Here is a 72,089-nt window from a genome sequence, read left to right as displayed (position 1 = left end):
AACAAATTGGTGCCTAAATGTTGTATGTATAATAAAAAGATCAAGATGCTGTGTTGAAATCTTAGCATGGTTCCGGAGGACAGCGCCCCCTATGGGGGACATTGGTCATCTCACGTTGGATGAAACCAGCGCTGGCTCCGCTCTGGGCAGGGTATTTGCTGGTGTAGACACAGACCTCCAGCTCTGAGCACAAACCTGAAGTTTCTTCATTGGTTTGAAATACACTGGGCCCTGACTGGTCAAATAGGAGAGCAGATATATACGAGGCTGCGTTAAATGTTCATAAATAGCATGATTTTTACTATGTGCACACATTTGCAAAGTTCCACCTTAAAGATCTCCAACTCCGCAGTTTTTTCTTTACTTGGGCCAGATGTGGCCTTTGAGGATGGCCCTTCTCTTTCCGACTCCGCTGCGGCTGCAGCGCCCCCCGCCTCCCAAATGTGTCCCCAGAACTGGAGCGTGACAAGTGAATTTGTAAGGCTTTCAGGTGTGGGAACGGCTGCCCCGGGTCATTGTATGTATTTTAACTCTGTGGCGAAAGCCTGCGTGGTTCGGCCCCCACATCCCAAGAGCCCCATCCCCTGGGCCTGGATGCCGGCAGCCTGCAGGGTCCTCAGGCCACAGGGTCGTCAGGCCGCAGGGTCCTCAGATCCCAGCGTCCACAGGCCCCAGGGTCCTCAGCCGGCGGGGTCCTCAGACGCAGGCCCTGCCAGCCCAGCCCGCGTGGTGAGTTCCCTCCAGGAGCGGAGGCCCCTTCCGATAAGATTTGGGAAAAGTCTAGAGTGTGGCCGGATCAAGCCGAACCTCAGGCTCTCGGCTTTGTCTCTGCTGTGGTCGTTTCTGTCAAAGAGGACGCACATCACCCAATTTATTTTCAGTATTACAAGCTTACCCACTGCCATTTTGATAAAGGATTTCAGCCGAATTAACCTTTACAGGTAATAACTTCACCAGATAAAGTTGACTTATTTTTTTGTGTAAACATCGTTGTCAAATTCCATTGCAGCTTTCAGATTTTCAAGTAGACCCTTTTCTTTTTTTTCGTGAGGAAGATCAGCCCTGACCTAACATCCATGCCAATGGTCCTCTTTTTTGCTGAGGAAGACTGGCCCTGGGCTAACATCTGTGCCCATCTTCCTCCACTTTATATGGGACGCCGCCACAGCATGGCTTGACAAGCGTGCATGCCCGGGATCCAAACCCAGGGCCACCAGTAGTGAGGCGCGGGCACTTAACCCCTATGCCACCATGCCGGCCCCCCAAGTAGATCTTTTTTTAATGGCCTCCTGGTTGTTTTCCTCCTATCTTTGGGAAAATTGTCTTGCATGGAACTGAGTCCCAGAGGAAAGACTATAGTCAAAGCCAGCTTTCCTGTGTGAGCAGGTTAAACAGCAGCAGGGGTCTGGCTGTTCCATGTTCCAGGCCTGTCCCCAATCCCTGGGCTTCTGGGTTGAATAACACACAAGTGGAATGTGTTGCTTCACACTGTAGATAACCCACATCATTTGGAAGTCGTGTAGTAGAAATTCCAAGTGATATAATGGTTTCTAATGGTGTTTATTATCATAACTGTGTAAAGAGGGAAACCCAACAGTCCCAACCGATGTCGGCTTATTCAAGCTTAATATATTGAAAGACTTTGAATTTAGAAATAACTGCGTTTATGTAATCATTCCATAAATATTTATTGAACCCTTGTAACACGTAGTTGCACATCTTTGTGGTAGACATGACCCTCTTCGCTTGTTTCTTTTCCTCCCTTGAGGCAGTTCATCCACATCTGTAGCATCATGGGTTCCAGCAGACTCCTGACCCCAGCGTGGACCAGCTCAGTCCTGCAGGGCTAACCAGCCAGACCCTCTCCCCCTCCTCACATCAGGTGCCTGAGGCCGAACCCAGCTTCTTCCACCAGCCCCCGCCGTCAACTGTGGGATCACTTCCTCTCTCGGTGCCGGGATTTTGCACCTCACCAGGGTTTGCCCTCACTGGAGTCACTTTTGATTCAGCATTTCCTGCACTCCCCACTCCACATCCAGAGAATTCTTCATTCTCTTTCTCTTCTGTAGTTTCTGCTCCTCCCACCACCACCGGGACACTCACCCTGATATGGGAGTCATATCACCCAGACTTTTTTATTATTCCTCCAGCTCTCTCCCCCACCCCACCCCTGCCTTCCACCTCTCCCTCCTCCTCCCTAATTCATGTCTGCCCAACCTGCTGCGGCCAGTTCAGAATTCCACTTTAATCACCGTTTCGCAGAGTGTCAAGGGATTTAGGACTACTTACACTATGGCTCCAGCACTTATTTCCAGCTTTCTTCCCTAGCTCCTCCTTCCCCCAAATCTCTGCTTTAGGTTCGTTGATTAGTTTGTGGCCCTTAAAATATGCCAGATGCTTGTTGTTCACGCTCTTCTCTAGTCTTTGGTGTCTTTCTTCTCCTGTTATTTTTTAGCTTAAACTTATGCACACTTTGCAAGTCTATTCACAGAGCCTTGATTTTCCAGTCCTCCATTGTCCTCCTCTTCTGAACTCTACATTATCATCTGCTCCATTAACTGGGTCTTTTCAGACACGCTCCTGTGCTTTCATAGCTTCCACAGAACTACAGATGAGCTTCTCTGCATCACTGGGTGGTCTCAGACTGTCCTGTCGCCATCCAGGGTGGGGCGATGTGGTCTTCTCTCTTCATTATCATCCATTTATGCTGCTTCGTTAGCTTAGCATACATTTATTAGAAATCTATTATGGGATAGGCACTCTGCTGGGTACTGGAGTTATAGAATAAATATTGCAGACACCCTGGTCCCAGGACACTCAAAATATAATAATGGCTGCACATATAAAAATAGACAAATGCAATTCAATGAGGAAACAATTCAGTGGGGTTCTATGATAATAAGTTTGGGTCTGATGCATCTAGATTTAAATCTCTGCTCTATCATTTATTATTTCTGCCTCACATCGTGTCTGTGCCCAGTTCCCCCCTCTGCAAGATGAAATTTATGATAGTCCTCTTCTATGGCAGTTGTGAGGATGCCTGTGGTCATCTGATGCAGCGCTTAACCCAGCCCCTGGCACTGTGACAAACACAACAGTTGGTTCAGCTTGTTACCATAACTCAGCCCAGGCACCGGGGAACTGTCTGCGACTAGGGAGCAGGGACGGAGGGAGGGGATGTTTGCCATGTGGGGGTAAAGGTATTAGGGCAACAGGGAAAGATTTAAAACTTAGTAAAATACCTTTCTCTGTTGCCATTCTGAGTACTTATTCTCCTGAAAAAATATGCTCCACGGGAGAATTTGATACAAAATATAAGAAAGGAGAAATAACGAATTAAAATTCAGTTTTAGAACATGCAATGTGTTTAGGCCACGGTATTACAGCCTGGCAATATTGTTTCAGGAGAGAATTTTCCATATTGCTGTGTAACTCCTCCTTAGAAAATTTAAGGAATAAACCTGGGTAACCCTGTCTAGAGAATTCACCTCTAGTTCAAAAACATACACCTCCTTCCACTTATGACTGGGGAAATCAAAGAGAAGTCTACCCTTAGGCCAAGGAATTGTGGGAAGGAGAAGGAGAGAAGGGGCATTGGTTGTACTTCTCCCACCCCTAGAATGACCAGGCAAGGAAACCCCTCCTCCCAACTCTACAATGGTGTATGAGCAAATATCCACCCCCACTGAGACTTGGACTTCTATAAGAGAGAGAAATAGGGAGGGCAGCCCTCAGAGAGACTGAGCAATTTCTGAATGACCTAATTGAATTGTCGATAGGCTGAAGATTTAAGCTGTTTGGGCACGTTAACCTGTTTAGGTAGAGGGCTCAACAGGACAAAAAGATAAGTAATGGACAAAGAAAGATTAAAATTTCTTTGTACTTTTTCTCTCCGTTGAATTTGCACCTTCACTCCATCAGCAGAGACAGAGGTGAGAAGTAGCATGATGGCTATGGGGAAACACTTGAATCCAGTCATTAGGAGTGAGGCTGATGGTGTCATCTCATATGGTCGTGTCAAAATTGTAAATCTTCAAGCAGTGACAAGAACATATTTGGTCTACTGAAAGTGTATGCTTTCAGCACTCAAATGTTGCACTGCTTTGTATTTATTATTATTTTTACTATTATTTTATAACTTCTGTTGGCAACCAGATGGCCTCCCTAAAGTAATAGTCTCCTTTGTCATCTTATCATGGTTTGTCTCTTGTCTAATATTTTGCTTGATATTTTGTTTCTAGCGCAATCTATTTGGAAGCCAAGAGCATGACTTAGCAGTTAAGAGGGGCAAAGGTCATGAGAAAGAAAGAGGAGATCCTTTCCAAAGTTGGACCCCTACTTCACATCACACACAAAAATTAACCAAAGTGAATCAAAGACCTAAAAGTGTAATCTAAAACTATAAAACTCCTAGAAGAAAACATAAGAGTAAATCTTTGTGACTTTTCATTAAGTGGTCTTCTTAGATATGATCAATTTTAATTTTCATCAAAATTAAAAACTTTGTGCTGCAAAAGATACCATCAAGAAAGTGAAGAAATAATACAAAGAATGGGAGAAAATATTTGCAAAACATATATCTGATAAGGACGTGTATCCAGAATATATGAAGAACTCTTACAACTCCATAAAAAATAGGCAAAATACCTATGTAAAAATAGGCAGAGGATTTAAATATATATTTCTCCAATGAAGATATACAAATGGCCAAGAAGCAAATGAAAAGAGGCTCAACATCATTAGTCATCAGGGAAATGCAATCAAAATCGCAACGAAATATTCCATCACTCCCATGATGATAGTTTTTTTAAGAAAACAGATATTAATAAGTATTGGCAAGGCTGTGGAGAAACTGAAACTCTCATATAGGGCTGGTGGGAATTTAAAATGTTTGAAGCTGCTTGGGAAAACAGTCTGGAAAGTCCTCAAAAATTTAAACACAGTTACCATATGACCCAGCAGTTTCACTCCTAAGTATATACCCAAGAAAAATGAAATATATGTCCACATGAAAACTTGTATGTGTATATTAACATCAGCAATATTCATAAGCATCAAAAAGTGGGACAAACCCAAATGTCCATCAACTAATGAATGGATAAATTAAATGTGATATATTCATCCAAAAGAATACTATTCTGTAATAAAAAGAAAAGAAGTCTTGTATCTCCTACAACATGGATAAACTTTGAAAACATTTTCTTAAGTGAAAAAAGCCGGAAGGCAAAAGACATACTTGTCACCCTATGATTTTCATGCCTGTGGCACAATGGCCATTCTCAACCATAATCAATGATCAAATGACATTATTAATTTATTTTTTACTTACCTGTAAGAACAAAGTACCACAGTAGATAAGTTGGGAGAGTGCATTAGAATGCATAACGTTCAAATAGAGGCTGGCCCCATGGCCTAGTGGTTAAGTTCTGCACACTCCGCCGCTTTGGTGGCCCAGGTTCAGTTCCCGGGAAGGGACCTACATCACTCGTCAGTGGCCATACTGTGGTGGCAACCCATATACAAAACAGAGGAGGATTGGTACAGATGTTAGCTCAGGGTAAACCTTTCTCAAGCAAAAAGAGGAAGATTGGCAACAGATGTTAGCCTAGGGTGAATCTTCCTCAGCAAACAAACAAAAAAATGCACAATGTTCAAATAGAAATAAAGAGGCAATGAAAGAAAGTCAAATTTTTCTCAGGACAATTGATCCTTCCTTAATTTAAAAAATTCCTACAGCTGTTTTTGTTTCTTGCAATCCTGGATTTTAAAAATATTCTTCCCCAAAATTTATCTTTGTAGACAAAACCAATAATTACTGGTTCTAATCCAAAAGCAATTGATTCATACATTTTCATGAAAATCAAAATAAAGTAAAATGACCAAATTACAACCATCTTTAAACAGTCTATCAGACAGGCACAGGTTACCTTTTCTAAACTTTAGTTATTAAGAAAAGGAACTTTGTGCAGGTATAAAAATTCATATTTCCATGGATACTAATTTACAACATATTTATCTAAATCAAATTGAATGATGGGCCTGGAAGGTGTTCTTATTAAGCAGGCACAGAGTGAATTTAATTATCTATTCTGAATTTCCTATAAAAATTTCTTACAGGATGTGGTCTAGTCACCTTCATAGTGGTTAATAAAAAGTTAAAGGACTGTCACCTGAAGAGTGGATCAGAACAAACTCAGGTGCACCAAGAAGGGAATTCTGGGCATCTCGGGACACAGAAAATCCAAAGGAAAAGCCACTGGATTCTCACAAGTGCGTTTTCATGATCTATGTTCTGTATTCAGCCCTTGCTAACATGAGTCCTTGAGAGGGAGCCAGCCACTCGATCAACTTGGTGCTCCAGTTCCTCACTTTGAACAGCGGGCATAACGCCCAGAAGGGAATGTTTTGCCGTGCCTGGAATACTCAGCGTGGTGATGTATGCCCTGATGGTGTGCTGGGGCCAGCTTGTATTGACTCGCAAGGGTCTGTTGTCAAATTTTCAGGAGTGTCGTGAGCTGGTTGACATCAAATTGGTAGCTTGAAATCAGCTATGGTGGGAGTATATACACCATAGAAACTGGCAAGGACAATTTTACTCCACTCCTCAGAAGGGAAATGTTGCAGGAGCATTTCCAGCTTCTGTCTTCCCCTCATATGCTCTTCTCTAGAAGAGGAGAGAATTCTAGGAATCAGAACTGAGCATGATTGCCTTTAGCCCTCTGGACTTCACCTCTTTCCAGATCTGCTGCCCCTGGAAGCTCCTGTCCAGTGTGTGTTTGACTTATTGGGGGTGGCCACTGGTCTGACTCTGTCTGGTCCTGCCTGTCATTGTATAAAAGTTTCCATCCTGGTGAAATATTAGGAAGCCCACAGTGGCCACACATCTAGACCAATTAAGACAGCAGTAACAATGGTTACATGAGGTGTCCATCTCTCAGACTCCCGGATCTGTCTTTACTTGGTGCCAAACTCAGAAGGGGAAGAAAGATGGGTAACATTGACTCCTAACATACCCCTATAATTAACCTCCCCAAATTAATCCTTTTCTTTACTTGTAATTAAAGTTCTCCTAAATCCACCAAGTCTCCTCAAAGCTGTAAATCCATAAATTGAATTCCCTTCTACTTCTTCTCTTATAAATATTACTTTTTAAAATTCTTTTTTCAAAGACTCAATGGGCTTGTCTCTAGTTTTCTGCAATCTAGTGTTGTCTACCAGTAAGTAATTACTTTGTGGTAAACTCTTACACATTTGCTTGGATCTGAATCGTCCATCCCTATTACCTTGAAATGATTTCTTTCCTTTCATTTTGTCTCTCACATTTCCCAGAAACCATGTTGCCCCTGCCCTCTGAATGTCCTATATGGGAGCCATATCGTGATGGTTAATTCTATGTGTCAACTTGGCTGGGTCACAGTGCCCACATGTTTGGTCCAACATTATTCTGGATGTTTCTCTGAAGATGTTTCTTAAGACCAGGTTAACATTTAAATCAGTGGACTATGAGTAAAGCAGATTGCCCTCCATAACATGAGTGGGCCTCATCCAATCAGTTGAAGGTCTTTAGAGGACAAAGACTGACCTCCCCTGAGCAAGAAGGAATTCTACCCTCAGGCTGTGTTTGAACTTGAACTGCAACTCTTTCCTGAGTCTCCAACCTGCAGGCCTCTTTAATCACCTTTTGTGGAAATATATCTCATATCTAGAGAGAGAGAAAGAGAGAGAGTGATCAAGTTATATTTTACACACTTCCCAGTCCAAACCCCATTGTTATCCTGGAACTGTTCATTCTCCCATGGTAAACCTTTTCTATAGTCACTGTTTCAGCACTGAAGGAGTGACAATTTGGGGCCTAGGTACGGAATCACCACTAAGTTTTTCCTGAAGTTTTGGATCCTAATTATCTCAGAAACCTCCCACTTGGTATCGATTTCTTTGCTGATGCAAATATCAGTTCAGATACCTTGTTCCTAGGAATAAGATTTACAATAATTATGTTCTTAGGGAGTAATTAATCAAACTGGTAATCTGGCCTTCCCTGCATGTGTTTTTTTGGAAGCTGGCCTCGTATTTGTCTGCAAGGTCCTCAGCACACATCTTCTCTGGAAGGGGTTTCCCTGCTGCTTCTCCCCACAAACCCTCCTATTTCCTCCAGACTTTGGAGAGGACCCATGCACAGAAGGCAGGGTCTACTTCTTTCTCTGCTTTCCTCTGGTCCACATTTACCATCTGCATCTACTTTTCTTCTTGGCACCCTCGCCTTCCACTGCTCCAGTTAGCACCTCCATCCCTCTGGTCAATGCAGGGAAGAGGGTTTTGCAGTGTGTGTGTCCAAATGCCACAGCTCTGCGCCCTCTGCAGTTCCAGCTCTGCAGGACATCCTGGCAACCTCCATGGTACTCAGTCACCAGGCCACCTGGGAACTCCAAAGCACTGAAGGGACGGCATTTGGAGACCACGGAGGGATGTTCTGAAGAGAAGGTGCTGAGACATGCTAGAGAGGAAGGGCTTGTTTCTCTGAGTGAGAGGTTGTTTTCCTGGGGGCAGTGATGCACTGGGGCTAGCCGATAACAGCTCAGCACTGATTGCTAAGTATTGAAGAATTTTGCAAGCCAGTTGCTAAGCCATTGGTAGCTTTACATCAGCCATGGTGGAACTATTTACACCACAGAAATTGGCAAACCCACAAATCTGTTTTGTCGTGGTTATTGTGGTTGTATTTCTAGAGGGGCAGTTTGCCAGCTCACCACTGAGTATGAGTATGTGGGTTATGCCAGTTGCCGGTTCTTTCCACAAAAGTGATACAGTTTCCTTGGGTTCTTCATGGGAGAGAGATGGGGAGACAGAGAGAGAGAGAGAGAGAGAGAGAGAGAGAGAGATAGAGGAAGAAGGACCTCCAATTTCTAGGACACACAGCACTCTCCTTCTCCCTTCCTAACAAGGGCTGCTCTCTCTGCCTGATCACCCTCCTCCCTTCTCCTGGGCAACCTCCCCTTATCTTTTAGGCAGACCGAGGGTCACAGACCCCGGATGCTGTCCACCCAAGGCTTAGACAAGGTCACCTCCTAGTTATACTGCAGCACCCTCTGCACGTGTCTGTCATCACTCAGTCTGAAAACCCGTTTATTGGTCTATCTGCCTTAGTTGATTGAATGCAGAAACCCCATTTTCTTTGCCTTTAAAAATATGCACAGCCTTACTCTGTGTCTGAATATCACAGACCCTCATTAAAGGGTTCAGTCATGGGGTCTAGATAGAAAAACAAGAGGAGAAGAACAGAGAATGGTCTCAAAGGAGCTCACATCCTGGCAAACAACTAAAGATTGAGAAAATTCCAGAGGCATCTGTGAGTTCCAGCAACTCCCTCCAGAACAATAAGAGCACTGGCCACTGCGTTAGGGAAGATAGCAGAAGAACCACAGGACAGGTTGGAAGAACCCAGCCCATCCCTGGGACCAGGGAGGGACAAACTTCACAGGTTCCTTGTGTGAGGAGGAATTGGTTGTCTAAGTGAGGTTTACCTTAATTTGCCTTAAGTTACTTCTATACCAGTTTCATATGCTTAATTTGAGTACACCATTTTTAATTTTCTTCCTATCTGCACCCAAAATTTGTTGTGAAGCAGTCCTGTTTTGTTACAATGTAATTGGCTGCAAATTGATGGGAACCTGTCAACCGCCTGGCCACTGTTTTCATGCCCAGACAGGTATTAACTATGCCTTGTTGGGTGTATCTACCTGCACCGTGAACTACAGCACGAGCATGTGGTGGCTGGGCTGGGAATGGGAGGAGGTGATGTCTTATAGATGTACCTGTTTCTCTTTCTCCCAGAGGTTTCTTAGTTTTGCCCATGCCCTGCCAAGTGTCCTTGGTTTACCACCTGCTCTATCTGTAGGCCTGCTGCTCTGGGATCCTTTCCTACTGCAGACTTTTCACTTCCGCAGTCTGCTCCCCCCAACCACTCACACACACACACACGCACACACACACACACACACATTGATCATTGATATTCATCTGATCAATCCAAGTTCTGGAAAAATGGGCATAATTATCTCCATTTAATGGATGAGAAAAATGAGGCAAAGACTTACTTCAAAATCCACAACGGGTCAGTGACAGAATTGGAAATGTGACTTTCATCCCACTACACCGAGATGCATTGTCTCCAGGTGCACCGAGAGTCTCTCCTTCCTGTCACCTGAACTCTAGCTTCCCAGGATGCAGTCCCTCTCTTGATGCGGAGTGGATGGTAAGAGAATCATTACTTCTTCCAAGTTAATGAAGCAAAACCTATAAGCCTGCATTACTCAAAAGTAGCCTTTTAAGTAAATTCATTACAATTGTCTCTGTATTTCTGGTATAAATGACAAATGACTATAAAAAGGTTTTGTGAGGATATTTTTAAAAATCAGATATATCAATATTTGTTTTCCAATTTACAAAGGATTCCCACTGTGGCTTCTCTCCAGCTCTTATAGCTATGTCTTTCACATTAACTGGGTTCAATATTTGGAACTAAATTATTGTTGAAGAATGAATTGGACTATTATGATTTTTAATAACTGCATTAGAATAAAAACCAGTTTGTAGTCCACTAACTATGAAAATTTACAAATAAACGGCATTCAACCAAGGCCAGCCTAGGGTTCCCCAGTGGCTGAGCCTCAGCCGCCTTTTGAGGTTGTATATTTTCTGCAAAGAACAAGGAATTTGGAAGTATAATTTATAGTTAAAAATAAAAAATTTTGCATAGAATTTTATGATGGAAAGTCTGTCTTCTATACAAGTGGTAAACACACATAGCCACACACACAGAGTCTTGTGTACACAATTCCATGCACACAGCCCCATACAGACACACACACAATCACTCAGCTGGGTACAAAGGCATGCATTCACATGCATAAACCCCATGCTCTTACATTGTGAAGGAATACTAAATGAAAAATACTATGAGAAACTAAAAAGGATATCAACAATAAAACCACAAATATGACAACAACAACAGCAAAACAGGCTAAAATTAAATCCAGTGTGCCCTCTCTGCCCTGGCTTTACCACTAGTGGACATGGACCCAGCAGGTCTGTCTTCACCTGGAATGCTCCCACGTCGCTTTCTCCATCAGCCCCTTTGAGGACCAAACACAGATATGCTTCTTTCCTTTCTTGCCCTTTTTACTCAAATCTACATTTCACATTAGAAAGTAATCCAACTTGGGGCCGGCCCGGTGGCGCAAGCGGTTGAGTGCGCACACTCCGCTGTGGCAGCCCGGGATTCGCCGGTTCGGATCCTGGGTGCGCACTGACGCACTGCTTGGCAAGCCATGCTGCTGCGGAGTCCCATATAAAGTGGAGGAAGATGGGCACAGATGTTAGGTCAGGGCTAGTCTTCCTCAGCAAAAAAAAAGGGAAAAAGAGGAGGATTGGCGGATGTTAGCACAGGGCTGATCTCCTCACCAAAAAAAAAAAAGAGAAAGAAAGAAAATAATCCAACTTAACGGCTTCTTATGGGAGATAGCTCTAGATTTATGCATTTATTGATATAGCAGTTCAAATGGAAATTTAATCTAATATATGTTTAAGTGGAAAGAATAAGAACAGGAGTATTCATTATTTCTATTTATCCCCAAACTCTCCAAGCTGATGTTATTTTGAGGTCTCTACAACTGTATGATTTTTTAGAAAATGAGTATTAAGTAAAATGGAGCTTGCATCGTAATTTAATGTTTCTGCTAATGCTTCTCGATTCTAATCTACCATAAATTCGTTGCAATTAAGTGATGGAATTATTTAATGTGATTTTCCCTGTCTGAATCTATTATCATTTGTCCACAAGAAGCTGCCTGGCAAATACCAAGAATGTATATCGCTGACAGGCAAATAGATTTCCTTTCTCAGCAAAGCATAATATGTAATTTAAATTCATTATCTGAGAATGTAAAATCACATTAACTATATAGAAACTAATACTCCTGATCAGGAGCAGCTAAATTTCCACTATCAAAATATGTCAAATCTCTACCACATAACATTTTCTTTATCCTGAAAAACAAAAGGGCTATTTTTCTCAGATTTGTCCACTTGTATCTGTTAAATTCTGGTATGTGTCCTACATATGTCTACAATTCTTTAGCACTAAAACCAATAAAGCAGACCACACGGCTCCCTCTTTCTACCAGTCATTGACTCCTCTTCTCCTATCACTCTATTTCTATCAGTGCCAACATTCTAGAGCCCATTTAAACTCTAATACTTTATTATTTATTAAAAGCAGGTACATTAGCTTTTTAGCATACTGGAGTTCTACTCAGGCTACTTCCATTTGATTTTAGAATGCTCAAGTGGAAAGAGACATACAAAATCTATCCACTGCCCTGTTTATCAGATAAGAATATTGAGGCCAAGAGTTGGTAAATGACTGGCTCATGTGTAGAAACACAATAGCTTTGGATATTTAGAATACATTTCTTTCACTAGGCTGCCTCTTTATGGCTTAACTTATTACCACGTTTTACCCGTCCTTTGCCATTGTCCCTGCCAAATAGATAACCAGCATAGACCTCTTCCCCCTGAGGGCTGCCTGCCTTGGGGGAGACCTCCAGGACTTCAAAGGGCTATGACCAGCAGCCTCCAGGAATGATTCTCAGCAGCAGCCTGGCTTAGGGCTGCCCTCCTCCACGATGCCCCAGACTCGGCACGTTCTGTCATCTCCCCACCTGGAACACTTCCCATGCCTCACGTTGTTGAGGTTCATCACCATTCCCAGTGAAGCTTGCAATGGGAAGCTCACATGAGTGTCTTGCTGAGCCCCCTACTGACAATTGCAGAACCACATCCATCTTTTGAAGATCAAGTCTCCTTGAAGGATCTCATTCAAAACTCTCCACAGCTGAACACATGAGAGAGACAGGCACAACACCTCTCAGCACATTCCTTCATTCAGGGAATATTTATTAAGCAACCACAGTGTGCCAGGTACTGAAATCGGCTCTGGGGATAGATACAGCAGTGAACATGGCCAACACAGCCCTCACCCTCACAGTGGTGGGGAGGGAGTAGATCATAAATGAGTCAGCAAATAGCAAACAACATAATTACAGATGTGGTAGGTTTTCTGAAGGAAAGGGTCAAGGTAAGGAAAGAAGAACCAAGTGAGAAAGCCCTATGTTAGGTGGGTCTTGGCTCTAAGGAGGTGACATTTGAGCCAAATCTGAAGGATAAAAATGAGTCTCTCAAATTCCAGCCACTTTTACCTTTGTTCATGAAGCTCCTCCCACAGTGGCCTGCACTGAGAACCTCACATCCCCAAGCTTACTTCTGCCTCAGGGTATTTGCTCTGAGCGTTTCTCATTCATCCTCATTCCAGGGTGCTTCCCCAGAAATCCCAAGATCAGCTCTTCCTAATTTGGCTCTCAACTTAAAAGTGACCTCCTCAGAGAGGTGGGCCCCCACTTCTCAATATAAAGTAGCCACCTGCTGTTGTCTACCACATCCCCCTGTTTCCTTAGCTGTTCTTAGAATTTCAGAAATAAATTATAGGACCTCAATATCTTTTATCCAACCTTGGCTAAAATTCTAGTTGAAATTGGAAACAGCTAGCAGTTAATTAAGAAATAATCTTGAGAAAAACTAGGAGTAGAAACTATCAAGATTCCATTTCAAGAAATATAGTAGACTAAATGTATTAAGTATTTGAATAAATGCTAAACCTCTTTATATGTTAATTAAAACCATTTTACAAAAAGATACCATCTCATTACCAATAAAGAGAAACAAATTAAAGATTCAGTAACTCCAAGTGATGGAGGGGAGGTGGAGAACCCCAACCATGGTTGTAGAAAACAGCAAGTGTTAGTTGGCACAACCACTTGTTAAATTGTTTAGTGTTATCAAGTCAAGTTGAAGAGGAGCAAAGCTTACATCCCAGTCATCCTCCTAGGCAGGTGCCCTGGGAGAGTTTGCAGCCCTACACTAGGACACATGCACAACATTGTGGAAGCAAAAACAAACAAAATCAGGAAACAACCCAATTTATAATCAGTGAAATAGAGAAAATAAATTGTGTTTATTTCTTCATGTATGAAATTCTATAGCGTGTTTATAGGTAACTCATCAACGTGAATAAGCTCACAAATGTAATGTAGAGTGAATAAAGCACACCCCAGAATATGTATGTAAAGTTCAAAAACCTGCAACACATTTTGTTCAGTTATATAAACCTACACAGATACATACATTATGTGACTACTGTGTACTGACTATTAAAAAATATGAAAAACACAAAATTCAGGATGGTGGCTCCCTCCTGAGGCAGGAAGAGGAATGAGGTCGGGAAGGAGCACAGAGGGCTTCCGAGGTGGGGATTTTCCGTAAATCAGGTTGGTGGATGACACGTGAGAATTTGTTGTGTATTATATTAGTTATGTATGTAATTCAGATAAACTCTTTTCACTTCTGACACATTTCATAATGAAAATGGGGACTGGAAAAAGAGAAACCCATATAAGAGTTGTCAGAATACAATTTATGTAGATAATAAAATACAGAGACTATGCATGTATCAGTTCTCATAGCAAATACATTAAATCTCCACTTTCTTGTTTTTTTGTTATTATTGTAAATTAATTATTTTCCTAAACTTTTTATTCAATTAATTTGTTTAAAAAAATCCCAAATTTTGTTTTTATTACAGAATTTTTGGTTTGAAAGCAATATTTTCTTTTTTTTAAAAAAGGAAGTAAAGTTGACATACAACATTATATTAGTTTCGGATATACAGCATAATGATTTGATATTTGATATATTGCAAAATGATCACCACAATAATTCTAGCTAAAGTCTCTCACCATGCATACTAGTTACAAATTATTTTTTCTAGTGATGAGAACTTTTAAGATCTACTCTCTTAGCAACTTTCAACTATGCAGCACATTATTATTAACTATAGTCATCATGATGTACATTACATTCCCAGGACTAATTTATTTTATATATGGAAGTTCATACCTTTTGACTCCTTCACCCATTTTGCCCATCACTCACTTCCCACCTCTGGCAACCACCAATCTGTTTTCTGTGTCTATGAGCTTGGGTTTTCTCTTTTTAAGATTTAGATCATAAAATATTTGTCTTTCTCTGTCTGATTTACTTCCCTTAGCATAATGCCCTCAAGGTCCATCTACGTTGCTGCAAACGGCAAGTGTCATTCTTTTTCATGGCTGAATAATATTTCTTGTATATATACATATATATATATATATCTCACATATTCTTTATCCATCCATTCATGTGTCTTGTTATTATAATGTTGAATTTCCTTCTAAGTCTATTTCCAAAATGGTAAAGAAATTTCCCATAATATTGTAAGGTTAGTTTTAGTATTTCTAAAATCTATTCTAAAGACTAGAACTGTTGACTGGTAACATCAAGATTTTCAAGCAAATTTGCCAAAATCATTGTCACAGAGAAGTGTGTTTGTTCTCTCAAGTTTATAAACTGCTTGTCTTATAGTTCATTTTGATCACCGACCTTCTGCTAATTAAGAGGTGAGAATGACTTCTCCACTCTAGTTAAAATGAATTTAACCAGCTTATTAATAGGCATGTACATCTTTCAAAAAGTTAGTTTTCAAAAACAAATAACTAGCTATATTAGATTAACTGCAAAATGCAATGCTAACTCTTGATCTTCTAGAGCTCTGACCTGATATTTTCCTGTTTATCTACTTGATCATCTTCTTTTTGCCACCCCTCATAGAAGGTAGGTATCAGGAAAGGATGTTTCTTCTATAACATAGCTCTTAGAATAGTATCTAGCTCTTATGAGCCTTGATAAATACTTGCTGAATATATGAATGAAAACCTCTTCAGAGATTTTATAGTCTCTGGGCATACATCACAAGAGAGTCAGATAAAGGCCAAGTTGGAGCTTGCTACACACAGAGATTTTTCAAAATTATTATCAACTCTAAAGTTTCACCGAATTCCCTGGTTCCTGTTGACCTTCCCCCTATGAATAAAAGATGAAGTTTCTGATATTCTTAATGTGAAGGACCATAATTTTTCCATTAACTTTCTAAATAGTCAATGACCATTATCTTTGGTGCCAAATATCAAGCAGTATATTTTTATAGATACTGCTGCAATGATCCTCAAGAACTTCACACATGATTCCTCACAGATTATTTTATAAATATTTTCCAACACATTTCTACTGATTTTTCCTTAGGTGATTGTCTTCTTATTCCTTGTCAACAGCTTCAAAGAGAGCATTAGCTCTTGAGTCATACCCAAGCATAGAAGGTCTGCCTTCCTCATTCCCAAGTCCAGATGCTGACTAATGATCCTTGAGAGTTTTGAGAAAAGGAAGCAGTTCAGCTACCAGAGATAAAAGAAATCACCAAGAGCTATCACAAAGGGCATTAAAACAAATTAAAATAGACATTTTAAAATTCTTTGTCAGACAAAATGGCGAGAGTTGCCATGGGAGCACAGCAGCTGCTCTGGGGCTTTGAAGCCATTGAACAGGTAAATGAGCAGAGTGAGGATGGAAATTGTCAATACAGAAAGGTATGAGCTGTTAAAATGGCAAGTTTAGAAGAGTTCAGGATGAGAAAGCAGATGTTGGATGGACAACTAGTCATAAACCTGGCTAATGTATACCATTTGCTGATTTTGGACACATGTACACACCCGTGATACCATTACCACAATCAAGGTAATAAATGTATCATGGGCGTGTGCATATGCCTAAACTCTTAAAATTATATACATTAAATATGTGCAGGGCTTTTTGTATGTCAATTATAATTTGTTAAAGCTGTAAAAAAAGGATTTTCACAAAAAAACCCCACATTGAAATGTAGACTATAGAAAATAGAAAAATTCCATTATCTTACATAATGTGGAATCCAAAATCGGTCAAGAAAAGTACAAGATAAAAATTATATAGGCCATTCTCACTTATGAAGATTTTTTTTAATCCTAAATAAAACATCAGCAAATTAAAAAAAAAAAAAAACTGGCTAAGATTTTCCAATTCTGAGAAAAGTTAGGTCATGTTTCCATCATTTTTTGCCATGACCGGGTAATATAAAAGGCTAGACTTAAAGTAAGATTTGATAATTTGAAAATGGCTAAATATGGGAGTAAAAATTAAATGGAGATGAGACTAGTTAATTGATAAAAGCGTTTAAATAAATTTTAGCATTAGTTTTGATTTTCATAGACTATCATTTCCAGTAACTATATTGTACATGCCCACTGGATCATCATTAATTTATTCGTTCCTGCCTACTAATCAACTATTTATTGAAAGTCAACCATATGCCAGGAACTGTGGGTTGAAGGTAGAGTAAGATTCAACCTACAACCTCAAGGAGTTCATCTTGTCATTCGAATAATTTTTTTGTGTATTCTTGTTAAAAATATTCCACCGTTGTATATTCATATTTTTTTCTTAAATTTGCTGCGCTATTAAAATTCAAATACTCCTTGTGTAGGATGCTAACATTGTAAATACGACCAGTCATAAACACTTTCAACAATTCTAAAAAGTAAATTAAGTAAAGAAAAATTCGTAAGCATTATCATCCTCTTTCTGTATATTGGGTTTATTGGGAGGTGATGGAGCAGAGGGAAGAAAAGACTATGAGAGCTTTGGGTGTCTTTCCAGGTGGAGGTGTAGAGGTGCCTGCCAAGTATGGTGAACTATGTGGAAATAGTCTCAGAAATGTCTATCTTATTTTGAAAAATTTTCTTAGCACTGACAATGAACATGATTTTTCATGATAATATTTAAAAAATTAGAGCCAGCCCTGATGGCCTGGTTGTTAAATTTTGGCGCGCTCTGCTTCAGCAGCCCAGGTTCGGTTCTCAGGCGCAGAACCAGATCACTTGTCTGTCAGTAGCCATGCTGTGGCAGCAGCTTACATAGGAGAACTAGAAGGACCTACAATAAGAATATGCAACTCCGTACTGGAGCTTTGGAGAGGGGAAAAAAAAAGAGAGAAGATTAGCAACAGATGTTCACTCAGGGCGAATGTTTCCCAGTAAAAAAACAAAAAACAATAAAAAAACAGAATGCTCTGTTAAATTTGAATTTCATGTAAACAATGATTTAAAAAAAATTTAAAAATTTCATATTTTGGTTATAGAATCTTCATAGAATTTGACTCATTTGATGATAAACAGCTGAATTAAATATACTTACTGTTATGGGTTGAATTATTTCCACTTATATTTTGAAGTCCTAAGCTCCAGTACCTCAAAATGTAACCTTATTTGGTACAAGGTCTTTACAGAATTAAGTTAAAATGAGGTCATTAAGTCAGACCTTAATCCATGACTCATTCCCTTATAAGAAGGGGAAATATGATACAGGGAAAATCCCATGTGAACATGAAGACAACCATCTACAAGCCAAAGAGAGAAACTTGGAACAGATTCTTTACTTACAGCCCTCAGAAGGAACCAATTCTGCCCACATCTTAATATCAGACTTCTAGTCTCCAGAACCATGAGATAACAAATTTGTGCTGTATTAGCCACCCGGTTTGTTGCAGTCTATTGAGGCAGCATTTGCAAACCAATACACTAACAATATCTACGGCAGAAATAACTTTGCTTTATAAAATATCAGAATTACGTTTGTATAGGTTGTGGTTTAAAGGGGCTATAATGCATATTAGAATATCTACCAAGTTCAAGAAAACCCATGAAGTTCACTGTGATCATGCTCTAAACGATTACATCTAGCAAATTAGGCAGCTTGCAATTTTGAACTTGTATTTCAAAATTTCTGGATTATGTTGTTATAATCCCCCAAATTGAAATACTTTGGTATAAATCTAACAAAATATGTATAAGATCTATCTGAGGAAAACTGCAAAACTGTAATGAAAGAAATCAAAGAAGAACTAAATGAATGGAGAGATAGTCCATGTTCATGGATAGGAAGACTCAATATTATCAAGACGTCAGTTCTTCCCAACTTGATCTACAGATTCAAAGCAATCCCAATCAAAATCCCACCAAGCTATTTTGCAGATATCAACAAACGTATTCTAAAGTTTATATGGAGAGGCAAAAGACCCAGAATAGACAAAATGGTATTGAAAGAGAAGAACGAAGTTGGAGGATTAACACTACCTGACTTCAAGACATACTGTAAAGCTACAGTAATCAACACAATGTGGTATTGGTGAAAGAACAGACAAATAGATCAATGGAACAGAATAGAGAGCCCAGAAATAGACCCACATAAATTTACTCAACTGATCTTTGACAAAGAAGCAGAGCAATACAATGGAGCAAAGATAGTCTTTTCAACAAACAGTGCTGGAACAACTAACATCTACATGTAAAAAAATGAATCTAGACACAAATCTTATACTCTTCACAAAAATTAACTCAAAATGGATCAGAGATTTAAATGTAAAATGCAAAACTGTAAAACTCCCAGAAGATAACACAGAAGACAACCTAGATGACCTTGGATATGGTGGGGACTTTTTAGATGCAATACCAAAGGTATGATCCTTGGAAGAAATAATTGATAAACTGGACTTCATTAAAATTAAAAACTTCTGGTCTGAGAAAGACAAGGTCTAGAGAATGAGAAAACAAGCCACAGACTGGGAAAAAACATTTGCAAAAGACACATATGATAAAGGACTGTTATCCAAAACATACAGAGAATTCCTAAAACTCAACAATAAGAAAACAAACAACCTAGTTAAAAAATGGACCAAAGACATTAACAGACAACTCACCTAAGAAGCAAATAAGTATATTAAAAGATGCTCCACATTCTATGTCATCAGTGAAATGCAAATTAAAACAATAAGATACCACTACACATCTATTAGAATGGCAAAAAGCTAGGACACTGACAGCACTAAATACTGGTAAGAATATGCAGCAACCAGAACTCTCATTCATTGTCGGTGGGAATGCAAAATTGTACAATAACTTTGGAAAACAGTTTAGTGATTTCTTACAAAACTAAGCATACTCTTATCTTATAATCTAGCAATCACACTTCCTGGTATTTACTCAAAGGAGTTGGAGTCCACCCAAAAACCTATACTTGGATGTTTATAGTAGCCTTATTCATAATTGCCTAACTTGGAAGCAACGAAGGTTTCTTTCAGTAGCTGAGTGGATAAGTGAATTGTGGTACAACCAGACAGCAGAATATTATTCAGCAATAAAAAGAAATGAGCTATCAAGCTATGAAAAGATGTGGAGAAACCTTAAATGCATATTATTAAGTGAAAGAAGCCAATCTGAAAAGGATGCATACTGTGTGATTCCAACTATGTGCCATTCTGGAAAAGGCAAAGCCATGGAGACAGGAAAAAAAAAAATCAATATTTGCCGGGGGTTGGGGCGGGGAGAGAGGGATGAATAAGCAGAGCACAGACGATTTTTAGGATAATGAAGATATTTTGTGTGTTATGATTGTGGTAGATACATGTCATTATACATTTGTCCAAACCCATGTAATACACAACACCAAGAGTGAACTGTTAATATAAACTATGGACTTTGATTGATTATAATGTGTCAATGTAGATTCATCAATTGTGACAAATGTAACACTCTAGTGGGGACTGTTTTTAATGGAAGAGTCTGTACATGTGTGAGGGCAAAGTATATGGAAAATCTCTGCACCTTCCTCCTAATTTTTCTGTGAAACTTAAGCTGCTCCCCAACAATAAAGTCTTAATTGAAAAATGAGGGGCCGGCCCCATGGCTTAGTGGTTAAGTGCGTGTGCTCCGCTACTGGCGGCCCGGGTTCGGATCCCGGGCGCGCACCGACTCACTGCTTGTCCGGCCATGCTGAGGCCGTGTCCCACATACAGCAACTAGAAGGATGTGCAGCTATGACATACAACTATCTACTGGGGCTTTGGGGAAAAAAAAAAGGAAGAGGATTGGCAGTAGATGTTAGCTCAGGGCCGGTCTTCCTCAGCAAAAAGAGGAGGACTGGCATGGATGTTAGCTCAGCGCTGATCTTCCTCACACGAAAAAAAGAAAAAATGCACAGAGAGGCTTGCTAAATTCTCTGTTAATAAAAGAGTAAAACTAAATGGAATTTCAATAGTTGTTTCCAAGTTGGGTTTTCAGTTCCCACTGCGTTTGAAAATACTATATTTCATATTTTGCCCTTTCCACATACAATATTATGGTCAGTACTGAGGCTATTCCTGGTCATGGTCATTTGATAAAATCCCTTATTTTATAGTTAGCATCTGCTCCCTTCAACATCTACAGTACTGTTTGATAGAAATTTCTAACAGTAATGTTGGTATCATTCACCATCTATTGAGTGTCTTATTTGTGCAAAATGTTTTGTATACTTTATCTCCATTACTAATTTGTGTTTCACTCATTCCATTTCAATGTCTGGGGAAAGCAGGTTGAAGGCTCTGCTTCTCCAGTCAAAGTTTAAAACCCGAATCTGCCTGAATCCCACCCTGGTCCTCTGACAACAGCCCATAATACTTCTATTTTATAGTACTGTACAACTTTTATGTCTGGCATACATTGCCCACTCTCACTAAAATATACAATGCCTGTATAGCAGCAGTCTGGTGCCTAATATGTGGATTCATTCTCTGTTACTGCACTGCCTTATGTGTTTTAAAATATATCATATATCAGCCTAATTTTACGTGTCAGTAGCTACTAATTCTTTGCATTCTACTCTCTATGCCTATAATTAATTATTTGTTTCAACAAAGTATGGATAGCCTCAGGGTGTTCATTTATGTACAGACACATTCTGCATGTTAATCAGTTTAACACTGGGGGTGGATATCAGTACATTGAAGTAACTAAATAGAGGTATACTTTTATATTAATCGGTGTCAATATAAGATAGTATTAGATGGAAAGAACAAGTATGTTTAATATAGTCCTACTTAAACAAATGTAAGTGTGATTATGTCTAGAAAATATTAATAGTTTATCTACGGGAAATGAAATTAGGGAAGTTTTTCCTTCCTTTTTACGATGTTCTGAATTAATGAATACATGCCAAATCTACTATACACTATTTGGGGAATTCAACCCCAAGAAGTTCTGGTTGCTAAGTGAGGTTGAATGTGGCCCTGAGAAACAAGAATCTTTAACCTACTTTGATCCTTTGGAGAACTTCAATCCTTTAGAGGCTGTGAGTAAATTCATAAAAATATAAGCAAATGTGGTTTTAGTAAAATAATAAAAACATCTGCCCATAAATTGGATGTTAATACTTTTTTGTACGAATGTCCTCATAAGGAATGATGGGGAAAAGACTGTTAGTTAGATGAATTATATTAATAGAGTTCCCAATATTAAAATATCTTTGCATTACAAGCTGTCCTGACCACTTGGCAGAGCCAGGATGGACCCACACCTGAAATTTGGTTCAGATGTCAAGATTGATGGTCACACATACATACACACACACACACACACACACACACCAAGAATGTATGGGAAGGTGTATTGCTTACATGATTGTCTTCTGAGGGCAGAAAGGCACCTGCCAAATATGCTTGGAATGGCTTATGAGAACAAGAAAAGAGGACGGGCCTGGGCTTTTACTATGGTTAGAATGTGGGATCAGGGTGAAAGTCCATAGCACAGGGAGGGCCATGCATGATTCGAACATCCCTCTGGCTAGCACCCAGGCTTGCTTATCAGCTTGCCCAAGTGTGCGCTGAAAGGGAAGAGGGAGCATTGCACATCAAAAGCTGTCAGCAAACATCAAAAATCAAAGTCAGACTCATTACACAAACATAATTTTGACTTATTTATGGTGTCTAATTCATTTATTATACTCAGGTTGGATTTGCTAATATTTTATTTTAAAATTTGAAATTGATATAAACAATTGAGAAAGATCTGTTACTTTATCTTTTGGGGGTTCTCTTTCAGGTTTGAGCATCAAATTGTGTGTGCTAGCTTCATAAAATGATGTTTTAGACTTTTATTCATTCTCCCTACAGTAGAGCAGTTCAATTAAATTAGCAATTATTTGTTTCTTGAAAGCTTTGTGGAAACTCAAACCAGAAGATCTCTGATAATATTGTCAATTATTGTCCATGTCCATGTCTTTCCTTGGCTACTAAATAATGTATTAAGATTTTGACACAATTGAATATATATATGTATACATACATACATACATACATATATACATACACCCTCACATATATACATATGTGTGTGAGTGTGTATATATTTGTATATATATTTGTGTATATATATTTGATCAGTCTTACTGGTATTTGCTCTAACTCTTTTTTCATAGCCATTTGATTTGGGGCAATTTGTTTAAACCCTCCAAGCCTCAGTTTTCTCATTTATGAAATGGAACTTATAATACTTAATGTGTCGGTTTTCTTTTATTGTATAGCAAACCACTACAAACTTAGCGACTTAAAACAACACACATTTATTATCTCCCATTTCCATGGGTCAGGCAGGACTCAGGCTGGTTCCTCTGTTCAAGGTCTTACCAGAATGCCATCATGGTGTCAGCCAGGGTTGGTTTCTCACCTGAGGCTCAGGATCCTCTTCCAAGCTCATGTGGTTGATGGCAGAATTTAATTCCTTGCACTTGTAGGACTGAGGCCCTTTGCTCCTAGAAACTGCTCCCTACCCCGATGCCCTGCCATGTAGTATTCCCTACAAAATGGAACTTTCCTTCTTCAAAGCTAACACGATAGAGTTTGCTGCCAATTCTTGCCCTCATTTGAAAGGCTCAATTGATCAGGCCAGGCCTCTCTAGGGTAAACTCTCTTCCGATTAACTCAAAGTCAACTGATTAAAGACTGTAATTACGTCTGAAAAATATCTTCACCTTTGCCATACAATGAGAGTGACATCTCATTATACTCGCCTGTTCTGCACTCGATCAAAGGGAAGGGCTTATACATGGTGTGTGCATCATGGCATGGGAATGTTGGAGCCATCTTAGGATTCTGCCTACAACAGCTACCCAATAGGGTTGTTGACATTTAAGCATGACTAAAAGAGATAATGCATATAACGTTTGCAGCTGGATGTAATTGCCAAGCCAGTATCTCTTTCCTCTTGGCCTCTGGCCGGTTCTAGCCCTGAGAGGTCTCTATGCAGCGTCTTTCCTGTGCTATTATAATAAGTTGTCCAGGTGCTGGCAGCGTGCAGAGACATGCCCTCCCTTTTCTCTCACTCATCTGTGGAACAGGCTCTGGGATGAATCTGGACATAGTCATTTCTATCTTCAAACCCCATGACCAGGACCTGGTTTGAGCCTGGGTCAATTGCTACCCAAGCAGATCATCAGAGACCCAGCACCAGCCACTCCTAAAACACCACCCCCAAGAAGGACAGAGCTGCATACTAGGAGCTTTGCAGGGGGTCAGCCCAAGAAAATGCTTTCTGTTCCGCTGAGATTTGAGAATTTTTGCTGAGTTTTGAGAATTTTGATCTTTAGGATTCTTGTAACAGCTTACTGGGGTTATATAGTGTGTTACTAAGTCTCTTTTTCTAAACATAAATGGTCTTCAAAGAAATTTTTAGCTCAAACATTTCGATGAATTTACTATAGCCATTTGAAAGCAACTAAAACTCTGGGAGATAAATCAAACCTGCAGCAGTAAAGAGAAATGAACCACAGAAGTTTGAATGGGGTTAAAACCTTCTCTTAACTACAAATACTTTTGAATTTTATTCCCTCACCTAGCACAAAGAAGCTCTCATTATAGATTTTATTTTTGAGTCACATAAGTGTTCTATAAACTTTGTATCTTCCTTAACACTCTGCTGTCCCCGTTGACTGAACCATCCAACAGCAGTGGGCACATTGGCCTAGGGCCTTCAGCTATCCAGAGCTCTCTCTTTCCTCTGCTCTTATTTATGGTCTCACACCTGGTGGGAGGGAACAGCCCTGACTGGCTCAGGTAGACCTGGGCCCCAGGCCTACTCTTCTTGTTCCAGGACCTGTTGCAAATCCTTTAATTCCTCTCAGCATCAGCTTCTACATTTGCATAATAACACAACCATTTGATGATACAAGTATTTGATAATAATGTAACTATATTCAACGGGTATTGCAATTCCTATCTTATAGGTGAGCACCTAAGGCTCTAAGAGAAGGAAGAACCTGCCTATTCCAGCAGCAGAGCTGGGACTGAATCCTGGTCCTCCTCCTCCCAACCTGGGAGTTTGGTAGGGCACCGTCTTGGCCCCTTTCCTGGACTAACCACACTGGGAATCAGCCCTAAATTTCTTATGAAATATTTGATGTCTATAATGTGGTAGGTAGTCCTTAGGGTGTTATTCATATTTTATAAAATGATGGTGACAGATTTGATTGACTCCCCTTGAAGAGTAAGGTGTAAGGGTTGAAGGATGAATCCCCCTCAGAGAGTCTCCCCCTGATGACACAATGAGCCAGACCCTTAGATAGAGTTTCCTTCCATTTTTGTTTATACACAAGCAGAGCAATTTTTGTACCAAAATAAAACAGCAACCACTGAGAACCCAAGACCCACTAGCTGAGGCTTTCCTACAATACGAATGAATAAATGCTTCCTATTCTCACTTAGTCCAGGGCATGTCAGGAATCCATGCATTTGAAATGCATTTACAAATCTTTTAGACTCTTTATACTAATAAAATTCAAGACTTTACCTGACTCGTGTGGCCCTGAAAATGTTCTCATGCAGATTGGCTCTTCATTATTCTAAATTTCTTTGGCTTTTGCTGTCATCCACACAATTTAACAGAGGGTTATCTTGTATTATTTTATAATTGATTCACATTGTTCTCTAATTGATTTCTCTCTGAGTCTTATCACTGAAACCATACCAAAAATCTCTCCAGAAGCTTGAAGAGACTGAGGAAAAATTACCATCTTGAACTGGGAAAAGTTTATAAGCAAACCATCACCAACTTCGCCATCTCTCCTGGTCACCCTGGAAGGGTAAGAGAAGACAGCTGGAGCAGGAGCAGGACAAGCAGCCTGGGTTTTCCTTATTTTAATTCCTGTCCAGGGAATTGTTGGATTAATGGCGCCATGTATATATATCAGCCCAGGTACCCTTCTCATCTTCATCTGTATTTCCTGCCCCTAGGCCTCTAGTGGAACCATTTTTAGTTTAGGAGGGGGGAGTTGGGCTTTTCCAACATAATGTACTGTGGTCTCAATGGTCATCCTAGATTACTTGCGCTAGGGAAAAGATCCTTTCTCAGTAAAGCTGTATTTTCCTCCTTTACTGGTTTATTTCCAACATGTTAACATTTTTCTACCAAGTCGTTTAAAGGTCAGCATCCATAGGCACTTGGTGTGTGTCCCAAGACACAACAGAAAATAATTTAACAAAATGCTGCACTATCCCATAGCAGGCTTTCCTGTTCTGTCCTTGGGATAAGCATGGAATGAAAACTAACTTGCTACCACCACTTACTCTTGCCTCAGCCAATCCCACAGTTAGCATCTCTCTCTTGTCCCACCTCAATTCCAGGTGCCATTCTCTGGACTAGTTAGAGTTTTCTAGGTGCAATGACATAGTCCCACTCTGGTGAATTCACACAAATGAGAAATCAGTTGAACTGAGGCAGGTGGCTGAACAATCAGTCCTCAGAGGACAAGAGAGAGAGATTGTAGGGGTATTGGGAGGTAAGACACATGGACAATTCCTTCAGGGTGCAGAGTTTCAAATATCTTTACCCTTGACTCTATGTCCTAATCAAGATTCAATTTCCAGAAGACAGAGATTGTAATTGGCCTAGTTTGGGTCACATGCTACTTCCTGCAGTGGCGTGGGAAGTGGTAGGAAGGGAAATTTGATAGACATTCTCACTGTTAATGATCTGGGGGAAATGGGATTACCACTTCTTCCCAATTTGTCTGGGAATTACCTAGTTTTATAACTAAAAGTCCTACATCCTGGAAACCCCCTGAGTCCCATGAAAAGTGGGGACATTTGTCACCCTAAGGAGGACTTGCTCCTCAGAGGAAAACTGAGGCGTTATTACTAAAGTCAAGATGAAGATTGGGCTGGCAAAAAACAGTAGATGCCCATGACAGAAAAAAATGTAGGTGTTATTACCAGACAAAGGAAGTATGATGCTGGGCAGGCCAAACATAATAAATATTGACATCAGCCCTCTTTTGATTCCAGTTGTGGAAAATAATATTCTACATTCTACTGGGCCACTAGGGTGGGAAATATGGGAGAGAAAGAGAGCTCCAATATGTGGACTTGGTTTCCCATCCTTGTCTAGGAGCCTCGGACTTCTCTTAAAGGAAGGAGGATTCCTTAATTACTCAGGAATGTCCCAAACTGTCGTTGCTCTTTCCTCGGAACTTTCATTATGATATTTTCTGATTCCAAAACCAATCTGCTACCAAAGCATGGGTTTGGAGGACAAAATGTACATGTCCCGTATTGACCATATTACGTTGCTAACAAATTCAGGTTATACAAACTCTAATTCAATCACAGGCACAGAAAATCCCCTGGAACTGCAAAAATGACCGAGACCTAGACCACACCTCTGAGGGGCATGCAATCGAGTGGCCCTGGTCATGGGATCAGTTTCTCTTGGAATCAGTTAACTTTGCTGAGTTCCATGGCCACAGCCTATGCCTCCCTCATCCTGCAAACCTGCCCCAGTGAGTCTCCAGGAGTCCAGAGGAAGGAGTTTCCATGGGTCTTTGAAAATATTTCAGCCACCTCTCCTGTGAACTTTCTAGACCTCTTATTCTTCTTAGTAGTCTGTGAATATGGAGGGTACCATACACATGTTGCATAATTAAATGCAGTTTCTGTGTCATGATTAAAATGGATAGGTGACTAATATTTAATAATATATCAACTTCACATTTCATCAGAATCCTATCTTACTTCATTATCATATTTCATTAGAAAAGTTATATTTTTATATGTACAACTGAAATAGCCACATTGGGGTCACCTAGAAACACAGAATTACGAACTCAAATGTGGTTTGTCCAATGATTGCTGAATATTGTTTCAATGAAAACACATCTTAAAAAGCATCCTTTAAAAGTTAGCTTATACTCCTACTCTGAGAGTATTTTGGAAGTTCAAAGCTGAAAGTCCTCAGCTATTCCTTTTGGGTGTAAGAGGATTTACTCATTTTTACTTCAAGTTCTGATTTTTTTGTACGTATGTGAATTAGCCTAGTCCAGATGTTTCTTGATTGTTGTAAAATAGATCTTCGCATTTTATAATAATCTTTACAACTTTTAATCTTAAAGCCAAGCACATCCCAAATTTGTAGGGGAAGTCCCAATTTATATTATTCTTCTGTTTTCGGCATCAACAAAATTAACCAGATATTCTAACTTCAAGCATTCAAAGCACTTCTCATGAATAGCCTCTTGTAATGGAAATGGCACAAAGTTGATTTGTTGTATAATCGTCCCAATTTTTGTTTTGGGGAAATAGATGACATTCTATACATGTCGCCACAACAAACTCAGGCAAGAGCTCTAGCCACCCCTCTGCCTGACACGCAAATGGTAAGTGCAGGTTTGATGATCAGCTGGAACATAGACAACATATGCTGTGTTTGCTTTGCTTGTTAGTGAACAAAGATTCATAATGTAATAAGAGTTTACAAATCCAGCAGATAGCCAACACATTTCCTGTGAGGCAGGTAGGTGTTCAGTGTACTACTCAGTGCAAAGGAGATACAACAACAGTGTGGGACACCATGCCTTGTGTTATGGGGTGAATTGCGTTCTCTCAAAAGAAAAGTTGAAGTTCTCACCCCTAGTACCTGTGAGTGTGACCTTATTTGGAAATAGGGTCTTTGCTGATGTGATCAAGTTAAGATGAGGTCACTAGAGTGAGCCCTAATCCAGTATGACTGGTGTCCTTACAAGAAGAGGGAAATTCACACACAGACACAGACACACATGTGATGACAGATTAAAGTGACAAAGCTGAAAGCCAAGGAACTTCAAGGGTGGCCAACAGCCGCCAGAAGCTAGGAAAGAGTCAAGGAAGGGTTCTCTTCTACAGGTTTCAGAGGGAGCACGGCTGTACTGACACCTTAATTTTGTACTTCTAGCTTCCAGAACTGTGAGACAATAAAATTCTATTGTTTTAAGGCAGCCAGTTTGTGGTCCTTTGCCACAGCAGCCCCAGGACATTAATACACCTCATCTTCCAAAGCCACCATTACACAGAGATTTGTTGATCACCAGCTCCAAACTAGACACTGGGTTATTTCTGGGGATACAAAGGCAAATAAAACGTACCTGATTTCTTGAAGAAACGTGTGCACTGTACACTATTCGGATGTTTTGGCACAGCTAGACATGAACACGTAAAAGGCAGTCTTGATTTCCTGCAGTAGTAGTGCATTTTAAAATAATGTTTGAATTGTAAACCTCTTCCCAGAGCTGAGGGATATTTCAAAAAGATGTAGATTTAGAATGATAAAACCTTACAAGAGACTGTTATGCAAACTGTAGTTTCCGCTCCTATATTCATTAAGGAACAATTTCTCTAGGATGGAAAATTAAGAGTGGGAAGCTTGAATCATTGCTTCCGTATATGCTATTTTGAAATTTCCTGCAAGTCTCCAAAGAGAGAAATCTTTTGTGTACTTTACTGCTCTCTGGTCTTGAGTCTGTGTTTCTTGTTGGTGATTGTTCTTGAGTTTTGCCCAGCAGCTTGGTGGAATTACATCTGTTTCTTTCAAATGTGTGATGTGTTTGATCTTAGGAAAGCTTTAGTGGCGACTGATAAGTCTGGGAGGTCTGCACTTAAAATTACATTAAAGGCAAAATCACGTCCTAGTCTCTAAAGCTTTTATTTAATTCAAGCTATCAGCATGTTTAATTGGAAAGAGAATTTGAAGATAAATCAAACAGTGTAAGGCTTAAGAGATTCTGGCACTATTAAGAGACCTGCTTTAAAATTATTGGAGGGGTTGTTTTTTTTTTAACCTGGCAATGGAGTTATGACAAGCAGATCACAACGAATCAGTCTTTCTACCATAGGCTCTCATTATTTCATATTAGCATCTGCCCTGGGGTCTTGTAAGCTAACCATAAAGTTTCCTTGAGGAATATTACAAGTAAAAGAGAGTTCAGCCAGGATTTCTCACCTAGTTTTAAGCAAATACACTAAATCACGAGCTCTGAAAAAATTAGGAAGGATATGGAATCAACTACTATCTCTTTCATTGAGCAAATTAAAATTTAATGATTAGAGATATTCTATGACTACTGATATTAACTAACTTTCTTTCTTCCTTCCTTCTTCCCTCTCTTTCCTTCTATAGCTCTCTCTCTGTGTCTTTCTTTTTTTCACAGAGCCAGACTTAGAAAACCTCAAATAAGGACTTAGATATTATCTTGTTCCATTCTTTCCATTAGAAAAAAGGAATATCAGGCTGAATAATTAAAGCTACTTCTTTATGATTACAGAAATATTACGTATATTTAAACTGAGAGTGTCAATTTTAAATACACCCTGATATTTATTTGAGGTAATTCATAACATGAAGAATACTGAAATTTGAGAACGCAATAGTTTCTGAGAGGCCAATCATAGAAGAAAGTCTATTTTGAGAACTTTGTGAAAAAAACATAAGTTGTGGTGCGATGAATATTTTCATGTCTATAATTAAAGCTATACTTTTAAAAAAGCAAATAGTGTTTGATATTGATCAAATAATATCAAATTGGTGGTATCATTGGTCTTCTAATAACCAAGCCAACTTTTACACAAAATCCTAGAGAGTTTAGGACAGATGTGCAATGCAGAGTCCCTGAATGGGAGCGTGGAAGCTGTCAAGCCACACTTACCAAATAGGGTGATAATCCTGCCCCATAATTCCATTGCAAAACGCCATCTGCCCCAAGCGCATGGATTGGTTTGTTTATATTCTGGCTGGTCCCCTGTGACATCAGATGACTGTGGCCCTCTCAGGCAATGGTACTGGAGAAGTCATATAAATTCTCATTTTTTCAATCTATGATTAGGGCACAATAGCAATTTGTCACCAGTTGCTGTCAGAGATATGCAAAGCTCAGCAGTTTTTGTTTGTCTATTCTCAACCCTGAATGTGACTTTTCAAGCTTAGGGCAATTTTCACATTTTGCAGAAACGCAGGGTCCATGAAACTTCTGGGTCTCACCATCTAGTATGACTCCTGGCGTTATGATTCAATTATTTCGTGCTCCTTTGGAGTAACTACAAAATCACCTTAAAAGGTAGCAGCATGTAACTCGTGTAAAGTATTTTTTGTTATTGCTAATGAAACGCATAGATGTATATAAAAGATATCAATATTTTGAAGAGTTCTACTGTGCTTTGTATTAATTGTTTGTTTTGTAAACCGCTAACTTAAATGAGATGCATATAAGATGTGAAAAGAAGACAGGAAAGAGGAATTTGTATCTTAGTCGGAAAAAAAGGATTTAACCTCATCAAAAATATGCAGTATGATTATCTGAAAATTGGAAATAAATATCAGAGCAGTTTTCAAATAATATCTTTGCTAGTTTACTAAAATAATGTGGAGGTCAATAATTACTTTGGAGGATTTCTTTTATATATATGATTCCTCAAGAACTCTTACTGGGAATAAAAGTAGTGTTAATTATAAAATTAAAGAACTATGTAATTGTTGATAGCTAAAACCAGTCTGAATTCATTACAACTACAAATGAGTGAAATATTTTTAGGAGATTCTGATTTATTAGCATTAACTTTTATTTTAAACCTTAGTTTAAAATGGATCAATATCAGTGAATATAGACAATATACATAAACATATATTAAAACCAGCTCTTGAGTGAGTTATCTAACTTATAGTATATAAAATAAGGATGAATTAATACCTATCTTGTTGGTTTATTGTGAGGCGTAAATGAGTTGATATGCTATAGCATTATTGGTTAGCATTGCTACTGATCAAAAAATGTATGTGTGTTACATAAATAGCTCAGTACACTAATTTTCACTTATCATCACATCATATCATATGAATTTTCACAGCATTATTACAAGTTACCCTTCTATCAACATCTTTGTGTATAATTCTTTTAAAATTTTTAAAAAAAGAGATTCTTAGAAAGATTTATTTTCAAGAACAAAATTACTAGACCAAAAAATGTGAAAAAATTTTAGGCACCTGGAACATGTTGCCTAATTACATAGAAATTTTTATAACAAATATGTGTACATTTCCTTTTCACTTCACTCTCACTAATATTATCTTTATTTTAATATTTTCTATGTTTATAAACTAAACTATTTTTTATTCTTTTAATTTCCAGAGTTGAATATTTTCTTCTATGTTTCCTATTAACTGTATTACTTGGATGAATTTAATTAGATCTCTGGAGCACTGCACTTCCTTAGTGGTGAGAAAAAGTGAAAAATGAATTAGTGGCCTAAACGGCGGAGGCATCAATAATCCACTTTTTGTAGATCTAGACTCTGTTTAGGTCAAGTGTGCAGAAACTGACCAATATGGGTAAAGGAGCTGATCTGAGGGTGCCTTGCTCTCATATCTCCTCCATCAGCCCGTCCACACTGGACAATTGACAATGTCAATGCCATTGTCTGCTCTTTGATTCGTTAGTTCCTGGTGCTGAGTCTTCATGGTTTCTCTAGGGAAATAGCTACATTGTCTTTGCCATGAATGAGCTTGTCTAGTTCCCATTAAAGTCCTGAGAAGTTGGCACCAGGACAGGCAAGCTAAAATGGGCCAGACACGTAAGTGTGGGGAGGTGCTAATAGGCTTCAAAATGGCTGGACTTGGGTGGATTCTCCTGAATGAATCAGGGAGTTCTGGGCAGCCAAGAACAGTGGTGTAGAAATAAAGACTACCTAATGTGAACAAGCAGAAGTTAGTTACTCAGAGCTTGCTATAGCAAGGGAATCTGTCACCATCACTTGCATTTGGCAGAAACGTTTTATAGTGGAAAGCAGGGGAGGCTCAGATTTGCCCTGATTGGAGGTTGATGGTGTGGGGAAGTTGGAGCAGGGCTGGCTAGAAACAGGGCATCCTATGTGATTGATTAGGGTGCACATTTGGCTTTCTCTGGTTGGTCCTAAATTGGAAATAGGGACAAAAATTAGAGAAGCTGTTAGTTATTAATCAAATCCTGGCCATTTGGGACCAATTGTTAGAGGAGTTATTGTTTGGGTTCCTGGTGGGTTGCTAGAGATAGTGGTCTGAGCTCCTACAAGTAGAGAGCAGGCTGGCTTCCCGGGCTGGTCACTGTAGACAATGGATTGCCTTCCTGGGCTGGTTTGCTACAGACTGTGGGTCAGAGTTCTATTTTTATGTATAGTCTGGCCATTGTCTGTGTATTCAGTCTCTCAGAGTGAAGACTGCAGAGCCTCCGTAAGGCACAGGAATGGAGTCTGCCACATATTTCACAAACCACAGGTTTTGTAACTTTGCCCCGTAAGTTGGTCATGGCTGCTTCAAGCAGTGTTTTGGGGCTTAGCAAACTGATAGTCTAAGATCTCAGAACTTCTCTCACCTTACTTTGAAAACATTGCCCTGGAGAAGTGTTTCTCTGGAGATCATTATGTACCTTTGTTTTGTTTATGGCAAAGGAAAAATACACATGCTGCATTTATTGAGAGATTGAAAGGATGGCAGACAAAAGTTTCCTCTTCCCTTTGAGACTTTGATGATTTTCACTGATAATCTTTTAATTCAAAATAACAATAAAATCTCAGATTTTGTTAATGAAGAGTAGGCTTACTTCATTTCTATCATAATGAAAGAAATAAGGTTGGTTTGTGAGTTCCAATTTACATTTCCCACATCACCTGAAATTCTTAATCCCATTACAGACATAATTAAGTGATTTTCTCCATGACTGCAGAAATAGCAGGTCATTGCTCATTTTGCCAATTGTCATACAGATGTGTGTCTCTACATGGTGGATACACTGAAGCTCACAAGTTTGGAATTTTGACAAAATATTTGACCCCAAGCCTTGATGGTGCTCATTACTGGCTTGCTTTTGTCTGTGTTTCTGTGAGCTGTGTCTTGAGAGAATGCATTGCAGCACTGGCTGAAGCTTTTCTGGGCCTGTGCAGGGAGATCTGGCAGTGACCTAGCATTGACCTCCCTAAGCTGGGATCCTGCCTTCAGGAGTGTGATCAAAAAGAACATACCAGTGGCCTGCGTGCTAGATCCTGTTAAACAGCAGACACAAGTTCATGAGTAATTTTCACAACCCTAACTCACCTACATGACGGTTTGGAATCTATGCTGATGTCTTTTCTAGGATGGACTGTTTGTAACTATAGCATCCACAAGTTGAAATGTGCAATTTGTGTTTTCTGAGATCCAAGGGAATAATCATGGTATTTGGTGAGGTGGCTAAGTGAGTATTGGTATCTTTCTCTGGGTGACCATTCAAAGTCATATTTTGCTCTTAGATGAATACTGGAAATTCATTTATCTGTGATTTGTACACCCAGTTGGCAGTTTCTTTCCAAGGACTTTCCCCAGATCAGAATATTAATCTATTGAATAACCTCAGCAAGAAAGCAGGTCTGAGAGGTAACACGAAGATGAGAAGCATCATGGAGAAGAATCACATGTTTGAGCAGGAATCAGTCTACAGATTTAGGAACCAGAATGAGCAAATAAAAAACGGAAATGGGGTACAAAGTTATTCTGCAAGGGTCAACATGCTGACAAAAATATTTTGTGATAAAATAATCAAGGCAAATGAGCAGACCTGAGTATTCCATTTATTTGATTCATTCAGACAATATTTATATCAAGCATCAACCATGTATTGGGCTCATCTAGGCATGTGAGGGATACAGAGAAAAGATACAGCCACCAATTACAGAGAACGAGCAAACTTTCAAAATGAGAGAGGAGAAACTTGGGTCCAAATTCCTTCTCTGAAGGCAAAGTGAAAAATACTGGAGAATGGATAACAACGCTTGTTTTAGAATTCACAAGAAGAATCTGATAAGGCTCCTGGAAAAGGTGATATTTGAGACAGACCTTGATGATAAGATGGATTTCACTAGGCAGAACAGGGGAAGGGAATAGCCGTATTCCAAAGAAAGGACTGGAATGAGCAGAGATTGAGTCAGAGAAGTGGAAATTTGTTGAGTTCATTAAGTTATAGGTAATTTGTAGGGTGGATATATGAGAAGATTCTCACCTATCAAATATTTTAGGTGGCTTCAATGTTAGAAAATTTCACGCATGATATTACAAGTTCTGGTGAGTTTTCATACCTCACCTGAAACAATGCTATTTTTTTTCTCCCAACCTTCACAATTCGGTTTTTATTCTTTATACTTCTGTTGTGGAGGTAAAAACTTTGTATGTTGAAATGCGCACATCTTAACTGTACAGCTTGGTAAACGGATACAGACATATAATGCACATTCCTACTCTGATATAGAACATTTTTATCTTCCCAGAAATTTCTCTCCTGTCCCTTCCTAGCCAATCTTCACCCTCAACAGAGGCAACCACTATTCTTATTTTTTCATCTTAGATTAGTTCTATATAACTCTAACTATAAAATGTGGACTTTTTTGTGTCTGGCAAATTTTTCACTCAACAATTTTCTATGAGATTTATTCATATTGTTTTGTGTATCAGAAGTTTTGGTTTAATTGCTCAGTGGTAATTCATTGAATTAATATATCCCAATGTGTTCATCAATTCTCCTGTTGATGGGTATTAGGGTTGTCTTCAGTTTGGGAGTATTGTAAGTAAAGCTGATGGCTATTCTTTTTTTTTTTTTTTTTAATTTTTTTTTGTTGCAGTAACATTGGTTTATAACATTGTATAAATTTCAGGTGTACATCATTATACTTCTATTTCTGCATAGATTATGTCATGTTCACCAAACAAATGCTAATTACAATCCATCACCACACACATGTGCCTCATCATCCCTTTCTCCATCCTCCCTCCCCACTTTCCCTCTGGTAACCACCAATCCAATCTCTGTCTCTGTTTGTTTGTTGTTGTTTTTATCTTCTACTTATGAGTGAGATCATATGGTATTTGGTGTTCTCCCTCTGACTTATTTCACTTTGCATAATGCCCTCAATGTCCATCCATGTTGTCACAAATGGCTGGATTTCATCTTTTCTTATGACTGAGTAGTATTCCATTGTGTATATATACCACATCTTCTTCATCCATTCGTCTCTTGATGGGCACTTAGGTTGCTTCCAAGTCTTGGCTATTGTGAATAATGCTGCAATGAACACAGGGGTGCATATATCTTTACGCATTGGTGTTTTCATGTTCTTTGGACAAATATCCAGCAGTGGAATAGCTGGATCATATGGTAATTCTAGCCACAATTTTTTGAGAAATCTCCATAATGTTTTCCATAGTGGCTGCACCAGATTGCACTCCCACCAGCAGTGTATGAGAGCTCCCTTCTCTCCACATCCTCTCCAACACTTGTTGTTTCTTGTGTTGTTAATTATAGCCATTCTGACGGGCATGAGGTGATATCTCATTGTAGTTTTGTTGTTTCCTTTGTTGTTAATTATAGCCATTCTGACGGGCATGAGGTGATATCTCATTGTAGTTTTGATTTGCATTTCCCTGGTAGTTAATGATGTTGAATATCTTTTCATGAACTTGTTGGCCATCTGTGTATCTTCTTTGGAGAAATGTCTGTTCAGGTCTTTTACCCATTTTTTAATTGGGTTGTTAGTTTTTTGTTGTTGTTGAGCTGTATGAGTTCTTTATATATTTTGGAGATTAACCCCTTATCAGATATATGGTTTGCAAATATCTTATATAAGTCATTTTGTAGAATATTCTCCAAGTATTAATATAAGGATTGTGAGAATCATCCATATTTTTGTGTGTGTCCGTAGTAGCTTGTTCTTTTATATCGCTGAGTAGTATGTCATTGTATTAATATATTAGAACTATTTTTGTCTACTTACTAGTTGACGGATTAGAGTTGCTTATTTTTTTCACTATAATAAAGATATTATGAATATACACATACATGTCTAGTGGTGGCTATCTGTTTTCATTTCTCCTGGGTAAATACTGAAGAATAATATGTTTGAGTCCCATACACATATGGTAAGTGTATGTTTAACTTTGTAAGAAACTTTCAAACTGTTTTCCAAATGGTCTGTATCATGGTGCATTCCCACCAACAATGCCTGAGAATTCTAGTTTTTCCTCATCCTTACCAACACATGGAGTGGTCAGTCCTAATTTTAGCTAGTTTTATGGGGTGTATAGTGATACCTTATTGTGGTTTTAATTTGTATTTTCCCAACAACTAATGGCACTGAGCATCTTTTCATACTTTTATTGGCCATTCTCATATCTGCTTTGGTGAAATATCTGTTAAATATCTTGCCCATTTTTAAAAAATTGAGTTGACTGTTTATCTTCTAATTACTGAGTAGTCAAAGTTCTTTCAATATTCTGAATACAAGTTCTATATCTGCAAATATTTTCCTCCCAAATTCTGCCTTGTCTTTTATTACGTTAAAATAATTTTTCAAAGAGCGGAAGTGTTTAATGTTAATGAGCACCAATTTATCTTTTTAAATAATGTTTATAATTCGTGCTTTTTGTAGACTTTCTAAGAAACTTTTGCCTAGTCCCATGTTGCAAAGATAGTTTTCTATGTTTTCTTTAAAAGCTTTTAATGGTTAGCTCTTATGTGTAGGTATCTGATCCATCTTAAGTTAATTTTCATATATAGGGGGTGAGGTAAATTTTGTTCATATAGGTAGCAACTTTTTTTGCAGCATTTATTAAAAAAACTTTCCTTTCCCCCTTGAATATCTTGGAACCTTTGTTAACAACCAATTGTCAAAATAAGGGTGGGTCTATTTTTGGACATTTTATTCTATTTCTTTGATCTATTTTCTACCTTTTTGCTTTAATATTATTTTAACTGTTTCATTCATCAGAGTTACTCAAGAATATATACCCTTCAACAATTAATTCCTTATAACACTTGTTCAGTAACTCTATATATTTGTGATTGACTTCTCAAGTTCTTAATCTCTCCAAATGGACATATTCAAATAAAAAACAGATTTCAGTCATCCCAGTGTGAAACTGAAATTTAACTTTTGTATATGATGAAATTTATTAATTCTTTATTAATTATCACTTTGAACAGTGTATGTTCGTGTTATCCTTTTCATCTCCTTTTTCTAAAATTAGGGAGTTCTTTGATTCAGCATTTTTATTGTTATCTCAGTCCATTAACTGGTTTTAGTGCATACACCTCAAGAAATAGTTCCTGGTGGCCCCAGCCAGTGTGTGGAAGTCAGGGACAAAATACTGCTTGGGATGGTGGGGAGGAGAGGAATGTACTTACAGACAACATGAAAATCCTGTCAGAGATTTGGGCTGGCCTCTGGTGAAAAGGATTTTAGATATGATAAATGATTTTTGGCCTTAAAAATCTGAAAAATCTGGTCTGAGAATAGTATTTCAAATATCTGAAATAATTTGGTCTAGAAGTCACATGACACTCCAAAGTGACTGTTGAGAGTTATCACCTCCACAGACCATCAGGATTTTAGGACTGGCCAGTGATGAGGCGAAATCACTGCTCTACCTGCTGGCTGAAGCAGTAGCCCTGAAACTGCAAGGCATGCTCAGAGCCTGCAGGTCACCTGTCACTTCTCTGAGACCCTCGCAATAACTTTTGACTAAGATGTTTGAGTTGGGCTTATCCTCAAGTGAAGTAGCTCATTTTGCTTATAGCTTTTTTTTTAATCACACGTTATAGGCAGACAATGGGAAGCATCATATTTATCAGAACTCTCCCTGTAGTGTACGTGTCTGGAAACAATGTTTCAAAAAGCCAGTTGTAGTGTGGGGTGAGACTCCAAAGGGAGTGTTCAAGTATGGTCCCTGCATTACATTCTTAGGAGGGCGGGTCCCATCGGATTCCATCTACCAAGAATTTGATGAATGGTGTTTTCTGTATATAAGAGAGTTGAGTCAGCCTATCTGGACACTCTGTGTGGCCAGAGGCTGGGAGGAGAATGACATGTGGGTGTTTAGGAAGAGAGTTTGGGGATAATGTGATCAACATAGAGATATACCACCATGATGGTTAATTTTAAGTGTCAACTTGGAGGGTGTTTTAGGATGAGATTAACGTTTAAATAGGTGAACTTTGGGGACAGTAGATTGTCCTCCATAACGTGAATGGGCCTTACTCAGTCAGCTGAAGGCCTGAATAGAACAAAAAAGACCAGCCTTTCCAGACATCATCTGCATCATGGAATCTCCTGGGTCTCCAGTCTACCAACCCACACTTCAGATTTTGGACTTTCAGGCATATATATATACATATATATATAGAGAGAGAGAGAGATCCTTCTGGGCGTGAATATATATCCTCTTGCTTCTGTTTCTCTGGAGAACCCTGACTAACGCAACTTCCTAGATCCCCCTTCAAATAAGGGCTTGCTACCTAGCTGCAGAGTGTGGATGGCAGAGTGACCTGGAATCAGGTGCTTCAGGAAATGTCTCTGCTGCAGAGAGCAGCCATATCCTGTGTCTGCCCTTCAGAGCAGCTCTGGTGACTGAACAAAACAGTTGTACAATGATCCTCCATTTTGGCCTGATGAGCACTACTTGCTCCAGAGTTTCTCTCTGGGTTGACTGACGCTTTGTCGATCTGCTACAAAGTTCAACTTCCCCCTCTGCCCAACCCTGCTACCTCTCCATTCCTTTCATAGGTGTTGGTCCCTAATTCCAATTTGTACTCCAAACTCCAGCTAAGCATCTGATTCCAGAGAAACCAAACTGAGACAGGAACATGTATTTGTCAAATGGAGTTTTAAAATGCAATGCTCAATGCTCAATGAAAACTCCTTACTCTGTCTTATAACAACTTTACTACCAGCTCCTTCACATTAATGCTTTGTTCAAATGACCAGTTCTTTTGGGGGGAACTGCATTCTCTCTTTGAGGCAGAAAGATGAACTATTTTTTTGGGACCAGCCGGCATCTGCGTTACTAGCTTTGACACATTGATCAGCACTGCTGCCAGACAGCCTCTCCAAGGCTTTGTCATGAACTGTGTTACAGACATGTGCTACATTTGGAATCATTGCATTCCTTTCCTCATTTTGTTTTAAAATGCATATTTGCTAAGATTGTGGACAGTTTCTGAGAACAAACAAACAAATGACAAACAAGGCACTAATTTTCCTGTCAATGATTTACTGAATTATGGCAAAATGTCCCTTGGATCATGGCTGATGGACAGTTATCTTATTTCTCATATGCCCTGGTGCCAGCCTAGACATGTACCATAGAGGATGGGGAATGAAAACCATGGGTAATGTCAGCTTCATCTTGCAAAGATGGACTCAATGCTCCACTCTCCTTGTGAGGTGCATCGCTCTCCATGTTCTGATAACTCCATCTCCATCTGCCCATCTGACCCACTGCACTTCCAACACTTGAGTTCAACTGACCCTTGATGAGCCTCTTTCTGTGGGAAACACTGTTTCAGATGCCCCTCCTCAACCTCCCAACCCCCACCCAGGGGGGTACACCAGTGATAAGCTGGGGTTAAAAAATGAATCAGAAACTTAACGAAGGTCTTGGATCAGGGCATAATGAAGTTCAAAAATACATGCTATGAGGACCTAAAAGAAGGAAATTTAATGCTAACTTAGAGAAGTAGACACAAACTAGAGGAATTTTCTCTTAGATTTGTTTTTATACTATATTGTTTTATTTTAATATCTAAACCATTGACTAGAGAGCCCAGGAGGACTGAAATTTTTGTCATTTTGACCACGGGCTCTGAACTAGAGTTTGGATTACTTTCTCAAGTCATCTCTTGAGGGGTGATGTAGGACAAAGATCAAAAAGGATTCACTTGCCTTTGGGCACAATGGGAATTCAAGGGACAGTGGTCGTCATTGGAGAGTACCACTCTAGGCCAAGACTGTAAACTCAAATCTGTGATTTTGGGGACTCAATAATTTATTTTCATTGGTTATTGAAAGGGGCAGGTGTCAGTAACAATCCTGGTGAAGATGAAATGTAAACAGGAAATATAAGGGGCTCATTTTCCTTATCCAAATTCACTGCCCAAGCAATCCATCTTCTGAAAAGCAACTGAGATTTAATTTTAAAAGATTTTTAGGCAGCAAGAAAAATGAAAAATAAATCACATTTTGATGGTTTAGGAAGTTTGAGGAAAAAGGCATTTCTAGATCTATAATTATGAATGTATTCTCATATTTCCTTAAATTAGTGCTGAGTACTGGAAATCATCATTTCATGTACGTGTGCACTCTCTTTTTAGTATTGTATGGTGTGTGTTGATATTTTTCACAGCTACTAATTACCTGCAAAACATTTAATATGTAGAGAAAACATACTTAATGATGCTATAATGCATTGTTAGCCCCTGCTCTTCTTGTTTATAAATATTAATTTCCTCTTCTTGTTCTTTGAGGTTGCTACCACAGGCCAAAATATGTAGAGTTGGTTTTTCGGTAATTAGGGAACAGTAACTACTGCTAGCAGGTGGGTGTGGGGGGGATTGAAACTGGAGGGTGGGAGATGTCATTTCCCTCCATGGAAAATCTTTCTCATTTAAATTTAGGATGCATTAAGAAATGCATCTGATGTTCCACACGGATAGGATGCTGATAATAAGGTGCACTGATGCTCTTATGAAGTTGTATTACATATCAAAAGATGGCTATAATTTTCAAATCAACAGTAATATTTGTATAAAGGTTTGCATCTGTGATGGCTAATTTTATGTGTCAACTTGACTGGGTTAAAGGATGCCCAGATAGCTGGGAAAACATTATTTCTCAGTGTATCTGTGACGGTGTTTCAGGAAGAGCTTAACAATTGAATCAGTAGACTGACTAAAGAAGACCACCCTCACCAATGTGGGCAGGCATCATCCAACGCTTTGAGAGACTGAAAAGAACAAAAAGGTAGAGAAAAGGCAAATTCACTCTCTCTGCTTGAGCTGGGACTTCCATCTTCTCCCGCCCTTGGACATTGGTGCTCCTCATTCTCCAGCCTTTGCACTTGGACCAGAACAGACACCATCAGCCCCTGATTCTCAGGCCCGTGGACTCTAATCAGGACTCGCGCTATCGCTTCCCCTAGTTCTTAGGCCTTTGGACTTAAGCTGAATGTCACCATCACTTTTCTGGGGTCTCCAGTTTGCAGAGGCAGATTGTGAGACTTCTCAGCCTCCATAACCATGTGAACCAATTCCTGTAATAAATCTCCTCTTGTATGTATTTTTATATATCATCTTGGTTCTGTTTCTCTGGAGAACCTTTATACAGCATCTCACACTTTTTCCTACTTGTCTTGTCTCATTTGACTGCAGGAACTTAGGTAGAGCAGATCTTAATTTTCTCCCAACTTTCAGATGAGGAAACAGATGGGAGAAGTTAGGAGCCTGTTTGAGGAAAGTCAGGACCTCTGACTTCATATGTCAAAACCCCCCTCACCAGCCTTGGAAAGGGTTCATTCTCCAGATGCTGTGACAAACCTAGGCTGTAAAAAGCCATTTTCTAACTTCCTCAGGAGAAGCTGGTGAGGCCATCAGGGCTGGACCATGACGGACTTTCTGCACACAAGGAGGTCCAGCATCAGGCCTCCTGGGACCCGGGGAGAAGGGAAGGAAGACTTAATTTTAAGCAAAACCCTGCATTTACTCACAATGAATTCACACCCTTGTTTTCCACTGAGAAGTTTTCTTTTGCTTTTCATTGTTTAATTTTTATAAGAAAATCATTGGATGATTAAAGTGAAAGGAAAGTTAGAGGAAGCAAGACAACCACTTTCAACTTTCTTACATTTTCTTTTTCTAATGAAATGAACTGCTTCTAAATTTATTTTGTAATTGAAAATAACACATGAACTTTGATTTTTGCTGTCTCTTTTTGGAGACCTACTTTTCTATTCATGTCAAAGGACATTTGAAAAATTAAATAGAACCAATTTCAACTTGCTATATTTGTCTATGGGAAATTTTTCTGCCTTATCTACTCATGCTCTGCCCTTATCCACCATCTACACATATTTCACTGTTCCTACAGAATACTATTTGTCACTTAAACCTAATACACTTCTTTCTGAGCTTGAAGGGTAACATCAGACTTGGAAGAGCTCTTTGTATCTCTGGGTCCACGTCTCCATTTCTCCAGGTCTCAATTCATTTCACTCCCTTTTCCCTGGGTTTTGAGCCACCCTACCCAGTTTACCAAAGTTCAATTACTTCACATAATCTGTTTCTTCCTTGATTTTATTTGCTTATCGAATATATCAATTAGTAATTATGGTAGATTGACCAACATTTATTTTTAATGAAAAATGAGTGAGGTAGGAAGAACAACCCCCACACCTGAAAGACCTCCATGTCAAAATGCCCAGAATTGCTGAATATGATGTGTTACATGGCAAAAGGGGATTAAGGTTGCAGCTGGAATTAAGGTTGCTAATTAGCTGACCTTAGAAAAAAGTGATTATCCTGGATATCCTAGTGGGCCCAGTGTAATGACACAGGCTCTTAAAAGTTAAAGAGGAAGGCGGAAGAGTGGGTTAGAGAGATAGGACAATGGAAGAAGAGGCCAGCGAGATTTGAAATGTGAACAGGACACGACACACCGCTGATGGCTTTGCAAGTGGAGGAAGGGGCCCCGAGACAAGGAATGCAGGCATCCTCTGGAAGCTGAAAGAGTAAGGAAATAGATTCTGCCCAAGAGCTTCCAGAAAGAAACCACCCCAGCAGACACCTTGATTTTAGTCCAGTGAGACCCGCTTCAGACTTCTGGCTTCCAAAATAGTAAGAAAATAAATTTGATTGTTTTAAGCTCTCAAGTTAGTGGTGGTAATTTTTTGTAGCAGCCGTAGGAGACTAATCCAAGGAAGAAGCTGACAACACATGGAAATGGTGACAGTTATGATTAAACCACAGCTTTCTAGTAATGAGCTGGGACTGTTGCCTCTGAGTCTTTCCTCTTGGAGATGATAAGAGCATTGAGCTTGTGGGGACCTTGGGCTGAGGACAGGCAGGAGGCTGGTTGTCATGGGAACGTATGTGCAAAAGCCTTCAAATTAACCTTATCTTTTATTCAAATGATATATAGTGACTCTATTTGTGTGTGTATGTGTGTGTGCAGGTGTGTGTTCTAGAACTTTGTTTTGGCATTCATGCATGTTTTTAATATACCAGGAGCCTAAAACTTGGCATGGGGAAGCTCTGTGATGCCTTGTCTAAGCATCTCTGATTATCTCCAGCTTCAGAAAGCCCAGCCATGACTCTCTGCATGTTTATTGCACTGATTTTGCTGTTGACTCCTCAGGCAATTAAGACAAAAGTTGTATTTTCTTCTTAGCTGTGAGGATTTTTTTTCCTTTTTAACTATACACAGAACTACAGAGAGAGCTCCAGGCTCCTTTTCTGTTTTTTCCATTTTAATATATATATATAAAATATACAAATATATATTTGTATATATTTAAATATAAAGCCTGGAGAAATGAACAAAATAAATGTAATCATCTGTGTAAAATAAAATATAAATGATAGATGAAGTGCTTCTTCAAGCAATAAATGTATACAATTATATACAGTGTGCAGTAGTACCATGACATTTAAATTATTACGTAGAATTAAACCAGTGGGAAATATTTTCCTGCCATAGTGTAATCTGTTTATATTTTCAGAGAAATTTAGCATTTTTGTTTTCATGTTTGGTTAAAATAATTATTCTTGAAGTGCTCCATATACATTCCATGTTCTGGAAACACTGTATTTGTGGTGTTTTTAGTGAGTACAACTAGAACAGCATGCTACTATTGCCTACTCTGTATCTTTTATTCAACTAAAAAAGTATAAATAAGTAATATGATACTGTGCTTATAAGTATTTATGAAAGACAAGATGATTGGTGTTACCAATTTATAAACATTTTAGAGACAAGTTCTATCCTTAAACACTTGCTATTATCCTTATGAAAATTAGTGAGAACACTGCATAGCCCCATCACAGCAGATTGTAGTTCTGTGTGGAAATTTCTTTTTATAATAACCTACCGAGATGTTGAGTTCTATTTTTTTCATATTCAAATGAGTGAATTAATTTTTCAGATATCTATATAACCAGTGATACAGATAAAGGAAATAAATATGCTGAGAATTTTAGAAATTATGTTGCTAGATATTATGAGCTGAATTGTGTCCCCCCACTCCACCCAAAATTCACATGTTGAAGTCCTAACTCCCAGAATCTGACTGTGACTGCATTTGCAGACAGAGCCTTTAAAGAGCCTCAAAGGAGCTCATTAGTGTGGGCCTTCATCCAATATGACAGGTGTTCTTGCAAGAAGAGATTACGACAGAGACACACACAGAGGGAAGATAGTGTGAAAATACAGGGAGAAGACAACCATCTACACGCCAAGGAGAGCTCTCCAGAAGAAACAACCCCATGGACACCTTGATCTCAGATTTTCAGCTTCTGTAGTTGTAAGGAAGTACATTTCTTGGTTTTTTTTCTTTTTTGTGTGAGGAAGATTAGCCCTGAGCTAACATCTGTTGCCAATCCTCCTCTTTTTGCTGAGGAAAACTGGTCCTGGGCTAACATCTGTGCCCATCTTCCTCTACTTTATTTGTGGAGCGCCTGACACAGCATGGTTTGATAAGCGGTGTGTTGGTCCATGCCCGGGATCAAAACCTGTGAACCCTGGGCCGCCGAAGCAGAGCCCGTGAACCTAATCACTATGCCACTGGGCCGGCACCTACATTTCTATTTTTACCCACTCAGTCTGTGGTACTTTGTGATGGCAGCACTAGCAAACTCATACACTAGTCTAGCTCTTGAAAACCAAGACCTCAGCTCCTTGAAACGAAACAAAGAATGGAATATTGTAGTGTCAACAACTACCATTTCTTCTAGACAGTTTGCTAAGAAAATTGGCAACATTGACAATGCTTTTACAACCTGCATATTAAATTGTGTCACACAAAATATTTTTAGAATTTTTAACTTATTTTTTAATATTTTGATTAATATATTCTTTAAATACATTCAGAACTAACTAGAACTTGAAATAATGTACATTTTACACGAATTTATTTTACTATTGTTTTCCTTTAATATTTGCATTATATTTTCCTAATCGGTTTTGATATCTTTATTTTCTAGATTTCAAGTTTATATTTTTGTCCAACCTTGGATTTCAGAAATGCTCAAGCAAGAACACACTGGAGAAACCAGTCTCAACCAGTTCTATGTGGACAATCATTATACATCTGTTTATAAAGAGAGTTCTCACTCAAAGTAACATAGATGATGAGAGTTACCACATTTACTTTATTCTTCAAGTATGTTTTATACCCCTTCTAAATGTAGAAAATTAAAATTAGCCACAAGAAGCAAGAAATCACTAGAAAATTGAATGAGGGAAAGGAATAAATTATAAGATGGAAAATAGAATGAGGAAAAGCTACCTTGGCATGTGTACTTCAAAACAAAGGCAGTTTTGGACAATCATTTTCCAAGTAACTATCTTATTGCAGGTGGGAGAGGAGGCAACTTAGGATTTTTTATTTCTTCATACTTTTTCAAATCCCTGTAACATTTTTGTCATGTAGATATTTTTACATATTTGGAAAGATCTCTAAAGAGTTGTTCATTGTTTTGATAACAACCCAGTTTCTAAATCATGCAGATGCTTTTAGGTGAAAAAATAGAGGCAAGACTGATTTTTAAAAAACATATTCCACAGACATTAAAAACATGGCTCACTGATTTTTGGCTTGTAATTTGTGGATCGTGTGTTTGCTTGTTTTTGTCCATGGGGTAAGAAAAGTAGTAAGTGGTACGTGTGTTATTGATTACTTGCTTCAAGTATGTTTTTTAATTTGATCACATCTGAATTACAATCTTTTTCTGACCTTTAGAGTAATTTATAATCAATGTCTATTTAGAAGTTAAAAAAAAAATCCTGGCTATTTAGTGTATAATAACTTCAGTGTTCAGAGTCAATTAACCATCCTAACATGACCCAAGGATAAAGGAATTGCTAGAAAAAAGAATGTTACTCCAGTTTGTTAGTCAGGTCTGTGGTCATGAGTTGTTTTTCCTTTAGAGTGGTTCTATGAACTTCTAAACGGGAAAGCTGCCACATGCCCTTTTTTTTTTCCCAATAGCTGTCTTTTTTTGACAAACAATAATTAATTCTGTAGTTTCTCTTGGTATTATGAAGGGCTTCTGTTACCACAGACTAATTGCATTGGAAAAGTGGGCCAATACTGACAAAAATCCTAAATTTATAGGTGATATCTGAAATGAAATAGTTGATTTAAATTTTTTTTTCAGTTTTCCAATGAACTGAAAGAAATTCTATGTATATAAATCTGAAAGGTGACTTAGGGTGTTTTTAAAATTCTACATTTGTCTTTAAAATCTGTCTTTTGGAATTTTAGTTGTAATTTTAACATGACTTGTATTCATTCATTCAATAATTTGTTTTGAGCAACTACTAAATAGCAAACTGTCCTCTAAGTTCTAATATTTTATTCAAAATATGCCAGTTCCCAGCAAAAACAACGTAAATTGAAGTAAAAGGAATGCCTGATCATCTGTCTAAGCTTATTAGACTCTCTAGGTAGTCCTGATGGATTCACTCATGTCTCAGCTAATTTGCCTCATTTTTACTTCTGTCACAGGCATGTATAGCTATAATATTGATTATAAACTAATATCTTAGGTTATAGGAAGGGATTCTAATTCAGTATGTATATGGAGAAATGTCTCAAGTCTTTTTAAGGCTGAATAATATTTCTGTTGTATATACCATATTTTGTTTATCTATTCATCTGTCTATGGACATTTAGGCTGTTTTTCCACATCTGGGCTATTGCAAATAGTGCTATAATGAACATGGAAGTGCTAATATCTCCTCAAGATTCTGGTTTTAATTCTTCTGGATAAATACCTAGAAGTAAGATTGCTGGATCATGTAGTAGTTCTATTTTTAACTTTTTAAGGAACTTTATACTATTTTCCATAGCAGCTGCACTATTTTGCAATTCCACTAACAGTGTACATTGGTTCCAGTTTCTCCACATCCTTGCCAACACTTGTTGTCTTTTGTTTTTTTGATAATAGCCATCCTGACAGAAGTGAAGTGATATCCTCTTGTAATTTTGATTGCTAAAGACCTGAAACTGTTAAACTCCTAGAAGAAAACATGGAGGAAAACCTTCATGACATTGATCTTAGCAATGATTTCATAGATCTGACACCAAAAGCACAAGCGAAAAAGCAAAAATAGACAAGTGTACTATGTCAAACTAAAAAGCTTCTGCACAGCAAAAGAAACAATCAACAGAGTGACAAGAGAATCTACAGAATGGGAGAAAATATTTGCACACTACGTGTCAGATAAAGGGTTAATCTCCAAAATATATACGGAACTCCTATGACTCAGTAGCAAAAAATCTAATAACCTGATTGAAAAATGGGCTAAGGATTTGAATAGACATTTCTTCAAAGAAGACATACAAATGCCAGCAGGTATATGAAAAAATGCTCAATCTCACATCATCAGAGAAATGCATTTTTTACTAAAGAATTTCTTATTGAATGTGCCATATGAGTCAGACACTGTGCCCGGTGCTGAGCATCGACAAATGAGTGACACACAGTCTGAAAACTCAAGGACTTTCAACGTGTGTTTCTCCTTCAACATTTTCAGAAAAATGAAATGAAATTGAACAGTGAAGAGTAAATTTCTCAAAGGTATTTAGTTTAACACTGCTTGTTCTGTTTCTAGAGGGAAACTTTCTAACAAAATTCCCGGGCTCCAACTGTTTGGTGCACAGAATAAAAGCTATGGATTAAGAGACCAAAAACTGCAGCTTCTAATTGGAATTTTACTATTTATGAGGACGAATTCCAAGTTCAAGAGAGAGTTTGTTTCTGACGGCCTCTCAGATTTAGCCATGTGTAAAGTGAGTGTTCTGTTCTGGGCATGTCTATACCACACACTACAAGATGAAGCCATGACAAAGGTGGTGTATACTATAGCTGTCTACCAACCTTATTCCATCTTATTGTATTGTGACTATTAAAAATAATACTCTTACCAGGGGGAAGGTGGTTGGGTGGCAGGCACAAAGGGTGAGGGGCGCATTTATATGGTGACTGACGAATAATAATGTACAACGGGAATCTCACAATGTTATAAACTATTATGACATCAATCAAAAAATAAAAAGCAAAGGGAAATAATAATACTCAATTGAAGAATAGCTCTGGGACACATGCTCAGTGTGACTAAATGCATGAAAGCAGGCACGAGCAGGTCTCTGTGTGCAAACTAGCCATCGTGGTGCCCTCAGCATCCTGTGCAGTGACTGTGGTTCCTGTTGGGAGCAGGGAATGCAGTTTGTTCTTGAACTTGAGCGGCTGTGCTGGTGGTTTTGGTTTTAGAAAATTGTCTAAGTCAATATTAGGAAAGGTGGTCTTCTAAAGTTGTGTAGTTGACTTTTAACCACATAGGCTTGAGATGAGAGGCTGGAAGGCCAACCACATTGACCTTCTGGTATCTTGACCTTTGTGGGGACCCTCTGTGTGCCCACAGGTGGGCTACTGTCTTCCAGGAGGCAAAGGCTGTGCATAGTAGGACTTGAGCGTGGCACAGAGACTAAATGCAACTGGTGTGCTTGTATGGGTGAGTCAGATGTTCTCTGCAAAGGCACTGGGGCCATGAAACTCTCAGCAAATGAGCAGGATGGTAGTTAGGGGAGAGGACTGGGGACAGGAAGCAAAGACGATTGCCAGACACTCAGGTGGCCTCAGCCAAAGAACGTCGTGAAACAAACACAGTGAATGCCAACAGAAGCAAACAAAACCAGACTTTAAAGTTAATCAAAGAGAATAGACTTAGAGAAAAGGAATAAAGAGTCTGAACAAGAGAAATATTTTCCCCCAATGTAACAGAAAAATGATTCAGAAATACAGTAGAGGAAAATTTCACTGAGGTCCTGGATTAATTGTATCTATTGATTAAAAGGCAAAAGCAAAAGGGGAAAGGTACTCATGTTCGTGGTAGGAAATCAGTTGATGCCGTCTGAAATTCAAACATGGTTAAAACGACAACAACAAAAAAATAATTTCAGGGGCCGGCCCCGTGGCTTAGCGGTTAAGCGCCCACGCTCCACTACTGGCAGCCCAGGTTCAGATCCCAGGCACACACCATGGCACCGCTTGTCCGGCCATGCTGAGGCGGCATCCCACATACAGCAACTAGAAGGATGTGCAACTATGACATACAACTATCTACTGGGGCTTTGGGGAGAAAAAGGGAAAAAAGGAGGGGGATTGGCATGGACGTTAGCTCAGGGCTGATCTTCCTCAAAAAAAAAAAAAATTCAAACTTAATGTTTGTGATAATCTTGTTTTTTAGCCTTAGAGAATTTTCTACAAGTTATTACTTCTTAAAGCTAACAGAGATTTGATATAAATTCAACAATTTCTTCAGCATTGTACATTTAACTTATGTTCACGTGCAGGACTTTGTTCCTATGGCGTAAGTTTGAGAGGTGCTGGTAAAGCTGTTTGACCGCTGTTTCAGCCATATATCTAGGTCAGAGATTAGCATAGGTCAACGCCAATTCCTAGAGGAAGATATTAAAGACAAGAAAAATTATCAGAGTAAGTGCTGAATTTTTTCCCTCAATCTTCAATACCTCTTTTGTTTCTACTGTGCTGTTTTGAGAGAATTGAAATTCAAAACTATTGGAAAGATGGAAACAGTTTGGTTTGAACCAAGCGTTTTATTATTTCCATCTGTCTGAAATATCTAGTTTCTTAGTGGCACATGCATTTATGGTGCAGGAAGGAGACATGTGGGTCAGGAAGAGGTCACCATGCTTTTAAAAACACAAAGAGTTCCACTGCTGGTACCTAAAATTGGTCCAGAGAGGGGGTGCTGAATCAGAGGGGCAAAGACGAGCCTGAAGGTCCAAGGGGAGAATTTTTGGTTTACCAAGAGCCTGCTCCCGAGTTTTCCTATGTGTTCCTCATCACAGTCTCACAAAGTGTGGGATTTCCTCCTCTCCACGTGACAGATGTGGAAGGAGGAATTCTGAAGGATCAGGCTCCTTGCCCAGGGTGGTGTGGCTCAGGAAGGAGCGGGGCGATCTGAGACAAGGCTGTGAGGAGGAGGCCCTGAGAAGGACCGAGCCCAGGACACACACTGGTGAGCTCCGACTGCCTCACTGGTGCAGGCGGCACTGAAACTTCTACCGTGTTCAAGAGCTTCTGGTTGGAAAAACACTTGCGTTGTTGGATACCACATAGACTGGGTAATTATGAGAGTTTGAGCATTCTTTTTTCAAAAAGAACCTGTGGACTACCACTATTTACATCTTATAATCTATTATGTCCAAAATCCTGTGTAGCTGGCCTGTACTGAATTACAGGTTTAAAGAGTTTCCAAAATCAGCCCCAGCATAGAATGTGTTTTCTTTTTTGGGCTATACATTGGGCCTGAGCACAATGTTTAAAGGCCAGTATATGTTTTAACAACTGCATAAATATAAACTCTGCACCGTAGAACGTCATATTGGCTTCAAGGGAAACAATAGCATTCAATGACTGTGGGATATGTTCTTTTTTAAAATTGGTCTCTATTGTGAATATTACTATTAACTTGGCCAAGTTTCCATTTAGCTAGGATATTTCTCTGAGGAACTGGCCGCCTGCACAATTCTTTGTTACGCAGATGCAGACTCAAAACAGGCAAAATAATATTGCAGGTATTTATGCTACAGGGGATGCTTCTGTACATAGCTACCCAGGCTTCAATCATGTCACGTGCGGTTTTAGTAATTAAAGCAAGAGTTTTAAAATTGTGCATCTCCTACACAGATCTTGGCTGAAGTAGCTTACGCTACTTACAGAACCCCTTGAAGGAGGATTTGAAGGTGTCCTTTTGCATTATGTTAGTCTGACTCGGGGAAATATTTGAGACCATATTTTGTCTGAATGTTAAGTATGTTTTGAAGGTAGAGTTTTCTGTATTCAGATAAAGAACAAGCAAAGCTTTTGTTTCATTATATAGGAAATTATCATAAATGAAATATTCACTAAACTGGAGCTAGAATTCCTGCTGGAAACCTGGGATATGTGAAGGTCACCCTCAGTTTTCTCCACTTTGAGGACATCTGTAGCAGAGACCGGGGGACATGCTGAGGTTTGTAAACACCATTGCAGACATCTGGTCTCTAGGAGGGAATAGGAGCTCCTCAGCTGCTTACCCTAGAAGGAATCTCATTCCCTGGGGGATCAGAGTGGCAGGATGGCATGTCTCTGTGGTGTTTTGTCTTCATAGGAACTCCCACGTGTGATGGCCCACTGGACACATAAATCTGCCTTTTGTTAATCTGCTCTAACTGTATACAGAGCAGAGAATGCTTTTACCTTTTAAGATGCTAAATACAAATTATGCTTGGATTAGTTTGAACCAGGGATGAGAACACCAGGATATTTCCTGGGAGATGGAGAAGGACCAAATCTGCCTCTGTCTGGTGGTCTATGACCATGGGATTCGCACAGTCAGCTCTGTTATCGCATCCTCTTTCCTTCTAGAAAGTTCTTTCTTATATTCCATCCCAGACTTTAAAAAAACATCTATCATTATGTATCAATGATTATCCTTGTGTCTAAATCCATCTTCCAGGAGAAGTGAATTTCTATGCTTTCAAAGAATGAGAAGCAGCATGTGTACTGGAGAACTTTCTTTAGTGTTAACTTTTCCCATTTCTTTCTTAGCTAAACTTTTCCCCTCAGGACCTGCTCTCAGAGCTGCCTCTTTGTGTTAGTAAAGTTTGTCTTTATTCAAGGCATAGTTTTGTCACCCCTGTGGGGGCCTGGTCATGGTGGGGCAGGCCAAATCAGATATGGCTATGACTTAGCACAAAGATTCGGGCTGGTCAGGGGCAAGATGGGCAGCCAGGGAGGTCCAAGGAGCAGGCAGTAGGAGGTCCACTCAGGAGCCAGAGAGATGCCTCAGGAAAAGGGGAGAGCATGTCTTATTATGTACTTTTATTCTGCATACAGACAAGGGTGATATGTCAAGATCATGACTCAGGAAGAAAGCAGGAGACTCCTTAATTTGGGCAAAAGCTTCTGTCATGACATTGAGCACAATGTTCTTTCTCCTCATCAGACCATCTACCTTATAGGATCTCCCCATCCCTCTCCTGGCAAAATAAGCCTTCCTTCTGGAATATTCTCTCCTACTTTGACAATTACTAACCTCTCTGAGATCTATCAGGGTAGTCAAAGAGGGACTATCATTTTCATATTCAGAGCTGAGTGATCACCTCTCATAAAACATGCAGAGTAGAGAGTGGTTCCAAGTTAAGATGATTATGGCAAAAATATCACAATGTTCTGTGTGAATTAGAATCAGTTTCTTTCAGTGGGAATTACAGAGACACAACCCCGGCATTTTGTTACACATTAAGTGTCAAAACGTAGCACAGTTTGTGACATCTAACATGACAAGCAGCACGGCAAACAACAAGGGGTATGATGTGATTTGACAAATTTTCAGTAAGAGAGATGTTACCAGCATCATTTCTCTGCTGGAAAATGCACAGATTCTGCCATTTTCTAACAAAATAAAGGTATTGCATTAGGAAAAGGTGACCTTCTTCTTCCATCAAAGCTGTCCTGCTGTTCCAAGCACCGTTGCTTCCAGGACTGCCCGTGAAGGGCAGAAAATGGTGTGTCCTGCCTCTTAACCAATTTTATAATGAAGACTTAGTAAAAGTACAGACAATTTTAAAAGGCAGGATAAATCAGGCATGTGTATGTATAATCAGTGAAAATTGAACTGTATGGAATTAGATTCACTTGCAAAAACTTTCTCCCAATGGCTAAAGCATTTTCTCTCCTTATGTCCACTGGTCTTCACTCTCCTCTGGGCATTTTTCCCCCATCAGTTTATCTTTTCTCTTAAAAGAAGTTAAAGCAAAAACAAACTGACAAGAACAAAACACCTCCTTCACAGCCCATAAGACACATTTATAAATGAAAAAATGCCAGATGTTCTAGCCTGCACTGCAGACCAAGTTGAAATAACAAACACCAAGATGTTTAATGTTTTTGTGCTTCAGAGCCTTGGAGGCAAGTCTTTTGAACTTCCTGGCAAAGATAAAATACAGTTAGTTCCCATGAACTCATTGGCTTAAGAGTTGCACCCTTTCCTGTAAATTTGGGTAGGAAAACTGAAATAATGTGCACTTATCTAGATGAAAGGGAAAAATACCCACACGCACCCACCCACAGACTGACATTCTTTGAGCTGGTGCAATGAGTGGAGAGATAAAACCAAGTTTTAATTTTAGATTCAAATCTGAAATTAGCTAAAATTTTCCTAAGGGGACTTTAGTGTTGAACTATGTGACAGCTCTATAATAATTTATTTCAGTTTCAGAGTTTTAATTGCAAAGAATTGGCATAAGTTACACATAAGAAAAATAAAATAGATAATTATAATTTTGATCAAAACAGATGTTTAAACCTTTATAAACAGTGTACATATTTTGTGGTACAGAAAGTCATATCTATTCAGTATCTTTCTAACTGCTGAAATTAAAAAGAATAATGGCTTATGTTATTTTAAAATTTCCCCCATGAGAATGCAACTTTGGATGTAAAGGCTACTTCTGCTTTCTATAACTTTTATAAAAATGTTATCAGTCACCTTCCTTTCTCCACAATTCAGATATTTTGCAATGCTTGTGACAAAGTTCTTTTCACAGATAAGGAAAAAGAAAACAGACATTGGAGAAGTGATTACTGAGACTTATATTTTGACAGAGAATACTGAAGATGAATATTGAGCTGTATGTTTTTTTCAGATTTTCAAGGTTTTTCAAAGGTGACAGCACCTCTGAAAATACAGAACATAGATGTTTCATCTGCCATTTTTTGTAAGGTAAACATTATATACAATCATACAGAAAATGATTCTTCTTTATTCTTTATCTGTTGTATGATTCATGTTGGGCTGAAGATCCATAATGAAGGTAGTATTAAAACAATTTAATGTGCCCCACATTTAAAAAATCAGCTAGTAAGAGCCACTTATGTAATAGTAATCAATGACTTTCCAAAATCTGCTCCTCCATATAAGCAACAAGAACACTAACAAATATTGCCAAAAACAACATTTTCAAAACTCTGGAAATTAACCAAACACTTTAAAAAATTTAAGGAACATTTATTCTAGATAATAGCTGAATATTGGTAACATCAATGTTAAGTAATGATTTAACTTCCCCAATTCCTATCACCCTCCATGATAACCTTGAAAACCAACAGCCTAGCAATCATGGTAGCAATGAAAAACAGCATTCTAGAAGCAACTGAAAGGGGCAGAACGGGTTTGGAGCTCCCCAAAACCCATCCCAGAGAATCATTATTATTTGATTGGTTAGTTCCCTAGATACCCCAACACATATGCCTACACCTGACCCAGAGTTCAGTCAGTATGAACAGCTTTTCCACTGGGATGTTTTCTTGGAAACAATCATCAATAGTTGTTTAACATTGCAGCTGCCTAAGGTGATCCAGTTGGAGCAAACAAGAAGTTGATCAAAGAATTTAAAAGAAAAACAATGGAATGTGATGCCCACAAGGACTTTGAAAAGGTCTTACATATTGCTGGGATCCAGAAGCCCATGCATATATGAACAGCTGTATTCATGTGTAGGAAAGACCTGACAAGGCCCTATTCTCACACCTGTAGCTGGCCTTGAGGCTCTGCACAAGCAGGAATTAAAAGGTAAGGCAGACTTGTAAACTGCCTCCTGGAACAATTAAATCATGCTCCAAATGTTAGGGGACTTACTGGTTCAAGGAATTTAAGGAAATTTCTGTTGAATGATTAGGTGACAGTAAGCTTACTAACCAGAGACTAAGGTATTGTATTACACACAATAAAGAATATAAACTTTACTAAATTAGTTCAGGAAAGTCAGTAAACAAACAAAGAGCAATAATGGCAATAACAACAACAAACCACTGGGAAGGAGAAAAATCTGATTTCCAGAGTTGCCACATTATGCTATTTCAAATGTCCAATTTTCAACAAGAAATTATGAGATATACAAACAAACTGGAAAGGGAGGTCCTTAACACGAAAAAAACAGTCAATTGAAATTGTCCCTGAGGGAGTCCAGGATAGAACCTACTAGACAATGACTTTCAATTAGCTATGGTGTGTTCAAAGAAGAATGGTGGTGGAAGAACCAAATAGAATTCTGGAGCTAAAAGGACACAAACTAAAGCTCAATAAGTGCATTTGACACTTATGGGACAGATGAAAGAATCATTGAACTTTAAAATGTGACAGCTTAGATCAATTTAGATTATCTAGTCCAAATAACAGAAAGAAAAAAATGAGAAAAATAAAAAGTGCCTCAGACACTTGTGGGACACCATCAAGCATACTCATGTATGTATAATGGGAGTCCCAGAAGGAAAAGAGATGGAGAAAGGGACTGAAGGAAAAGTGGAAAACTAATGGCCTAAAACTTCACAAATTGATGAAAAACTTTAACCCACATATTCAAGAAGCCCAGTGAGCTCCAAATAGGATAAACTTGAAGTGATTCACACAAAGACACATTCGTAATCAAGTGAAAGCCTAAACAGAAAATCTTGAAAGTAGCAAAAGAGAAGCACCTCATCACATACGAGTAATTCTCAACAAGATAAGCAGCTGATATCTCATCAGAAACTATGAAGACCACAAGGCAGTAGGATAACTTATTCAATGTGATGAAAGAAACTATCAGCCAACATTTTTATCTACAAAAAATACCCCTATCCTTCATAAGTGAATGAGAAATTAGAACATTCCCAGATAAACAAAAACTGAGAGAATTAGTTATCAGAAGTAATGTCCTACAAGTAATACTAAAGGGAGTCATTCAGGCAGAAATAAAAATCACTTGACAGTAAGTGAAATTCACATTTAGAAATAAAAAGAACCAATAAAATTTACTATGTAAGTACATATAAAAGACAGAATAAATGTATTATTTTTGTACCTTGAAAGACAACTATATAAAGTAATAATTATAAAACTTTGTTGATATTCATACAATGTACAAAGATGTAATTTGTATGACAATAATAGCACAATGGAAAGGGGATCATATAAAGTCACATAGGAGCAAAGTTTGTATATTAGTTTCAACTATTGAAATTAAGTTGGTATTACTTTGGAGTAGAACTAGATATAGAAAACAAATGGCAAAATAGTGGATATAAATCCTTCTTTATCAGCAATTATTTTAAATGTAAATGCATAAAGCACTCCAATTAATTGGTAGAGATTGGCAGAATGGATTTAAACATATACTCTCTATACTTCAAGTTCAAAGATATGAACAGGTTAAAAGTAAAAAAGTGGAAAAAGATATACCATTCAAACAGCAACAAAAAGATCCAGAATGGGAACACTAATATAAGACAAAAATTGTTATGAGACACAAAGAAGGGCCTTATATAATGATAAAAGGGTCAATCCATCAAGAAAATATAACAATTATAAACATATGTGCACCCGACCACATAGCATCAAAATATGAAGCAAAAACTAACAGAATTAAAGAGAGAAATAGATAATTCAGCAATGATTGAGAGTTCAACACCCCACTTTAATAATGGAATGAAAAACTTGACAGAAGAACAACAAGAAAAGAGAAGACTTAATAACACTATTAACAAACTAGGAATAACAGACATCTATAGCATGCTTAATCCAACAATAGCAGAATATACATGGAACATTCCCCAGGATAGACCATAATTTAGGTTATAAAACAAGTCATCATAAACTTAAAAGGATTGAAATCATACAAAGTATGTTCTCCAATCACAAAATGGAATTGTTAGAAATAAAAAAAAAAGAAATTTTGGAAATTCATAAATAAGAGGTAATTAGAAAACACACTGGTAAATAATCAATATGTCAAAAGAGAAATCACAAGGAAAATTAGAAAACATTTTGAGATAAATGAAAATGAAAACAAAACATATCAAAATTTATGGGATGCAGCTAAAGTAGTACATAGAGGGAAATTTATAGCTGCTAATATCTACGTTTAAAAAAGGAAAAATTAAAATCAATGATTTTTATAAACTAGAAACAAAAGATCAAACTATAATTAAAATAAGCATAAATATGCAATAATAAAGATAATGATTGAAAGGAATGAGATGGAGAATAGAAAACAATAGAGAAAGTTAGTAAAACCATAAGTTGGGTATTTTTTTAAAAAATAAGAAAATTGAAAAACTTTTTGATAGACTAACAAAGAGAAAAAAGACTCAAATTTCTAAAATCAGGATTGAAAGAAGGGATATTACTACTGAAGTTCCTTTCAAGAAACATAAAATGATTATAAGGGAATACTTTGAATAATTGTATGCCAACAAATTGGATAACCTAGATGAAATGGACAAATTCCTTGAAAGTCACTATGGTATGCTGATAATAACACTCAAAAAAAAAGTCAATATTTTAATCCCTGGAACTTGGGAATGTTAATTTATTTGGTAAGATTTATGCAGATATGATTAAGTTAATATTAAAATGAGGAGATTATTCTTAGTTATCTCAATGGGCCTTAAATGCCATCACAAATATCTTCATAAGAGAGAGGCAGAGGGTGGTCACACATACACGTAAACAGAATAAGATGGTGTGAAGACAGAGGCAGCAGTTGGAATGATGTGGACACAGCCAATGAATGCCAATAGCCACCAGAAACTTTGGCAAACAGTTTGACAATTCTATAAAAGGTTATACATACAGCTACCCTATGACTGAGCAATTCCACTCTTGGTTATATACGCAAGATAACTGAAAACATAGGTCCACATAAAATATGTACACAAATGTTCTAGCAGAGTTATTCATGATAGCCTAAAAACAGAAACAACTCAAATAAACATCAACTGATAAATGGATTAAAAAAAGGTGGGATAAACACACAATGAAATATTATTTAAACATAAAAAGCTGACAAAGACACCTGGGGATGGTCCCTCGAGGTGTGCAGAGCGCAGGAAGCCAGAGTCTGGGCTCCTCGCCTATGAACTGATCATCCCTGAGCAGTTATGCCACTGGCTGGATTGTCCTCATCTGGGCTGCTCCTGCAGAGCCTGTGTCCGCAGCCCACTGGCAGCCCAGGGCCCGGCCACTTGTGCCATGAGGCCCCCTGGACCCAGAGCCCCCTTGCCGAGATGGAGCCACAACCATCTACGGCCCTCACCTGAGCTGCCCACTGACGCAGGGAGAAGGGCACAGTGGGGACCAGAGTCCCGGGACATCCGTGCTTCATCACCGAGGTCAAGGAGAGTGGGGTGCAGCAAGCAGGCTATTGAAGTCAACTGTTTCTTTATTTTACTGGACTTGAGTCCCTCCTTTGAAGTGCTCCTGACCCCAACCCCCTTCCCTCTTCTTTGGTTACTCATATTTCGCCTCCAGCCCTTGTCTCAGTGCTCCCAGCTGCAATATAACCTCTGACCCGCCTCCTGTCTCCCTAAGTCCCTCACCAGGACCCCAATTTCTTGGTGCAGCCCCTCCACTAAGGGTTTATTCCTGCAGATGGTTTGTCTTTTCAGGGGCTGCAGAGGAGAGCTGAGACATTGGAGCAGGTCTGCTGGTGCACTATCAGGGGTGGGGGGAGAGCCAAGAAGAAGGAAGAGCTTTGACTGACAGACCCCAAGTCCTGGGAGCCTCAGGCTATGGCACAATGTCCCCAAGTGGGATGGCCTCATGCACAACTACAGGGACCGCCTTTTCTAGGTCCCTGGGCCCCTGAGAAATTTGTTCACATAGAGCCTACGAAGCTCTTACAAAGCCAGTAACTGCACTCTCAAAAATAAACAAGCAAACAAGAGTTCTCTCTCTCTCTCTGTCTCACTTTCTTACCTCTATTTCACTGGTTTCAATTCTCCATTCCTGGTTGTCCCCCATAAAATGGCAAAGTCCTTTATTCAGTAAGTGGAAGGTACAATTTAGATCCAAGATAGGTATCTCAGAATCTGCTGTGTGTGTGTGTGTGCGTGTGGGTGTGTGTATGTGTGTGTGTTGATCATTGTAGCTGAGAAATTTTCTTTATGCTTTTTTCTGATGGATATCAATGCTTCCACTCTCTACAATATTAATTAACCAGCAGAACCTCCTGACATTTGTTATCTTCAGTTATTAGCAGAGGTATAGTTACTAAGATACCTGATACCTCATCTCTCTCTAGGCCTCATTAAGTGGGTGCACAGGTCTCCGGGAAGATTAGGAACATAATTACCCCAACTTTATTTAAAATATATGATGCTGTTGAAAAATACCTAAATGTTTATCATAAATAAGCCATTAGGTGACTCAGGTGTTTTCTAGATTTGTGTTTATGATAGACACAGATAATTTTTTAGTTGTTTTTCCCACCAGAGAATTGTAGAAGGCTTGAAAACGATTCTGAAACTCAATGTCAGTTTCATGAAAGTATGAAAAGGAGAAAAAGCCCCAGTAATTAAATCCCCTATGAATCCTATGAATGGAGGCTGTAAAAGCTTATCCATAGCCTTGTCAGCCTCCCAGCTGCCTGCTGTTGCCAACACATCTGTCACTCCTCCACGACACAGCACTTTTTCTGCCACCCCATCTTTAATTGAAGAAAATTTGTTCTCTGAAGAGCCATTGCTCATAGGAGCCTGTGAGCTGTCAGTCACTACTTTGAAAATGTTTGAGTAAGAAGAGTTCTTTTAACCTTGTGCATGTCCATGACTAGTTCACTTTTTATGTTTGGGTTTTATCATTTTTAAATTTTTTCTTTGATATTTGAAATTTGATTTCCAAAGACATAGAACAGGGAAATTCACCCATATACACCTTCAACCTTAGACTAGTTTAGTGCAGTGGCTGAATGGGTGGGCTCCATGTGAGACTGACTGGCACTTTCTAGCTGTGCAACCTTAGGAAAGTTACTTAATCTCTCTGTGATGGTTAATGTTATGTGTCAACTTGGCTAGCATATAGTGCCAAACTGTTTGGGTAAACACCAGTCCAGAGTTATGAGGTAATGATTAGATGTGATTAACATTTAAATCACTAGACTTTAACTAAAGCAGATTACCCTCCACAATGTGGGTGGTCCTCATCCAATGGGTTGAAGGCCTGAAGAGCAAAGGCTGAGGTTTCCCAGTGAAGAAGCAATTCTGTTTCAAGGCTACAACATAGAAACTCTGTCAGAGTTTCCAGCCTGCTTCCCTGCACAATTTGAACTCAAGACTGCATCATCAAGTCTTCCCTGAATTTCCAGCCTGCCAGTCTGCCCTATAGATTCCACACTTGCCAGCCTTGACAATCACGTGAGCCAATTCCTCAAAATATCTCCTTTTCGCTGTCTCTGTCTCTCTCTCTGATGACTTGAAATAATGCTTAGAATACAGATAATGCTAAAAAAATGCAGCTATTATTAATCTCTGTGTATTGGTTTCCTGTGACTACTGCAACAGATTACCACAAACTGGGTGGTTTAACACAACAAGTATTTATTCTCTCACTTTTCTAGAGACCAGAAGTCCAAAATCAAATTGTTGGCAGGGCCGTGCTCCCTCCAGAGGCTTGAGAGAAGATTCCATTCCTGTCTCTTCCAGCTTCTGGTGGCTCCAGGCACTGCTGTGGCTGTGGCAGCATCACTCTGATCTCTGCCTCTGTCTTCAAGTGGCCTTCTCCTCTGTCTTCTATTCTCTGTGTTACACAGATACTTGACATTGGATTTCAAGCCCACCTGGATAATCCAGGATGATGTCTTATCAAGATCCTTAACTTAATCACACCTGCAAAGACCCTTCTTCCAAAGAAGGTCACTTTCACAGGGTCCAGGTAGGGTGTTAGGACATGGACATAACATTTTGGGGGCCAGAGTCACGCAACCACCTAACTTACAACTCAGTTCCCTTTTTCTTCTTTTTTAGGGAATGAGTTCAATTCTCAGTAATAATATTCTGATTTTCCTCATCTGAAGAGCATGGTTGTAACTTTAGATTTCATCCATATGTATTTTTTTGTTCACATTTCTTTAATTTCACAGATTTGGAAATCATCTGTCTTCTTGGGTAGAGACAAAGGACATCAGTGTCTGCAGATTTGTCACTTGTATGTTTGCTAAAGCACGGACAAGTTTTCCTTATTTAGAAATCCATCCTCTTGATTCCCATTCTGTCCTCAGAAGAAATATGTTTTTGAGACTGATGATAATCTTTCAGCTCTCTTCCAAGGCTAGTTAAATTTTTGGCTGGCAAAGGCATATAAGAGTCAAAATAATTTATTTCTATTTTAAATTGGGAATATATTGGGAAGACAATACTAAGATGTTCAGCTGCTGTGTTTAAGGATGTCTGGACAGTGACTCTGCTTTCCTCACCAAATGAAGATTTTTTGTGTGTAATTGTAGGAGATCCCAATGTTTTTGAACCTTCTCTTAAACAAAGTGCATGGATGGTTTGTGTACGTTCTTCTTCAATGGAGACTTCAGAAAATTGACCTAAGGGTCTGGGTCACAACGGAGGGATTGGGGTCAAATATAAACACAGAGTCTTCAACATGTAGGTGAGAGCAGAAGACATGGAGTGAGAGGAGATAAGAAATGAATTGAAAACTTGAAGGGTTTCTAAATGAAAAGAACCAGCTGAAGAAGCAGAAACCAAGTAGTAATGGCTAAGATACTGATAAAATCAAGAAAAATGTTGTCAAGTGTAGCCAAAAAGTAAAAACTAAAATGTACTTTTAGTTCTACTCACAGTAAACTTTCACAACACAAATGAAGGAAAATACTATTCCACAAGGAAAAAATCATATTAAGTGTTTTGCTATGTCATGATAACAAAGAAGTTAGGTGAACAGGCTGATGTCATTGCTATGACCCTTCAGAGAAGAATACAAAACTGTTCATGCAAAGCCATGATGAATTAGATTAAAGGGTGAGATAATGTAGGAATTTCACAATTCAACTGTCTAACCATTCTGCTTGTTTTAGTTTTATAATAGTCTTGTGCAGTCAAATGTAAGCAGCATATATTACTTTTATAAAAACACTTGACACAAATACAATGGCAGAACAAACTCTTAAGTGTTTCGTTATTTTATATGTATTTTGGCAAAAATAAAGAATATTGTCTGTGGCTTTGAAAATAATAGCAGTGATTACTGCAGGAACGGTAGTTCACATTAAAGTTGTGAACAGTAAAATATGTTCAAATGATATCTTTGAAAGAGTGATGGACATTACTATACAAGCTAACAATTTTATTATAGCATGCTATTTTTAAAAAGATATTTCAGAGCTATTAATAATAATCTGGCAAAGTGTTCCAAAATTAATTCTTTTATATCAAATTCCACTAGCTGTTTTGAGGCTAAGTATAAGCACAAATATAAATTTTCTCACAGAAAACTAGTATACAATTTTCTATCAACTATAACATTTTGTGGAATTCTGCTTGATATTTTCACATGGTGAATATGATCAATGAGGCAAATTCAAAATCTCTGTTACTGTGTTTACATTTGAGATTAAGTAGTGGTGAAATTGAAACATGGAATTGCTACTTAAGGTTCAAAACTGGAAATAATAGAATATTTCAATACTCAGACTACTTATTTAAAATATTGAGCACTATCTCATATTTTTAAAATAATTTTGTTATATATTTTGTTAAATTAGAAAGTCTAAAAATCTCTAATGGTGGGGATAATTTGCTTTAATGGAATCTCTTACTGATAGCTGTTGTGAATGTAATTTGGTACAAATATGTTTAAAATGTATTTTAAATATATTTTGATAATTTTTTGTGAAGTTCAAAATTTGTGTACTCTATGGCCCCATAATTACGTGCATAGATAGATTTCATTTTACCAGGAGTTAAGCATATTCAAGAGGCTTTTGATAAGAGCAAACAATCCAGGTGGCAGTGGGATAATGGATTCACATCATGGAATATTAAACAGTCCCGAAAAGGAATTTACTACGGCAACAAGCAAAAGCATGAATTTAATTTGTAACACCATTGAGGAAAGAGAAAGAAAGTATAGGAAGACTACATACAATATGATAGCCTTGTAGTGAAATTAAACTAAACGGTAACAAAACTGAATGATATTTTTTTAGGCACATACATATACATGGCCAGACGGTATGCAGTTTTTGGAGTTTCCTTCTGGAAGCAGTGAAATGCCTTTGGTGCCCTAATCCCCCCATTCCTCAGTCCAAACTTTGGTTGTAGCCACATCTGTATGAACTCAGCCTCCCATCATTCAGGGGGACAATAATAGGGGCCTCTATGTGCTTCTTGGTAGGTCCTAGTGAAATCAAGTCCCTGTGACCTAGAGCAGTGACTTTGACAACTCACCCACTAAGACTGTCAACTTTGGTGGGATGGCATGGGTCAGGAGCGGAAGGAGGCATGTGGTCTTGTAAAGGAATAACCATTTGTATACTTTAAGGAGAGGAAAACAGTCCTGCAAACAATAGCCACCAAAAAAAGCCTACAAAATATTTGAGAGAAACCCCAGCCGGGAATGTTGAAAGCCTTTTTAAAAAAAATATTCAACTACGTAAAAGCTGTCTGAGCCCTGAACACACGAGGAGGAATGCAGTCTTCCCACTTGGGCAGACTCCAGAGTGAAAAGAGAGCAATCCTGCCATAATTATCATACAAAATCAATAAATTTTGATAAAAATTTTCTCAGGAGGTCTTTTATTTATCTTGATAATTTAATTATAAATTTATCTGGAAAAAATTTCTAAGAGTAATCAAAAACATGTAAAGCAACAAAGGTTCTTGCCTTACCAAGTAGCAAGGCATATTATAAATCCAGAGTAATTAAAACATTATGATATTGATATAGAAATGTGTAAGTCAGTCCCTGAAACACACTACATAATATTGAGATCATATATATATATATATGAACAGAATTTATCATGAAGGTGATATTTCAAATCAGTGGTGAATAAGGGAATCACAAAAATAAATTCCAGAAACATCCAGTGATAAATGTAAAACAAAGTGAAGCTATAAATGAATTATAAGAAAATAAAAGGAATTCATTTTTAATATTGAGATAGAAATAATTTGCAAACAAATAACAAATGAGAGTTTTTCCCTTTATAGCAAAAACCATAAAAGAAACAAAGGTAAATATGACATAAAAATATGCTTGAATGCGACAAAGTCACTATAAAATTAAAATATGAGCTTAAGACTTTAGAAATATTTGCAGCATGTATAAGGATAAATAATTAATAGTTATAGTATATTTAAAACCTATAAATTTTCAAAAAACATGAAAATCCAATAGACCAGGAGGCCAGGAGTGGAGATAGGGAATTCAGAGGAGAAGAAACCCCAAGGATCCACAAACACGCACAGGATCCAATCCTCTGCCTGAGAGTTGGATGTCAGAAAATAACATTGGGATACCACTTTTCTCCCACAGGATTTGCACAATTGAAAAATATAAGAATGGCACCATCTGATTTTGTTGACAATGTAGGGAAACAGTCCCTGGAATATTTACATATGCAAATATACATATAAATAATAAATAATTTGCTTTGTATATATTTTACTAAACACAAGGCATTTTACAAGCTGTACTGTTTTATAATTTGTTATTTTTTAATTAGTGATGTGTTGTATAGATATTCCCATAATATCCCACAGTTTTTTCCTTATTTGTATTAAGGAAATTAAAATTAAAAGTTAAAAAGTATAAGTGTATTAAAAACCACTAATTGACTCTTAAGCCACAGGAGAATGATGTGTGCGTGTATGTGGGTATGTGTCTGTGCACATGTGTGCATGCATGTATGTGTGCTTGTGTCCGTGAAGATATTTTTTAATTGTTAAACCAAACGAATTTCTGGGATAACCCCAAACCGCTCATGTGCATTTTACTTTTTGTTTGTTTTAACTAGCTGACTTAGTTGTTAATATTGTGTTTAGAATTTTTGTATTTACATTCAAGAAAGAGATTGACCCGGGACTTTCTTTTCTAGTACTGTCCTTCCAAGTATTAGCAGCGATATTTTAAAAGCCTTCTTTTTGTATTTTCTGCACAATCTAACAGAGGCTTGTGCTTATTTGCTATGTGATATATCTATTTGTTCGTGCTGCTTATTTTTGACATAATACTGATATTCTACTTTTTCATTAGATTTTAATAATAGTGATGGTGGCCCTGGAACTCTTATTTTGCAGAGATATTGTTATTTATTCAGCTTTAACCCTGAGCACAAAATCTTTGTTCCTGAGAGTTCATTCACTCTATGTGGGTTTAATGAGCTCTGTGTCAACAGGCCTCACGGACAAAACACCTCGCACTGCTTTGAACAGTGAGGGGTAAAGGTGGAAAATAATTAGTATCTATTTTAGGCCTCAAGGTCTTTCCGTGACAATAGGAAGAGGAGAGGGCAAAACAGAGTAATGAGGAAAGGACTTTGCCCAGCAGGACCCCGGCTTAATTAATTTACCCCAAGTTAATCTGAAAAAAGTGGAAAATGAACTTGAGATGCTTGTACTCACATGAATGTATTTTTAATTGCTAAGCTTTTTATTGGAAATTTTGCTTTATCCCTGTATGTAACTAATCTGGTTATTTTAATGAAAATGCTCTATCAGGCTTGAAGCCAAAAAAAGGGAACACAATCATCCACTCATTTTAATCTATTCATTCTTTTATTTAACCAAATGATAAACATTGACAATAAAGGCATAAAATGAAGGAAATGACTTCTAAACAGATATTTTTCTAGCAGTGATAAAGTCACATTCTTCTCCATGCTTTGCTAAGATGCCTCATATATGATTTTCAGTTATGCTTATTTTTTTAATTAGTATTTTTATGATTCTTTCAGTTAGGATCATGGAGCAGTAGTCAGATTTAAAGTCCTGTGTATGTTTCAAATATCCCTGCGTGATCAGGAGAAATACGAGTGGCGCTCTACTAATTCAAAAGAAGAGAAAAAAATCATTTAAATAGCATATCAGCATTACATCGAGATTTGCTATTGCGTTTGTAGATTTTTCTAAGAAATAACCTTCTGAATACATTACAACCCAAGACAGCATCAAAGTGAAGAGATAATGTCATTTATCATCATGTCTCAATGGCAGAGGCCTTAGGAATTCAAAGAACTTCTCAAGGACTCTTTCATCTCAGTTCCTGACCTGGACAACTTCTCCATAGCCCCTTCTTGTGTGTAGACTTCTTTATTAAGAATATGTGGGGGGCCAGCCTGATGGTGCAGCAGTTAAGTGCTCGTGCTCCACTTTGGTGGCCCGAGGGTTTGCAGGTTCGGATCCCGGACGTGCACCAAAGCCATGTCAAGCCATGCTGTGGTGGCATCCCCCATAAGGTGGAGGAAGATGGGCGTGGATGTTAACCCAGGACCAATCTTCCTTGGTAAAAAGAGGAGCATTGGCATCGGGTGTTAGCTCAGGGCTGATCTTCCTCACCAAAAAAAAAAAAAAAAAATGTGCACAACACACACTTTAAGTAATGAAACTATGTGCCACAAACTAGCCCATAACCCACCGTATAGTTGTATGATGGGCAGCTGAGATGGTGAAGGGAGATCTGAGCCAAGTCACGAGACTCAGGCAATTGGAGACTCACTTTTCCAGCTGTGTCACTTTGAGAACGCCCCATGACCTTCACAGTATTGTTTTCTGAACTATAAAGTAGGGATTATTAATCTAACTTTATAAGGCCTTATCTTAGAGAACTATGCACACCATCATAATAATTAGATTATATCAGATATTTTTTAAATTCCCATCTCAGGGAGCTGCAATTGATAGTGTGCAACGCTGACAATCATTTCTCCTGTAGTAGCAGAGTATTGGGTCTTAACCTGTGCGTAAATCTAGGGATGCACAAATGGGCCTGTGGACTCCTGTGGGTGAGTGTGTGTGGGGGTGGAAGGTGTACTGAACCTAGACCAGGAAAATAGTATCTCTACTTTCCTTCAACTTGAAATAATTGTAGATTCACATGCTGTTTTAGTCAGTTCAGGCTCCTATAACAAAATATTGTAGACTGGGTGGCTTAAACAACGAACATTTCTCACAGTTCTAGACTCTAAGAAGTCCAATATTGAGGTGTGGGCAGATTCAGTGTCTGGTAAGCACTCTTTTCCTGGTTCATAGACGTATGTGAGACTGAGCTCACATATCAGAGAGAGAGAGAGAGAGTGCTTGACTCATGATAGATAAATTTGGCTTATCGTCTTTTTCTTCTTCTCAGCTCCTGGACAGTGATAACTACTGTTTAACTCTTTTGTCATCTGAGTCTCAGTTTTTGTAAAGACCACTTCACCCACAGCATCAATTTTGGACCAGGATGTGGCCATCTGCCTTCCTAAATGCCCCTAAATGACATCTGAGCTTCTGATAACCTTCAGAAGACAGATGTCTTCATTAAAGACAGAACTCTAGAGATGAAAAATCCTGGATCCCATTATTGGTCCCTGCTTCAAACATGAACTCTGGGACTTGAAGTCTCTTCATATGGCTTCCTCAGCTTAGTGATGCCATTAGCATCTCCTACCCGAAGGCAGCAATAATTACAGCACTAAGATGCACGGCCATATTTCAGTTAATTGACTTCATTTGCTAGTTTGTAAAGAAACACAATTAATAAGATAAGCCGTGTGTCTTAGTTTTTTGCAGGTCAACTTTGAAATGGTAACTGTTTTGACTGATCTCCTCTGACTAAAATGAAGAAAACAGTTCATGCTGAACCATTCACATGCGGAGGTGATGAACATATGTTTCTAATTTGAGCTAAGAGAAAAGCAAAACTAAACAGTATTAACAAATCTTAGCTCTTGACAACCACTCACAGGATATTTCAGCTAAGAAATGAGCATATGGTTCATGAAATAAAGAAATTAGCTGGCTGGTGTGGAAATGATGCTTCTAGGCTCAGAGTTTCTTGACTGGGGCGAGCTCATTCCTTCTGAGATCAGGGTTGAGTCTTGAACATTTTCTGTGGATTTTCCCATCAGTAAAGGGATGCTGCTTATCCATGCAGGTGGGTACTGTGGGGATGGAATGTTGTCCTCATTAGTTCACATCACACTTCACAGGATGAGTTTCACGAGGAGAGAATTAGTCTCCTCAGAGCCGCAGCAGCTGGATGTGACCAGGTGGCTTGATTTGCTTCAGGTACGTGTGAAGTGTGATGGCAAAGGGTGTTGATTGCCATCTGTCCTGTAAGGAAGGGTGGGCTCAAAGTAGAGGAGTTTGGCCACCATGACGCTATGATGCTTTGCTTCTTTTTCAGCCACAACTGTTTTACTGTGGTCAGACTACGGGAATTTAATTCATTTTTGGCACTACTGTTAATTGTTTTATTCCTAATCCTGGGTACACAAAACTTATTCTTTCACGAGAATAAAGCTGGCTTTGCTTTATAGTTTATAGAAACAACATTATTTCTAAGGTTTCTCTGATGACTGAGTCAGACTATGAGTTGTAGGAGGTCCTCAGGTGATCCCTGTGCACATTGAAGTACGGGAATTGCTGGGAATGGAGAGGAGTCATAGTAACAGCCCAGGTGTCTTCAATATAATTTTTTGTGTGTGTAAGGAAGATCAGCCCTGAGCTAACATCCGTGCTAATCGTCCTCTTTTTGCTGAGGAAGACCAGCTCTGAGCTAACATCTATTGCCAATCCTCCTCCTTCCCCCCCCCCAAAGCCCCAGTAGATAGTTGTATGTCATAGTTGCACATCCTTCTAGTTGCTGTTCGCGGGTCGCGGCCTCAGCATGGCCAGAGAAGCGGTGCATCAGTGCGCGCCCTGAATCCGAACCCGGGTCGCCAGTAGCAGAGCGCGCACACTTAACTGCTAAGCCACGGGCCAGCCCCAATATAATTTCTTAAAAGGGAGCTGAGACCATGCAGAGGCCACTCAGCAGAGAGGATGTGGGAAGTCCACCTCATGTCATGCCCGCTTTGACCTCAGCTAGCCTCATACTTGGTGACTCATCCTGTTGGTGCTGCCTCTACTTGGACCAAACTGCCTCCAGTATTGCCTTAGCACCTGCTAGCCTCCCTGGAGTCACAATTCATTAAGATGCAGACAATTTCTTTCCAAATAGCATCCTTCAAATGTTGCTTCTCGTCCAAGCAGTGAGGACCACATATGTTGCATTTCTGTCTCTTCTAACACCTCACCCGTCTGAGACCCCTGGGAACCTTATGATGCTGTCTTGTCCTGCTCTGTAGCTTAAAGGAAACATTTGTCTGAGGCTTGTCTTCTTCCCTGGACCACTTGCAGGAATGTGTACTGTGGGTTCTCTACTCCCAGGGCCTAGTTCTTTTTTTTTTGTTTTTTTTTTGTGTGTGTGTGAGGAAGATCAGCCGTGAGCTAGCATCCATGCCAATCCTCCTCTTCTTGCTGAGGAAGACCAGCTCTGAGCTAACATCTATTGCCAATCCTTCTCGTTTTTTTTTTTCCACCCAAAGCCCCAGTAGATAGTTGTATGTCATAGTTGCACATCCTTCTAGTTGCTGTATGTGGGACGCGGCCTCAGCATGGCCGGAGAAGCGGTGCGTCGGTGCGCGCCCGGGATCCGAACCCGGGCCGCCAGCAGCAAAGCGCACGCACTTAACCGCTAAGCCACAGGGCCGGCCCCACCCAGGGCCTAGTTCTTAAAGGAGGTTCTACAGTGTCTTCCCCAGTGGCTGGACTAGAGGGCAGATCCCCCCAAGTTCATTTAGATCTAACACTTGTCTTCTCCAAACCTCTATTTCGCTCTAAACCTGCAATTCCATTCAAGCAGGAGAAGTCCTGTTCTGTCTGCGTGGATCCCCTCTCAGATCCTTCTGTCCACATCTGGATGACGGATGCTAATTTGAGCTGAGTTCACTCCCAGGCCTGGGATGAATGTCAGTCTCCATCTCTCACCTGCACTGAAATGGTCATAGGGGAGAAGAAAAATACGTGTGGGTTATTTTCTCAAATTTGCTTTCACCCATGAAGATTAGAGTAGCTGACATGAAGGAGTCTACCATCTACAAGGTTAACTTTGCCAAGCGTGTTGTATAGACTCTCAACTCTCGCCTGAAACAGCTCAGCACATTTTGGGGTTTAAAGTGGCCCTAGATGCAGGATGAGTAGTAGGTGAGAGGAGAGACAAAGACAAGACCAGAGGGCGGGTGGCTTTTGTCAAGTACAGGGTCTGGGTCTGCCCCCAGGTGCAACATATATGGACGTCCTGTGTTGAAGGCAGTGGGTTAGTAGGGGGGAGGCTAACCTCATTCAGATTGTCCACTATCTTATTTTGGAATAACCTTTTTAGCAGGGAGTTACTTTATAGAGAGATTGCCACCTAAAAGGTATTTGATATTCAATTAAGTCTGCAGTCCTTAAGTGAATTGTGGTTTCCTATCAGACTTTGCAGACAGACTTCATTCCTAACACTGCACAGCACACCTGACTGGAGTTCAGGTTTGAGTGTGCAGGACTGTGAGTGCCTTTCTCTCTCAGGGAGGCCGGGTATGCACTGCTCTGTGCTGGACATGATGATCCTTCTCATGGCTGGGATGAGGGTCGAGACTAACCAATACAAGCCATCTACTTTCCCTAGAGCAGCGAGCTCTGTCTAGTTTTCTCTCCCCATCCCTCTCAAGGCAGTTAGAAAGGATTCATTTCCTCTCGTGCCTTCAATTAAAAAAATCATAGTGGGATGTGTCAATCATTATTTTAACTAATACTGTGGCTATACATTCCAAATAAATAGGATATGGAATTTGACCTGTAAAGCCAGCCCTGATGGTCTAGTGGATAAGAAACAGAGCTCTCGCCACTGTGGTCTGAGTTCATTTCCCAGTCAGGGAACCACACCACCCTCTGTCAGGCATCATACTGTAGTGGCTACGTGTTGCTATGATGCTAAAAGCTATGCCACTGGTACT

This window comes from Diceros bicornis, chromosome 20, assembly GCF_020826845.1.
Source record: "Diceros bicornis minor isolate mBicDic1 chromosome 20, mDicBic1.mat.cur, whole genome shotgun sequence".
Lineage (NCBI taxonomy): Eukaryota > Metazoa > Chordata > Mammalia > Perissodactyla > Rhinocerotidae > Diceros > Diceros bicornis.
This window is presented reverse-complemented; position numbering follows the sequence as displayed.